Source organism: Convolutriloba macropyga, chromosome 3, assembly GCF_964194025.1.
Source record: "Convolutriloba macropyga chromosome 3, txConMacr16.3, whole genome shotgun sequence".
Lineage (NCBI taxonomy): Eukaryota > Metazoa > Xenacoelomorpha > Acoela > Convolutidae > Convolutriloba > Convolutriloba macropyga.
In genome coordinates, this window is record NC_134470.1 from 60,483,025 (window position 1) to 60,538,072 (window position 55,048).

Genomic DNA, 55,048 nt, shown 5'->3' on the forward strand with positions numbered 1-55,048 from the left:
AGGTGTTAGGATTACAAAAGGAACCCAAAATACAAAAAAGTATATCCAAAAATAAAAAAAAATTGATAACTCGTGCATCGAAGTTGTAACAATAATAGTTAGAAGATAAAACCTCTAAATATATTATTTTAGTTTGAAGTAGAAAACAAGAGGCTCCAGTCTTAACTGAAACTGACGTACAATTCAGGAAAAACGAAAATAAGATCAAGATCGGTTAGTTTTTAAAAATATCTCGAAAAATTATATTTAAACTTTTAGCATCCAATAATTTCAGTAGCTTTCAACGGAAGTCAATAAATACGCTCAAAAGGAGTGTATGCCTCGATTCGGGGAAATGAATATTTGTCATGCAGACGTAATCAATAAGACATTACAATAGGACTTCTGACTATGGAAACAACAACAAATACAGGCAAAAACCAAAAATTCAGTGCGAGAAGAATGTGCCGAATTCATTTAATCCATGAGTTTTTCTCTGAGAATTTTATCCAAGATCCACTGAATGGGTTTTCTAAGGAAATGGGAGTTATCAATCTCGGGATAATGTGATAAGAGGAAACAAGAGGATTTCAAGAGGAAACAAAAGTAAAAAAAAATACCCCAAAATTTTTTTGAAAAATTTTGGAAGTCATGTGGCATTCAAGTCATTTAACAAATAGTTAGAAGATAAAACCGCTAATCAGAATAATTTTGGTTGCACTAGAAAAAAAGAGTCCCTACATTACTTAGACTAACTTACAATTCAAGAAAATAAGTTTATGAATTGTTGATATTAAAAAAATTTCTTGAAAAAGTCTTAACAGCCATTAGCTGTCCACGGAAAGCTTTACATAGGTTCACCTATTGCTCTTTAAGAAACCTATTCCACTTGAAGTCAACGAGATTTTGCCTTAGAGCTTCAAAAATTTAGTAAAACTTCAAAAAGGAAAATAAACTTTCATTTAAAATTACGAAAACTCAGAGTCGAAGCAAAAAAACGCGAGCGATTCCTTGAAGACAAATTTTTTGTTCATTGCGCTGCATTTCACTATTGGACTGTAAATCAGGTTTGTGACTAATGAAATCTAGATATGAAAAGCGACTAGTCTCTAGGTGACCCGAGAAAACAATAAAATATGAAAGTTTTATTAAAAAAGAGCTCTCAAATCAAATACAAATTTTGATAGTAAGCTTGAGCCCAGAACTAGTCTTTTTTATTGCTTTTCGTCTATTAGGGTCTCAAACTGACGCATTTTGTGTTGTGAAATGTAGATTTGATTTAAAATTTTCATAAAAAATATCTTTCTTAATTTGTTGAAAAATTCCACTAAAAGTGAACAAAATCATGCCAAATAACCCGTGTTCACACAAAGCTTCAATCCGCAAAATTTCTTCAAAAAATGAAATTAAAAAAAATCTTTTTAGTTTCGAATTCTACGCTGGACGAGCGTTATAATGATAACACTCACTTTTCTCTACAATGAATATATCGATCGGCCAAAATTGTTTGAACAAAAAAACCAATTTGAGTATATAGCTCCTACCCCCCAGAAGTGGGGTCGGAACAATTTTCCTCGAAACAGTTTTCTTCGAAAAAAACGAAATTCAAAAAAAAACTTAGTTTCGAGTTCTACGCTGGACGAGCATTTTGATGATACCACTCATATTTCTCTACAATGAATATATCGATCGGCCAAAATTGTCTGACCAAAAAAAACATTTTGAGTATATAGTTCCCACCCCCACAACTGAGGTCGGAACAATTATTTTAGTTTCACTATTTGACCGCTGGAAATACACAGATTCAGAAGAAAAACTTTTAGGTTCATTTTTTTCTTACAATATAATCTCTCTACAAGTGCTTCCCTTTTTAAGCAAATGGCGATATGGCAACCTTTCTTTTTAAGTAGCCACTCTAGAATTGTTTTTGAAGTTATATACATTTGAAAGTCTGCGCGAATTTTTTTGGTGAACTCTGAATGATAACAAGGAGGCTCGGTAAGATAGAAAACTTTTAAAAACATACATGTCGTCCAATTAACAACTAATGGAATACAAAAACGCCACGCTAGAGGGCCGGTGATGCTTGGACCACTAGAAAAGACAATAATAGAAGTCATATAGCAAACATCAATTAAGACCACAATTTGATGTCTATAGTAAAAAAAATTATAACAAAATCAAAATGGCATCAAACCAAATCTAAACAAAAAGAATTAACCTATACTTCATTAGAAACGATATAGGACTTATCAATGAGACTTTGCAACAAGTCAAAAAAGATGCAAAATTAAAAAAAACGTTTCTATTTTCAGAAGCAATTAATTTCAATGTGATTATTTTCATTAGCAGTAACTGCAATCACTAAATGTTCATTTATTTCCATAGGAAGCAATTGAGTTCTGTCATTATCGAGTTTACTTCATATGACTACAAAACGGAAGACAAATACCGGCAAAATAATCAGCGCAAATTTGCTAGTGTATTCGTTAAGACCACAAACTTGCCACAAAGGGGCGATAAAATTGTTCAATTGTTCAATATATCAAAGCTTATGAGACCTACCATTATAGTAATAATTGAAAAAGGAAACAAAGTCCTCTAAAAAGTAAAAAATAAAAAAAAACATTTTATGAAATCTTGTAGTAACAATAAAAACAAAGCCTAGAAACAAATGGTTAAAAAAAACTCTTAAATAAATTAAATTATAGCTCACTGGAAACGGGTTATGAGCTTTTTTTACAGAGACTAATCTACAAACCTACAAACGTTTTTATAAAAAGGGCTCAGCTCAAAAATCCAAACATGTTTTTGAAAACAAATATTTTCAAAAATCTTAACAAACAAAAGTATTGAATTTGAGTAGGCCTGTTATTTATGAGACTGAGTAACGAAAACACAAACTGACACAAGTACAGACAAAAGCCAAAGCTTTACGACAACACAGTTTTCAGGGCACTGTAATTATCAGATGTTATTTAAAGGAACCGGAATTCATCACTTGCTTCGTAAAAACGACAACGAAAAGAACCTCAAAAATTGAGTTGTATACAAATCTTGAAAGTCTTTTTATGAAGCTAAATAGTCCAGATCGTCAGTCAAAACATATGAAAAACCGCAAAATTATGTTTGAATCAACAAAATAGTTGAGACTTCTTTTTTGTTAGATTGAGTTACATGATGAAGAAAAATAAAGCAAAAAGGAGACAGTTGAAAAAGTTATTTTTGAAGTTAATTTGAGAGTCTTTGAAACAAACAGCTAAAACTGAATTCTTTAAATAAATTCTTATACGTACGTTCTGTAGAAGCAATTGATGTCTGGCATTATCAGGTATATGTCGTACAACAACAAAAAGAAAGAAAAAGATTGGCAACAATATAAAGTATCGGTTAAATTTTGAGAGAACTGCGCGTCAGCCTAAAAGCACATAAAGTTCATTAAAAACAGTTAACAAAATCAGATTCGCCTTCTTCACTGCTGTACATTTTCCTGAGCACGCTTTACTTCAATTGTGATTCTTTCAATAATGTGATAATTCGAGAAGGAAACAGATTGAGCATATGAAAGGTGCAAATACGCTCAAAAACTAAATAAAAATTTAAAAATGTAATATTGGAACCATGAAATCATTAGTTAACTATAGAACCATTACAGAGGATGATTTATAACTCACAGGAAAAAGTTTTCTGCCTGTTTTTACTAAGACTAGGTCAAAAGCTGAAAGAATTAAGATAAAATAGTGGCAATGTTCAAAAACTCACCGAATTTATCTAAAACAAATTAATTCAAAGTCATAAAAGATCAGATAACAACTGAAAGCATTTTCAAGCCTCACCTAAACCACTCATAGAGCCTATTGGATATTTGGTTATTGTGACTAAGTCATTGGAAAGAAAAAAAAATGAAAGCAAAACATAAGAAAATCTTGAAACTTTACGAAAACAATTGGTCAGGGCCATGAAGACGATGCCTAACTTCACAGCCATAATATATGGTAGTTTGGTCTCTAGTTGAGTATTAAAAAATATTATCTCTGAATAATTGAACCTTGTTCGAAATTCTTGAGTAATTAGGATAAATTTCTATAAATAATTTTTAAAAAAGACATTGAAATCTATTTTTTTTGCCGTAAGGTTCCTTGGTGAGATCGAGAACTGCGCAAATGTTGCTGCACATCTAAGAAAACAATCATATCTTCAATCACTTGCGAAATGGAACAGTTTTTCTTAAAAAACCTTTTCAGTATATCAAAATAAATTAGTGCATTTTTTGAAATTATTGGGTTTAATTTGCGAAAAATTAAAAACTGGCAAACTTGAAGTTTCAGAAGCCAGCAAAAGTGCAATTAGCTCTCTTTCTGAGCTTACGAAAAGGATAACTGCAACTTTGTGGTGCTACTTCCAGCAAATTTAAGGAAAATGGGCTATAAAGCATATTCGGGCCCATTTTTGACCAAAAGTTTTTGAATTTAGAAGCATTTAGCAGAAATTTAAGCCAAAAACTCAGATCGAACAATTCAGCAACCCTCCGGTAACTTCAAAGTGAAATCAAAAACCCTACCGTTAACAATTTAAAAATACTTTTGCAAAATTGACAAAAATTTGGTAAAAAATACGGAAATTGTGAATAGAAACAACGGAGTATCGTCTACTATTCACAAAACTGTTAACCTCGACAACTCCCTGTGAAAAACGTAAATAACGACAATCAATTAGTTTTTATTCTACGCTGGGAGGGCTTTCTAATGATACCACACACAACTCTCTACAATGATTATATCAATCGGCCAAAATTGACTGAACAAAAATAATTCATGTGAGTATTGAGTTCCACTCTCAAATTCAATTGAGTATACGGTTCCACCCCTCACAAAAGTGGATCAGAACAATTATTTTGAATCATTTTCACTAAAGCTAAATTGCGTAAAAATACAACTTGAATTTTACAACTTGACTCAAACATTTTGACAATAATTAAAAAGCTTTAATAGAAAAAAGTTTTGTGTGATCAAAATCAATTACAAAATTACAAACAGAGAAATTTGACAATAATTAAAAACGCTTCAATAGAAAAAAAGTGTTGCGTGATCAAAATCAATTACAAAATTACAAACAAAGAAATTTGAAAGTAGGATACTTTGAACTTTGGCATTTTTTAGATTTCTCGGCTGGCATCAAACATTGTAATTACAAAATTACCAAACAGAGAAATTTGAAAGTAGGATACATTAAACTTTGGCTTTTTTTAGCTTTCTCGACTGGCATCAAAGATCTCTAACTTAGTTTTTCAGGGAACTTTTCAGGGAACAAATTCATGATATAAACTAGTGAACAACATTTTAAGCCTACAAGGCTTACATTTTCGAACTGCCTTCCAAACGCATCGCCAGACGGTCCGAAATAAGAAGATCTTTCAAAAATTAGTGCCTCGACTCAATATTTCCTCGGGCAATGTAGTATTTGAAATTGGGTTTTCAATTATCAATTCAGCTTTTCGACAGCATTTTAAAATGGTCGTTTTTGTGTTCCCGCAAAATATATTGTTTGAACAAAATTGGTCGTTGAGAAAATTGGGCTGCCGCAAATTGCCCAAAATTCAAACAAATTTGTATTTCTTGAAGAATTTTGTTCATGAACGCTCTTTGCCAGTTGTCAACGTCAACTATTGAATGCTAGTACTTTATACGTTTTTGCATAGTTCTGATGCGAAAACATGTAAATATCATTTTACCAAAACCTTTACCTTGCTCATATCTTTAGTACATTCCAAGGTTGTGAAAAAAGAAAAAAAATAGTTTCTACACTGCGGACCAAACTGGATGGGAGGAGAAAATAATTGTATATTAGTGTGAAATTTTCGAGGCTGAATTTAGAAGTCGAAGAAGATTGAAATTTGGTTCACAAAGTTATACTTCCAATTTTCAACATCGTTAACCTAACGAAGGTACTGTACTGTTGTTGAATAAAACAACGCATGCCTTTTGAGCTTTTTCAGTATATCAAAATTAATTAGTGCTTTTTTTGTAATTATTGGGTTTAATTTTACGAAAAATTAAAAACTGGCAATTCGCTCTCTTTCTGAGCTCACGGAGAGTATAGCCGCAATTTTGTGGTGCTACTTTCAGCAAATTTAAAGAAAGTGGTCTATAAAGCATATTCGGGTCCATTTTTGACGAAAAAATTCTGAATTTAGAAGCATTTAGCAGAAATATAAGCCAAAAACTCAGATCGAACAATTCAGCAACCCTCCGGTAACTTCAAAGTGAAATCAAAAACCCTACCGTTAACAGTTTAAAAATAATTTTGCAAAATTGAAAAAAATTTGGTAAAAAATACGGAAATTGTGAATAGAAACAACGGAGTATCGTCTACTATTCACAAAACTGTTGACCTCGATAACTCCCTGTGAAAAACGTAAATAACGACAATCATTTAGTTTTTATTCTACGCTGGGCGGGCTTTCTAATGATACCACACACAACTCTCTACGATGATTATATCAATCGGCCAAAATTGACTGAACAAAAATAATTCATGTGAGTATAGAGTTCCACTCTCAAATTCAATTGAGTATACAGTTCCACACCTCACAAAAGTGGATCGGAACAATTTTTTTGAATTATTTTCACTAAAGCTAAATTGCGTAAAAATACAACTTGTTTTTTACAACTTGACTCAAACATTTTGACAATAATTAAAAAGCTTTAATAGAAAAAAGTTTTGTGTGATCAAAATCAATTACAAAATTACAAACAGAGAAATTTGACAATAATTAAAAACGCTTCAATAGAAAAAATTTTTGCGTGATCAAAATCAATTACAAAATTACAAACAAAGAAATTTGAAAGTAGGATACTTTGACCTTTGGCATTTTTTAGGTTTCTCAGCTGGCATCAAAGATTGTAATTACAAAATACAAAACAGAGAAATTTGAAAGTATGATACTTTAACCTTTGGCTTTTTTTAGGTTTCTCGACTGGCATCAAAGATCTCTTAACTTAGTTTCTCAGGGAACTTTTCAGGGAACAATTTCATGATATAAACTAGTGAACAACATTTTAAGCCTGCAAGGCTTACATTTTCGAACTGCCTTCCAAACGCATCGCCAGACGGTCAGAAATAAGAAACACTTTCAAAAGTTAGTGCCTCACCTCAATGTTTCCTCGGGCAATGTAGTATTTGAAATTGGGTTTTCAATTATCAATTCAGCTTTTCGACAGCATTTTAATATGGTCACTTTTGTGTTCCCGCAAAATATATTGTTTGAATAAAATTGGTCGTTGAGAAAATTGGGCTGCCGCAAATTGCCCAAACTTCAAACAAATTTGTATTTCTTGACGAATTTTTTTCGCGAACGCTCTTTGCCCAGTTGTCAAAGTCAACTATTGAATGCTTGTACTTTATACGTTTTTGCATAGTTCTTATGCAAAAACATGTAAATATCATTTTACCACAAAAACCTTTACCTTGCTCATACCTGTGGTACATTCCAAGTTTGTGAAAAAAGAAAAAAATAGTTTCTACACTGCGGACCGAACTGGATGGGAGGAGAAAAGAATTGTATATTAGTGTGAACTTTTCGAGGCTGAATTTAGAAGTCGAAGAAGATTGAAATTTGGTTTACAAAGCTATACTTTCAATTTTCATCATCGTTAACCTAACGAAGGTACTGTACTGTTGTTGAATAAAACAGTGCATGCCTTTTGAACCATTTCAGTATATCAAAATTAATTAGTGCTTTTTTTGTAATTAATGGGTTTAATTTTGCAAAAAATTAAAAACTGGCAATTAGCTCTCTTTCTGAGCTTACGAAGAGTATAGCCGCAATTTTGTGGTGCTACTTCCAACAAATTTAAAGAAAGTGGTCTGTAAAGCATATTCGGGTCCATTTTTGACGAAAAAATTCTGAATTTAGAAGCATTTAGCAGAAATTTAAGCCAAAAACTCAGATCGAACAATTCAGCAACCCTCCGGTAACTTCAAAGTGAAATCAAAAACCCTACCGTTAACAATTTAAAAATACTTTTGCAAAATTGACAAAAATTTGGTAAAAAATACGGAAATTGTGAATAGAAACAACGGAGTATCGTCTACTATTCACAAAACTGTTAACCTCGATAACTCCCTGTGAAAAATGTAAATAACGACAATCATTTAGTTTTTATTCTACGCTGGGCGGACTTTCTAATGATACCACTCACAACTCTCTACGATGATTATATCAATCGCCCAAAATTGACTGAACAAAAATAATTCATGTGAGTATACAGTTCCACTCTCAAATTCAATTGAGTATACAGTTCCACCCCCCCACAAAAGTGGATCGGAACAATTATTTTGAATTATTCGCACTAAAGCTAAATTGCGTAAAAATACACATACTTTTACAACTTGACTCAAAAAATTTGACAATAATTAAAAACGCTTCAATAGAAAAAAAGTTTTGCGTGATCAAAATCAATTACAAAATTACAAACAAAGAAATTTGAAAGTAGGATAATTTGACCTTTGACATTTTTTAGGTTTCTCGGCTGGCATCAAAGATCTCTTAAATTAGTTTTTCAGGAAATTTTTCAGGGAACTTTTCAGGGAACTTTTCAGGGAACAAATTCATTATATAAACTAGTGGACAACATTTTAAGCCTACAAGGCTTACATTTTCGAACTGCCTTCCAAACGCATCGCCAGACGGTCCGAAATAAGAAACACTTTCAAAAGTTAGTGCCTCACCTCAATGTTTCTTCGGGCAATGTAGTATTTGAAATTGTCTTTTCAATTATCAATTCAGTTTTCGACAGCATTTTAATATGGTCACTTTTGTGTTCCCGCAAAAGATATTGTTTGGACAAAATTGGTCGTCGAGAAAATTGGGCTGCCGCAAATTGCCCAAATTCCAAACAAATTTGTAGTGTTTGAAGAATTTTGTTCACTAACACTCTTTGCCCAGTTGTCAACTATTGAATGCTTGTACATTATACGTTTTTGCATAGTTCTGATTCGAAAACCTGTAAAAATCATTTTTACCACAAAAATCTTTACCTTGCTCATACCTTTGGTACATTCCGAGGTTGTTAAAAAAGAAAAAAATGCTGAAAAAAAAGAAAAAAAGAAAAAAAGAAAAAGAAAAAAAACACAGCAGACCAAACTGGATGGGAGGAGAAAATTAGTGTATATTAGTGTAAACTTTTCGAGGCTGAATTTAGAAGTCGAAAAGATTGAAATTTGGTTTACTAAGTTATACTTCCAATTTTCATCATCCTTAACCTAACGAAGGTATTGTACTGTTGCATGCCTTTTCATGTACAAAGGTATAAAAATTTACAAAGGTTGATGCATCTGAAAAAGATGAACAATTAAAATAATTTGTTGTTTGGCAATTTGTTTTTCAGTAGTATCTCCGATCATCACCGATTAAATTCTTTCTTGGTCTTGAAAATTTTCATCATTTGTGCATTCTTTCAGCTTATGTTATAATTTATCTGTATGTTTGAATTTGAACATTGAGCAATCACGTTTTGTATAGTAGTTATTATATGCAATTTTTGGTGATAGTTTGTTCGAAAAAGCGGTGGATGGTGATATTCAGGAATTTGATCTGTCCGTTTTAGAAAACCCTATTTATCCCTTTAGCGTTTTCCTGTTTGTATATCTGTACATTGGAGCGGATCAGAAAACCCGTTTTCGAAGTAATTCAATAGCAGCATTTGAGATTAAACAATTGCGTCAGCAGGCTTTTGTTCGCCCGAGAAAGGTGCTCTTTATTTTGAGGGGAAAAGCAATTATTGCTTTGCATAAAATGTTGACGGTTATTAGCTCAGGAAACAGTCGTTTATTTTTCCTGTTCGCCAAAGCCAAGTATGGTCAATTTTTACTACGTATGCGATCTTGGCACCAAAAGAAATACCACAATACAATTGCGCTTTGATGCGATAGAGACTTTTCTAAAGCTTAATTTATATCTTCAATTTTCTCAATATTTTTCATTCATTTTGCTGATTATCAATACATCAAAATATTTCCAATCTCAGCACACCATTCTTTGGGATTTTGAAGTTTATTCGCTTTAGTTTCTATCAAAGCACCATTCAAGGTTTCCACTAATATTTCTCTGACAATAAAAATCGAGAGAGCAATTTTCCTCTCAGCATTTTCAACGCCTAACCATGTAAATGAGTTGAATAAGTTTAAATAGTTAGTGAAAAATGGGTTGAGGTGAAACCACTAGGCTGAATGAGCCAAACTTTCAAATGTTAAGAGCTTTTCAACGCACTTCCAAACGGGTTTCTTGTAATTCATGCCTGTTTAATATTCAAATTATTCAAATCTGCCATTTTGCCAAAAAAAATACCAATGATTTGACAACTCCGTTGAGTTAAATCTGACAAGTCTCATAAAGCAGTCCTTTCTGTCCCTAGATTTTTTTTCTCGTAAGAATGAATAAGTTTTTGAACTCAAAATAAAAGTACTCATATACTGTCGTCTTAGCTCCAAGTAACTGTCTGCGAAACGTAAGCAACTGTCACAGATACACAAATTGCCAAGATGTAACTACTTCTTGAGTTTTTGGGATGAACATCATTTTTGCTGTCGCAAAAAGACATCATCTCAGACATTTCAGCCCAATTGTTTTTACAAAATGTAGTTGTATACGCCAGGGCCACAGCACTGGATCTCATAAGGAAACTTATGGATACATATTTCGGCGAATCAACTGAAAAACTGCTTTCGGCCTTTTCGTGATGCTGTAATGTTAGGTTACCACTTGGATTACTACTTGAAAAAAGATAAACAATTCCATATGCCAAAAAATGTTACATACAAAAAAAAATTATTCTGTAAGACCATAAAGAAGAAATCAAGCACTGTTTAAGACAGTATCTTTTGTATGACATACTGTGTAATGTATGCAAAAACGTTCATATTGTAAGATTTGGTCACGACAAATTTCATTGTGTTGAATCTATTATAAAAAGATTTTCGTGTACGCAGTTTTTCAAGAAAGGTTGGTGTTTCAAAACATACACGATAGAAGCTGCTACAAGCAAGGCTTATGGCACTTTAACTTATTGATTGGAAAGAACGAATCCTCTTTTTTGAAAAGTTTTTATCAACAATGTTTTTGCAATTTAAGTTACATAATCTAAAACAAAAACAAAACAACTACAGGCACAATTTGCTAACGTTTTTTCCGGCCTTTGCCATGCATTAGAAAATTTTAATTTTTAAAGAAGTTCCAATACTTTTGATAAATGTTCCCGCGTCAAAACAGTATTAGTTGTTCAGCAGCATGAAAAGACAGAAAAAACTTGAGCAAGGGTTGCGTTTATCAGCTAGTGCAAAATCTAAGCGAAAATTTCTTTGCAATTCTCATGATTTTTTTTCATTTGTTTGTTTGATCTTGGATGATCCGCTTTTATTTTTCTGCTATACGCGTTTCGTGCCAGAAGTTAATAATTTAACGAAACAATTTTTCCAGAAAATCAATTACTTTATCGTAGGCTTTTTTGTTTGTAAGACAACCAGAGATTTTGAGTTTTCATTTTGAGTTTTCATTTTCATTGTTTCAAAAAAACACCTATCAGCATAATAGTTATTTTTAGCGTTATTTCCTTTTTTGGAATTCGAAAAGAATTAATTCTTTTTGAATAGTTTTTTTTTAGAAAATACTTTATATAAAACACATATGTGCTTTGTTTCATGCCAATTTGTCAGCCAATTTGTTATTCTATTGCTAACTAAAAGGAAAAACTATTAAAAACGTTTGGCACTTTTTGTTATAGTTTTGCCACGCTATTTCATACAGAGAGTTGTTTTCGTTTTTATAATATACCTGCTCAATTAGTCTTCATTTCAATTTTGTGTTTTTTCCTATCAAAATTACTCAAGAAATGATTTGCCGTGATTATCTTTGTTTCAGAACTCTTTACTGGAAAAAACGTATCGTCTGTACAGTAACTATGACAAAAATTGCATTCAAATTTTCGCCAATTACAGCTTCCTTTAACCAACTTTTGTTACCTTTAAGACGACATGATGTGTTACCTTTCAAACTTTTGTTTTTAGATATTCCTTTGTTTTGGAGAAGTTTTGTACGTCTTTTTATTGAAATTTGTATCGCCGAAAAGTGTTTTTAAATAAACTTCAGAGAAGCACTGGAAGAAATATTGGGTTGAAATACTGACCATCAAACTGCTTTAAATCAGAACGACAATCTACGACACTATAGTCTTCCACAAAACATTTAGGCCATATTGGTGATATATTTTTAAGAATTTTTCGGGTCTGCAAAACCGTGAACGAAATTAGCAGATCATGGATATACATCATTCTATCCAACTCAGGAAAGAACCAATTAAACAATAACTTGATTTTGGTGCTCTTGGTTGATTATTTCAAAATCAACGATCCGCGAAAATCGTAACTATCTTAACGCACCGATATTATCGCAACTTGTGGTTTTCAGCTGTTAAAAATAATTTTTTGTCGTGATTTTTTTAAATTGAAAGTTGTGAACATTATTTTTTTCTTCAAGGAAAAATACTTTTCCTCATACAATAGTGATGAATTTTACTTGACCTCCAAATTTTGTATCGCCAAACCAGAGGTTTCTATTGTCCTGCTCGTTTACCACAGACATTCACGAGTAGCTAGCTATCTTGCAGAGTTTGCGCCAACTCATGCAAGTGGTAAAAAATTGAAAGCAAGCAGGCATTTTAAAGTAAGTTTTTTAAAATCGTACAGCATAGTTATCGTTAAGCACCTTCCAAGAACTTGTAGTATTAATCACTTTTGTTACTAATTGTACTTATTCTTGCTTCAGCTCGGTATTTAACGTTCCTTATTTTTATGACTTCCGCAAACTTATCCGTTTGTGCCGTCCCCACGGTAATTGGGTACATATTATCTGCAACCACCCAACGTACGGTTTCGGTTTTCAGTTGCACATGTGCAGTGATTACTATTTAATTATTATGTAATGACTTTTATTCTCCAGCGACGTTGCACTACAAATTGAGACCATATTCAAAAAGATGCTACTTTTGAGTGTAGTCTGACATGTGCTAACTGTTTAAAATCTTTTTCCGGATCATTTAAGTTTGCGCCCTCAGCTTAGTGGTTGCAAATTATTTGCAACCCCCAACAGCACGTCCAAAATATTTTGGATTGACTCTGTTTGCCCCAGCTTAGTGAGCATAAATCTTTTATGACCCCCAGGCGCACGTGCTATTTTCATACATAGTAACGTGCTATATAACAACATATAATTTGTAACTTAGGGTCATAAAAAACACTGGGGGCCAAAACAGAATAGATCCAATATTCTTACATAAATATTTACTATATAATGACACGTGCTCTGTAACTGGGGGTTCATAACTTAACTGGGACGTGGTGGGGAGGCACAAACGAACAAAAATTGTTTTTCCCTTTTTCGGCCAGGCCCATACAATTTTATATTATGTCGGATCTGTTGCCCACAATTGTGTGTGTGTGTATGTGTTTGTGTGTGTGTGTGTGTGTGTGTGTGTATGTGTGAAAGTGTGTGTGTGTGTGTGTATGTGTATGCGTTTGTGTTTGTGTGTGCGAGTGCGTGTGTGGTGTATGCGTGTGGTGTTAGATTGTGTGTGTTTGTGTGTTTATGCCTGCGTGCGAGTGTATGAGTGTGTGTGTTTGTGTGTATGCAAGTGTGCTGTGGGCGTGTTTGTGTGTTTGTGAGTGCATATGTCTGTGTTTGTGTGTGCAGGTGTGTGTGTGTGTGTGTGTTTGTTTGTGTGAGTTTGTGTCAGTTTGCGTTTATGTGTGTGTGTGTTTGTGTGTATGTGAGTGTGTGGTGTGTGTGTGTGTGTGATTGTGTGTATGTGAGTAAGGTGTGTGTGTGTTTGTGTGCATGCAAGTGTGGTGTGTGTGTGATTGTGTGCGTGTTTGCCTATGTGATTGTGGTGTGTGTGTTTGTATGTGTGTGTGTGTGATTGTTTGTATATGAGTAAGGTTTGTGTGTGTGTGTTTGTGTGTGTTTGCGTGTATGCGATGGTGTGGTGTGTGTGTGTGTGTGTTTGCGTATGTTTGCGTGTGTGTGTGTGTAATTGTATGTGTTGTTTGTTGTTTATGTATGGTATGTGTGTTTGTGTGTGTGTGTGATTGTGTGTGTGTTTCTGCGTATGTGAGTGTGTTAGGTATGTGTGTGTGTGTTTATGTGTGCGTGAAGGTGTGGTGCTTGTGTTTGTGTGTGTGTTTTTGTGCATATGAGTGTGGTGGGTGTGTGTTTGCGTGTATGTGAGTGTGTGGTGTGCGTTTATGCGTTTGTGTGTGCGTGTGTCTCTTTGGGTGTGCAGGTGTGAGTTTGTGTGTTTGTGTAAATTTGTGTCAGTTTTTGTTTAAGTGTGTGTGTTTGTGTGTTTGCGAGTGTGGTGTGTGTGTGTTTGCGTGTGCGTGTGTGTATGTGTGTGTGTGTTCTTGTGCGTAAGTGAGTAAGGTGTGTGTGTGTGTATTTGTGTGTACGTGAGTGTGGTGTGTGTGTGTGATTGTGTGTTGTTGCGTATGTGAGTGTGATGTGTGTGTTTGTGTGCGTGTGAGTGGTGTTGTGGTTGTGTTTGTTTGTTTGTGTGTGCGTGTGTCTGTGTTTCTGTGTGCAGGTGTGTGTGCGTTTGTGTGAGATTTTGTCAGCTTATGTTTTTGTGTGCGCGTGTTGTGTGTTTGTGAGTGTGTGGTGTGTGTTTGCATGTGAGTGTGTGTATGTGATTGTGTTTATGTGAGTAAGGTGCGTGTGTGTGTGTGTAGTCGTGTGTATGTGATTGTGGTGTGTATAATTGTGAGTGTTGTTGCGTATGTGAGTGTGGTGTGTATGTGTGTGTGTTTATGTGTGCGTGTACGTGTGGTGCGTGTGTTTTTATGTGAGTGCGTGTATGTAGGTGTCCGGTGTGTGTGTCTGAGTGTGTGTGTGCGTGTTTTTGCGTATGTGAATATGGTATATATGTGTGTGTATGTGTTTATGTGTGCGTTTACGTGTGTTGCGTGTGTTTGTATGTGGGTGCTTGCTTGTGAGTGTTCGGTGTGTGTGTGTATGTGTGTGTTTGTGTGCGTGTGTATGTGTGGCTGTGTGTGTTTTTGCGCATGTGAGTGTGGTGGGTGTGTGTTTGTGTGTTTGTGAGTGTGTGGTGTGTGTGTATGTGGTTGTTCGTGCGTGTGTGTTTTTTTGTGTGTTTCTGTATGGCGAGCATTTGTGCGTAGGTGGGGTGTTGAAAGTCCTTATGCTCTAGTTATGATTGAGGATTTGGAAACACTAATAAAAACTACAAACGACGACTAAAACCATACATAATACTCTTTTACACTCTGATTATGGTAAAGAAATTGGTTATGAATACCCTTGCGCCTCCTTTTAAGCTATAAAACATGTTGCCCCCCGTAAATATTATACTTATTTCCCCGTACTTTTTTCAATTAAACCTGAACCAAATAAATTGTTACATTTTCAAGCGTTCTGAAAAAAATCAAAAGCTTTTGTGACTGCTTTGGCGAAAAATTTCGGCTTATGAATAGCTTGATTTACTGTCTTACTCTATTGTCATTTTCTGTAGTAGTGGTTAGATGACTCTGCTTGAAGTCAAGGGAAATTTCTGGCGTTTACGAGAACCGCGAAGCAGTTTGAGATATTAAGTCAGAATTTCGAAGTGACTTCTGCAGTCATGTTACCATGCTTAAAACACAAAACACCCGTGTTTTAAAATGATGAAAGTCAACGGAAGTCAACTTCTGGCTGAGTAGCAACTTCTGACATTTCTATTTCCTGCACTCTCTGCATTTTAGAATGTGCACGTGAGAACTTTAAGATATACTAGGAGTTCCGCATAAACAAACGAGTAAATCATTTACAGCAATAGATGATTGAGAAGAGTTTTAGAATTTTGTTTCGCAAAAACGCGGGCGCAAATCTATGCTCCTCATTTACCAGCCAATGTTCTTGCCACTTACGCTACGGATGCGTTTTGCTTGTGTCTGTTGCCTATTTAGGAGCAATTTTTGTCAACTCTTGCTTTGGCTTTGCTGTGCTGCACGTTTAAGGAGCGCTAAGACTTGTGCAGATAACAAGCTTCTACGTGGTGGCATAGCGCGTCTCAAAACGCATGTACTACGTTATGCTGCATGTTTAAGGGGCGTTAAAACATGGTCCCTGATCATGTCTTACGTTTAATATATAGGATTGCTAAAACGTTTGTTGAAACAAAAGGCTGATATGAATAGAGAAATATGAATGCTTGTGTTTCACCGTTAACAAAATTCTATAAGATTTAAAATGTGTTTCTCGCTGATTTATGAAGCAGAACGTTTTTTGGCACTCAAAGAAAGAAAATGGATGCCAAAAATAGTTCTCCTAAATAACGTAAATAAGCGAAAAATGAAAATTGCTTCCTGATTAAATAATAGCTAGTATTGCGGGCAATGAATCTAATCAAATACTGCGTCGGCCGTAAGAGGAGAAGAAACAGGGAGAAAAAGTGGGTCCGCGAGGGGTGACGGGGGGGGGGTTTGGACTTTGGCACAGTCTGACATTTTTGTTGTGCTTATCTGCTTATCTAGACAGACCTAAGGCGGTTATGGTGAACGGATTGAAACTAATTAGTAATTCATAACTAGGTTTCAATTTCTCGAGAGGCTGAAGTGAAATAATTGGCGCCGGTTGAATAGATTTTTACTTCAACACAATTTTAGTTTTCCTATTCAGAAATTGATTTAGATTAGACCTCTTCGATAAATTACCTCCTGGTTTCCAAATAAAATCATGCACACAGTGTTGTGATTGCCAACTTCAAGCGTAAGGCAACATCAGGCTCCAGTGTTTGCTACAGCTGGACAATTTGTCCCCTCAATGACCAATAGTGAACTTCAGCCAACATCTGTCGACCTAAAATGCTCGATCAAATTGCCGCCATTAAAACTGCAAAATTTTAATGGTAACCCCATGCACTATCACGAGTGGATAAATAATTTTTTCTCAATGATTCACAATAACATTTCAATTACTGACACTCACAGAATAACCTACCTACAGAATTCAGTGTCGGGTAAGGCAAAGGATCTGATACATGCTTACTCTTGTGATCCATCCTATTATAATACAGCCCTCAACGAGATAATGAGACGCTTTGGCGACCCTTCAGTTGTTGTCAACGCTTTTATCAACCAATTAGAGAGCTGGAAATGTAACAGTTCTTACAACAAGCAATCCTTCATAGCATTCTCTTCATTTCTAAAGAGACTTGTCCAGGCTTTTCAGAACCTAGGTTTTCAAGCCGACCTTCAATCGTCTACATTATTGAGGAAAGCGAAGGAAAAAATTCCCCACAACTTGCTTCTTAAATGGACTGAATACACCCTGACAGAGAATGTTACAACAACTACCCTTGTTGAGTTTCAAAAATGGCTTGATGTTCAAGCAAGGGTTTATGACAAAGTAAACCAGGAAAATAGAACCAGTACCTTCACTCACAACAAAAACGGTAATTATCCTGCTGTGACAGCACAACAATCGGTTCAAGAACAGTTTAAGCAAACAACTGCAAAACAGTCTCAAAGGAACGATTTAGATCAAGGAAAGGTTAATCACAACGGCTCGAAAAATGAGCAACAGTTTGCAAACAAGCACACAAATTGTGTTCAATGTCACAAACCGCATTTTGTTGCAACTTGTTCAGACTACCATAAATTGTCCCCTGAAGGTCGATTTCAAACTATCCAGAAAAATAGCTTGTGTACAAACTGTTTAAGTAATCAACATCGCAGAGACACTTGTCCCTCCTCGAAGCGTTGTCAAGTGTGTAATGGTTTTCACCATACAACACTACATAATCCAGCTAAACAATTCAGCAGAACACATGCCGCTTTTACTACCAGCAACGTTCAACAGCAAACTAAAACCTCAGGTCAACAAAATTGGTCATCGAAAGACGACAACAACTCACAAACGCAAAAAAGTATTGAAGCAACTCAGAATAAAATAACACAATTCAAACCCAAAAGCAATCTCAGGTATGGAAAAAATTTTGGAAATAATAATAATCAACAGTCATCGAAACGTGCGAATTTGAATGGACCTTCTACCAGCCAAAATTTCAATGTCAACCAATTATCCAGTACACCGAAATATTGGTTTGAGCAGTTACAGCTGCTGCCAGTATCCTTTATCAAAGAAGATAAAGTATTCGACACGTATGCTCTCATTGACCCCGGGAGTCAGTTTACGTTTTTATTAGATGCTGTCTCTGACTACCTGGAACTCCCACGCGAATATCAATCTTCAACTACTGTTCAATATCTAAGCGTTGATTACGAAATGCCCCTATCAAAAAAAAAGCAACCAATAACAGTTTGCCCTTTCAATCAGTTTGATGAAAAGTTCCAAATATCCAGAGCCTACAGCACCCCTACATTAAACGTTAATGCAGCCAATGTCACTGAGCTAAACTATGTTTGCGATGCATTCAATGAACTTCGACACATATATTTCCCAGACATTGCCGAAGGTAAGATTGGAGCACTCCTTGGTGTCAATGCTTTTGCCTTTACGCATCCTACTGAAGTAATTCAAGGCACCGAAATCCGCCCCTTCGGAGTAAAGACAAAGCTTGGATGGACACTTGCAGGAGAGTACCTGAACACACTAGGAAACCGCTCTTCAAAATCTTCTAATAAATCGAAAGTATTTGTATACCATGTCTGTCGGAAAAGTCCAGAACAACCCTTGGACAATTTGATAGAAGAATTTTGGTCAATAGAGAACGATGGTACCAGAAAACAAGATAATACTATCACTGAAGATGGAAAGTCTGCCATTCGAATACTTGAGAGTACTATCAACCACACAGGGGAAAGGTATGAAATAGGTCTTCCATGGAAAGTACCTGCCAATCTTCAAAATAACTATTTTTCTGCCCTCAATCAGCTAAACAGTTTGAACAAACGACTTAAAAATGATCCAAAACTAAGTGATATGTACCAACAGACTCTTGTCACAGATCTCGAGAAAAGTTACGTCAAGCCAGTGGAAATGACAGACCCACCCCCTGAGAAAATATGGTACTTGCCGCATCACCCTGTTCAAAGCGCAAACAAACCAAACAAAGTGCGTCGTGTCGCCAATGCAGCGTCAAAATTCAAAGGCGAGTCACTAAATTCCAATCTTCTAACAGGACCAGACCTCTTAAACAGTCTAATAGGAATTTTGGTCAGATTTCGTGAAAAACCTATTGCTATTTTGGCAGACATTGAAGGAATGTTCATGCAAATCGGCATCCGAAATGAAGATCAATCTGCGCTACGTTTCCTATGGTCTATTGACAACGATGTGCGACAGTTTCAATTCACCAGATTGATTTTCGGTGCAACTTGCTCACCATCTTGTGCAATTTTTGTCTTAAACAGATGCGCAGAGGACAACGTCGAGACATATCCAAAAGCACAGAGCGCTATAAAGTCTTATTTTTATATGGATGATTACATCCAGTCCTTCGACTCTCCTGAAAATGCCAACGCGACTGCATTTGAAGTAAAGAACTGCCTGCGAGCCGGTGGTTTCCGCCTCACAAAATTCCTGTCAAATCATCAACAGGCTCTTCAGTGTATTACTCCAGAAGACCTCGAGGAGCCCAAGAGTGAAACAAGAGTCCTCGGACAAAAATGGAACCTTGAAAAAGATACATTTTTCATGAAATCCCTAGGAGAATTCCCTAAAGAAGCTGAACAATACACTCAACGGAAACTTTTCAGTCTGGTGTCATCGATTTTTGACCCAATTGGGTTTCTTGGCCCAATGACAATAAAGTTCAAAATTCTTCTTCAGCAGCTTTGGAAGTTAGGTAGAAAATGGGACGAGCCACTCCCAATTGAACTTCTACATCCCATACAAAAGCTCCTTAACAGTTATCACTCTATGCCTCAACTTGAAATTCCACGACAGATGACAACACAGAATCTACTGGAGACAGAGAACCAGTTGCACGTTTTTGTTGATGCATCGATTGTTGCAACGTGTGCTGTTGTCTACCTCAGGAGCTTGAATAAGACCTGCAACGAAGTACAAACTGCATTCGTGATCGGGAAATGCAAAGTAGCGCCCGTAAAACAGTTGAGCGTTCCAAAGTTGGAACTAGAGGCATCTGTCACAGGTGTTCGACTCCTGAATTTTGTTAGACATGAACTCTCTGTTGAAATCAGCAATGTTTTTTATTGGACGGATAGTCAAGTTGTCCTTGACTGGATTGGTTCTTCCAAGAAGCAACCAGTTTTTGTTGCTAATCGCATTGCAGAAATAAAATTAAAAAGCAAACCTGACAATTGGAATCATATTGCGACAAACTTAAACCCAGCTGATCATGGTACTCGTGGATTAGAACCCAAGGAAATTGAAGCAAAATGGTTTAAGCCACCAGATTTTCTCTCCACAAATGATGTCTTTTGTAGATCTACAAAGCAAATGCCAATTTGTGCTGCAACAACACGATCCGCCTTAAGAACCAGGAAACCAGTACTCGACCCTAAACAGTTTTCAACATGGACAAAGATTTTGCTAACGATAGCTACTGTTTTCAATCTGATCTACTGAGCGAAAAAACAGCGTGACAACCACCATCAATATACTGTTGACGACATTGAATTATCAAAATCTTACTTGATACAAATGTCGCAAGTCAATAGCTTCCCAACCGTCATCGAGTTGCTAAAAAGTAGCCGTAAACTGGACCCGAAGTTCAAACACAGGTCGTTAAACCCAATGCTTGATAAGAACGGTATATTACGCGTCTGTGGAAGGTTAATTTTTGCTCCCAGTGAACTCGAGTTGGCCAAGCGGCCAATACTACTTCATGCAAAAGATCACATTTGTCGTTTATACCTCGAACATGCCCATCGCATCTGTGTGCATCAGGGAACAGAAGCCACTAAGGCTTTTGTACAGCAAAGGTACTACGTAATTGGTCTCCGCAGAACACTACAGAGCATTAGATACAAATGCTTCCTTTGTCGACGTTTCGAACCGCAAAGCATTGAGACTTTCATGGCACCGCTACCTGATTGCCGCTTCCCGACTGAAAACAAACAATTTACATTTGCCAACTGCGGATTAGACTTTTTCGGCCCATTTTTCATTGAGGACGAAAAAGATAAGTTTCAGAAACACTACGGCCTCATCTTTACTTGTCTGGTAACGCGAGCTGTTCATTTGGAAACCTGTCCAGATTTGAATACAGACACTTTTCTGAACGCCTACCGCCGCTTCACTTCGCGAAGATGTCAGCCCGCTGATTTGTACAGTGACAACGGTAAGACTTTTGTTGGTGCCAAAGAAGAACTCAAAAGGTGTCTGAATGATCTCGACAAGGACAAAATTCACAAAGCACTCGCAGCACAGAACACCAAGTGGCACTTCAACCCACCTTATGGCCCTCATTTTGGCGGTGCTTGGGAGCGGCTGATCCAGAGTGTCAAGCGGACGCTCCTGATCATTCTAGGGTCAAGAAAGTTTACTTTTGACGTTTTCCACACAATCATGGTTGAAGCAGAAGCTATGATGAACTCCAGACCACTTACAAACGTGTCGGACGCCATGGAAAACGAAGAACCATTGACGCCAAACCATTTTCTACTTCAGCGTCCTTACAACTCTCTTCCCCCTGGTATCTTCCCGTCAACCAAGCCAGCTAACATGAAGTCTTGGAAGAATGTTCAACAATTCCTCAACCACATCTGGAGGAGACTGGTCCGGGAATACCTACCGACCTTGATAAAGCGACCAAAATGGACCAAAAACGCCGGGAATTCACTCAAAGTCAACGATGTGGTGTGGATCCTGAAAGACTTCACCCCACGTGGTATTTGGCCTCTGGGAAGAGTAGAAGAAGTGTTCCCTGGACGAGATGGTAACAACAGAGTAGTTAAAGTGAAAACGGCTTACGGCACCTTCGTCCGCCCCGTGTCCGGTCTCGCCCGTGTTTTCGCTGATTAGCTTTTTTGTTGATATTTTTTTGCGCTCCGGTTTTAGGCAAAGGGGGTTGCGTATAATTTTATTCAATTTAAGTTGGGTTTATGGATTCTAACTGGAATTGGAAACATGTTTATTTGGTGGATTTATTCGTGTTTTACCCTCTTATTCCTGTTGCCCCCGTGGAGCATGTTGCGGATGCAACTTCAAGATGGCTAAATATGGAAGTTAAGATGATTTGCCGCAAAAAACTTGACTTTATGTCCCACATTGCTAACTGTCAGTTACCAAAAAAAACATGGAAACAAAACACCTGAATTTGACTTTTTCAATGCTAGAAATATGTTTTTACTACACACAGACTGATAGTCTAATAGATATACTTTCATCTACTAACTTCTGAATTTTATTACGATTAACTAGTTATTAAATTCTATTTTTAATATTGTTTTCAATATTAAAACTATTGAGCAAACAATTTTGGCTCCGACACATTTTAGTGGGGAAGGAACTATATGCTCAAACGAGTTTTTTGTTTGTCCGGTCAAATTTGGTCTATCGATATATTTATCGTAAGGGGTTGCGAGTGATATCATTAGATAATATAACTAGTTTTTTTAGTCTCGTTTTTATCCTCGGAGTTATCGGGGTTTAAATTTTTGTCAACGTTCGACTGCTTTTCGTTGTAATTATTAACAATTTCCATATTTTAACGCAGTTCTTTTTTTATAATTTTGCTGAAAAAAATGTTGATATTTGAAATATTAGTGCTCTCGGTTTTACCTTTAAAAACAGAAGAGTGTTATTGAACTGTTTGATCAAAATTTCTTCAAAATCTGAGCTAAGTTGACCACAATTCAGCCTTTTTTGTCAAAAACAGCACAAAATAAGCTTCTTTAGTCAACTTTGATTACGTTTGGCCCTCAAAACACATCTAAAAAACTGCTGAAACAATCTTTCTTGACTCCCAAAACTGCTAGCTTTTACTTGTTCATTCTTTGAGAGATTTTTAGCATTAAAGTTGTGCCAGTTTTTTTTGATAATTCAATTCAATAAATATGCAAAACGCATCATTTATTTAGTTCTGATATATTGATTTTTTGTCAAACAAACTATATCCAGAACGCTAGAAACCGTTACGTGTTCCTAATTGATGAACGAGAGAAGTCACGCTAGTTTCGGTCAAATTGTTGTTTATTAAAACTAAAAAAAATCCGGATTGTAATCAGTCGATGTTTTACTTTAAAATTATTTTTTCACTTATTCGCTTTTTTACTTGACTTGCTGAAAAAACATTTCAAATCAAAGTATACTAATGACATACCAAATTGGCCTCTTAAAGTGTCTCAAGGAAAACTATTAAGTTTATAGTCGAAAGCTATTCTCGATTTGAGTTTTAAAAAAACATTTTTTCAAATAAACATTGGATTCTTAAGCTTTGCGATTCCTTCTAATATATTAGAAGTCATTATTTAGTGCGGTTTTACGTACCAAATAAGGTTGTGTCCGCTTTGATACCAGGTATTTTCAACAAATTTGGTAGATTATCCAGCATTTGAGATTCCTTTCTTGTCTGGTCACATTTTTGACAGGCTATATATCAAATTATTGGCGTTGAAAAAGGGGACACAACTGATGGGGCAGGTCTTCAGTGCTTCCTATAGATGAAAAAAAGGAACCTAAAAACAGAATTCAGTTGATAATTGAAGTTTTGAGGTTTTAAATCAATTGTTTAAAAAAATTTAGACCTAAATTTAAAATTTGCACTTTGCTGTTATTTTTGTCCACTTAATAACCATTTTTCATTAATTACAGGTGACATATCAAACTATTGGTGTTGCAAAAATTTGAACCAATCGAATGTTTATAGTGTATTGCTAACTGTTTTAACGGTTTTGATTCCAATTTATCATTGGAAAAAATTATTTTTATTTCGTTTTCTTGTTTTTTTTGTCTTTCTTTTTGTAGTCATATGGTAATTTTTGGGTAATTGCGGTTCTTTTCGATTCCTTTTTATGAGCAACAGTAATTTTTTTAAATGACATCGATTGATTGGCACTGTTTTTCATGACTTTGGAGCCAAATGTTATAGCCGAAGTTTTTTTAAATTTGCATTTTATTGTTCTCTGAGATCTGGTTGTTACCCACTCTTCATATTTACAGATTGCTCATCAAATTAGGTGTTGAACAAAAGCATTTTCGAACAAAATGAGAGTTTTTAGTGCATTGCTTTTCGTTTTAACGGCTTAGAACCCTGTTTTTCGCAAAAAAAATAATTTGATTTTTGATTTTGGTCTACTTATATTTCTTTTTGTTGGCGTTAAACCTTTCTATTATAAGTCTCCTTTTTTTAGACTTAAGGCATATTCAAAAATACAGATGTTTTTTCGACTTTCCCTTTTTATTCTCGTTTTTAAAACCTGTTACTTAGTCGCATTTTCAGAGGCGACATGTCTCCTTATTGGTGTTCAAAGACCGCGTTTTCGACTATATCCTATTTTCACGGATTATAAGACAGTTTTAACGGCTTCGACACCATTTTTTTAACAAAATTTTGTGGTATTTTTCTGTTTTTTGTCAGAATTCATTGGTTGTTTTTGTAGAAATACGACATATTGTTGCTAATGAGAGATCTCAATGTCTTCATGCTAATGTATGAATGAACATAAACCTTTTGAACGATTTGAACTGATATCTCACTGTTTTTTATTAGAGTTCTTTTTTACAAAAAAACAAACATGTTTTCTTTGATTTCGCCGGTTTGTTTGTTTTTTGTTTAATCTTCTTGTTACCGAGTCACATCAAGGCTGGTCCTATGTTTCTTCTAGTGAAGTACAAATGTATTTGTTTAGTTTAGGTTTTATTATCTGACGTTAATTTTTTTGTTAATATGTTATTAAAAAATAGGCACTGAATTTAGAATTTGAATAATTGTTGTTGTCATTTGATTTTTTTCCAATTGCACTGTTTTTTTATTTTTCTTTGATTTGTTTTTGTTTTTTCGATTTGGAGACAATTTTTGTTTGATTCACACTGCAATTATTTTTGATCAATGAATGATTTTTGTGATCAATATGTGAAGTTTTCTATCTCTTCCTCATTTGGCTGAAAATTAAACCAAAATCGTGCATAAACGGGGTCTGAACTTTATGTCTGAACGCACATTACCAAACCTTCTTGTTGAAACATAGATTAGATTTTCTAATAGATCTAATAGCAAATTTTTTATCCGTCTCATCTAAAGGCTTGAATTAAAAAAAAAACTTTCCGATCTGAGTTTTTTATTTTGAGGAGACCTTGTAGGGTGGCCTCAAGAATCTGAACCCGACAGTACGTTTTTTAATTAGTGCTGATCAGAGATTTTTTTCAGAAACTTGCTGGAACTTACTTGATAACAATTTCTCTTATCAAACGAATTCTGTTTATTCAAGTATTTGACTCAAAAATACGTGCGCAAAAATAGTTAATATTTTGAGGGTTGTTAAGATTTTGAAGGTTTTGTTGGCCCAAACATATTTCACCGACAAAAATTGCTCTAGAAGTAGAACACAAGAAGCTAATCGAACAAAAATGTTTCACCAGTCTTTGACTTAGAAACAAGAACAGATTTCGATCAAATGCCTCAAGTGGTTCCAGTTATTTGCAAGAAGCGACTTTTTGACAGACAATGAGGTAAGATACACCAGCAAACTTGGGCGAATGTTACTGCGAGTAGATAAAAGAGCATCGAGAAATGAAATGAACAATCGATTTAAAGCTATCTGTCCAGCGAGAAAGTTTTATTACGTCATTACTTAACCACGTAAGCCTTAGCATTTCAAATGCACATAAAATCTATTCCATTTTACGTAGAATGCTCCAAAAAATTGAGAAAATAAGATAATTTTCGTTGAACCTACTAATATACTAAAACGATTGCGCTTGTTTTAGGCTTAATATATTTCTAGGTTTTAAAATTTTTTCGGTGATTGATCTTAGACTAAGACCTGCCAAAAATGTTGCTAGATTTTGCCGGTTTTGAAACGGTTTAGCTTGATGTTACGTAACTTACAGTTGTCTTGCTTTATCTTAAATAATTTATACAAAAGAGTGTTTGTCACCTTTAGTAAAAAAAACTTTTTGCACACAAATTTCATTCCTTTCTTCCCCGTTTTGAAGTCTTACAAGGTATAGCGTCGACGACTTAAAAAAACGTTACGGAAACTAGACCCAACGGGAAAAACTTTTCTATAATAATTCATGATGTAATTTTTTTGCGGACACAAAACAAACCGAGAAACCATTAGAAAAAAAACAGTTTCTCCTTGCATTTGTACTTGCATCAGCTCGTAATTAAGGTTTTTTTCTGAATAAATATCATGAAATGCACGATTTATCAAGCAACATATAGGCTTTTTTATCTAGAGTCTCTTGAGTCTATTTTTTTTATCTAGAGTCTCTTGACGTAATGTACAGAAATTTATTATAATGTTTGATTCCGTAAACAATTCTTTTCTACACAAACTGAAAAATTTTTTTCAGCCGTTAAGAAACAACTTATGATCCAATTTTCTCATCAAACAATAATAAACTTCTTGCTTAGGCATTAAGTAATTCAACTTTAAAAACAATTGAATATTAAGATTTTGTGATCAATTCCTATTTTACTGCTTGGAGCTTACCCAGAGCACTTAAATATGCCATGTAATGCACATTTTTGAAAAACTCTATGAAGAAAATTTAATAAAGTATCGCTATGTCCGTAATTAGTGGGCTATTAAAAGAATTTGAGCAACAAAACTAAAAATCAGACGGTTATTTATTCGGGGAAAATAATTTGATTAGTTCAATTTTACGTTCATGAATAATATCCAAAACAGATGCCATACTACATTCAAAAGAAGTTATTCGAAGAAAAGTTGATCATAACAATTATGTAACACAGCTGCGCATCGGGATATCTGAAAAGCCATTTGTTCAATTTTTGAAAGAAAATTCTTGTGAAATTTAAGGGATTAAGATTTTTTGCAGAAACCAGTAAAGGCATCCCAGATTAAATTTTATCCGGAATAGCATGCTGTTTTTTTAACGAAAGATGACAAAAGCATGCTGTACCTTTGGACAACATTATATGCGGGTGTTCCACAAAGAACTACCTTATGGCTTCTTTTATGAATGACATGGGAAGAAACATTGAAGATAAGTGTAGAATTGTTTACTACGCAGATGATAATTTTGCAGCTCAACGTCGCCGCCAAATTTGTCTACCAAAATACATAACTGAAATGGGTACATTTATTCAAATTCATAGACGTAATATAAATGCACCTAAAAAGAGTTTTTTTCATCTCATGAAAGTGCTTTGGTTTGAAAAGAAGAAAAAGGGCGATCAAAAAGATATACATGAAACAGATAATGCCCAGCATCCAATGACATATCGTGATAAAAAATTTCCAAATGAGGATTCGATTAAAAACGTTCAAATGAGAATGGAGTAAAATTAAAATCTGTGTTGTGATTTCTTTCTGCCTACGTGAATTCATACTCTATAGAATGAGCGTCTTGTTTAGGAATACGATGTGCGTCTTGTATTGAATTGATAACACAAGTTCTTTATTTTACATTTGTGAATTTTTTGAAAAAGAAAATTAGTTTTTCTCTGCTTGTCGTTCCATGCTTTTGACTCACTTGGTGTGATGTTGTTTTTTCTTTCTTTTTTGAAAAGGTGCAGCAAAATTAGTTGCTAAGCATCTCACATAGATTACGCCACACAGAAAAGAGATTTTTACACTTTTTAGTTGAGAAGACAAAATTGGATCAGTCAAATTGGGAACTCGGGAAAAAATGTCCCTGTAGACTTCGCTTTTTATCGTCCAATTGCCAATATTTTAATTCAGTTGGTGTTTAAGCCGGACCTGGTATACTTCCAATATACAACGAACGATTGAAATTGCTCACAAGTTGTATCGTGAAGATTGTTGTTAGATCTCATCAGATTATTGTACAAGACAACTATCAGAGTTTTTATGATCTCAAAAAAACTGACAAGAAAGCTCATTTTTTGCTTGAAGTTATAAAAAATGTGTAGCATCTTTTCAGACTTTTTGTGAGTAGAAAATGTTAATCTAATTCAAAAGTGAGCTCACAAAGCCACATAAGGTAGCTCTTTTTGGTTTGACTGATATTTATCAACAAATTTTTTCTTTATTTTTTGTACTTAGGTCAGATTTTTTTAAATTAATGTATCAGAAATAGCATGCTGTTTCATTAACAAATGATAACAAAAGCATGCCGTCCACTTAGATACCATTATATGAATTTCTTCCACAAAGAATTACCTTATGCCCTCCTTTTTGAATGATATGGGAGGAAATATTGAAGATAAGTGTAGGATTGTTTATTACGCAGGTGACATTTTGCAGCTCAACCTAGCCGACAAATATGCATAGACGTAATATAAACGCTCCTATATTAGAGTTTTTTTAAATCATTTCATGAAAGTGCTTTGGTCTGGAAATAAGAAAATGGATGATCAAAAAGATATATGTGAAGCAGAAACTGCCAGCATCCAATGACATATCTTGATAAAAAAGTTTCCAAATGGGGATTCGATTAAAAACGTTCAAATGAGAATGGACTAGAAATAAAATAGTTTTTATGTGTTGTGGGTATTGAAATAATTCAATTGTGGGGTTATTGTTTTCTGCTTATGTGAACTCATACTCTATAGAATGTGCGTCTTGTTTAGCAATACTTGAATTGATAACAATATTTCATTGTTTTACATTCGTGAACTTCTTGAAAAAGAAAATTAGTTTTTCTCTGCTTGTCATTCTATGGTTTTGAATCATTGGGTGTGTTGTTGGTCCTTGTTTCTTTTTGGAAAAAGTGTGTCTAAGCATCTCACATAGACTACGCCACACTGAAAAGAGATTTTTACACTTTTGTGTTGAGAAGACAAAATTGGATCAGGCAAATTTGGAATTCGGGAAAAAATGTCCCTGTAGACTATGCGTTGTACTATCCAACTCAGTCAGTGTTTAGGCCAGACCTAGTATACACCATATGTACAACGAACAATTGAAATTGCTCACAAGTTATGTCGTAAAAATTGTTGTCAGATCTTATGAAATAATTGTCCTATTTAATTATCAGAGTCTTTATGATCTCATGAGAACTGATATGAATACTCACTCTTTTAATTGATCTTATAAAAACTTTTTTAGTATTTTCAGGATTTTTTGTGGCTGAAAAATGTTCATTTATTTCAAAAGTTAGCATTTTCCGTTGGACTCCTTTTTATTAACTGTTATTTTCTTTATTTTTTGTAATTAGGTAAGATTTATTAAATTATTGTATCTTTTATTTCAATTTTCCTTGATATATTTTATATGTATATTTTATTTGTCAGAACATTGAGTTAAAATAAAATAAATTGCTCTTTAATTTTTAAAGATGAGATCCGTTTAAGATCCCTTGAACTCAGTCATAGCTTGATGAAATTTCAAACCTGACTATGCAGTTGTCCACAAGTTTTCGATAACCTAACCATTGCGAGAAAAATTTTGTGGTCAAAAATTTCCGCAATATGCTTTTCCCACTAATCACAAGTTTATTATCATCCTTAGGAAAAAATATGAACTTAATATCAAGATTGTTTGGCACCACAACTTGAATCAACTTCTGAGAAGTAAACAACTTCTATTTTTTTTGCAAAAAATTTTTAGAAGTTTCAATTTTATGAAATACATCTATTGCAAATATTATAGCAAATCCAATTGTTCTAGCTAATTCAGAATTTATATGCCAAAAACATTAATTCTGGAAAATTGATCCCCATTATTTATTGATTACCATTTGAAAATTCTACACACGCAAATCTTCCGGATCATTGTACAAAACCTGAACCTGACAAAAGGCTCAATTTTGGTACAATAAAATTGCCAAGGTGATATATTGAAATTGTTTCACGTAATAATTTTTTTTCCAAAAACACATTGCAATTTTTTGAAACTTTCTTGACAGTTTTGCTGCTGGGAGAGTTAGTTAGGTATATAAAATCTAGCGCATATAAAATTGTTAGTTGGAAAATTTTGCGCAACTTAAAGCGTCGAATTTTTTTCTCTAAATTTAACACCTGTTCCGCAAAATTCATGATGTACAGTTTTTGTCTGATTATATTAATTTGACGAAACTCTCAGAGACTACTTTTAGTCAAAACATTGCGGTTTAAAATTTCTAGCGTTTTTTCACGCTTTTGTGCAGTTCCTTTCATGTATATCACGTATATGACTAACAGGAAACCATATATTAAATCAGATTTGGCCTTGTATATTTGCAGGAGAGTTCAGCCCAATTCCCTATTTTTGTTCCCACCTCATTTATTATGTTATTCCTACCTGATGGTGAAATGTACTTTATGGTTTTAAAAGGTGTAACAGTCATAAATTAAATGGTTTGATTCCGGGGGTTTCTTTTCAAAAACTTTCTTCAAATTCAACGAAGCTTACTTATAAATGTAGTCTCGTTTTTTAGCAGTGACGTAATTTTGATTAGTCTCAAGAACTTCTAAACAGGAACACTGCAGGTATTCGAAGGACTAATGTTTGAGATTCACTCAATTTTTGTGATTAGAAGTAACAGTTGCGGCAAACTAAGAACTTTTTCCCTTTGTGACGTCTGTTTTTACAATGCTTCATATTTTGTGGCCATGTTGGATCAGATTTCTTAGTTGAAGACAAAAACGGTTTTTTATTATAATTGTGGAAACCATGGGTTTTTACTATAATTGTCTTCTATACGTAATATTTATAGGCACCTTTTGTGCTCAGTCAGCGTAAAAAATTATTTTTTCAGATTTCAAGATCTTTTTGACCTCACTTAGTTGTGTGTGTGTGTGTGTGTGTGTGTGTGTGTATTGGGGGAGAGAGGGTTAACGGTAGGAACTATACCCTCAACTGTATTTTTTGTCCAGTCAATGTTGGCTTGTCAATATATTTATCACGGAGAGTTGTGAGGGATATCATTATAAATTACGTTGGGCATAGAACATTTTATGTAGAGAGTTTTTAAAACTTTTTTTCCAAGGAACTATTGGTTTTTCAAATATTTGTCGCTGATTTCCGCTCGTCTTTTTTAAACCCAATTTTTTTCAAGTTTTTAAGAAATAAGTGGAATGAGCTCAAAAATAATTCATTGCCATTCTTTGACCATAAATATGTGGTGCAAATTTGTTTGACCATAAATATGTGGTGCCAATTTGCGCAAATGAATAAATTAATCTTGCAACAAAACTCAACACAAGTATTCTTTATTAATCATTGTGATCAAAAATTGCATCAAATTTAATTGCCAGTTTTTGAAAAGTATCTGCAAGATAACTTCAGAGTTCACTACAAAAAACTTAAAAGTGTTTACAGAAAGTTGTTATTAGATTTTACGTTGCGAAAATCCACCCCTGAAGTAATTGAAATTCATGCTTAATGTAATTAAAATTCATGCCCTCGAAATTTAGAGTTTTTACGGGTAAAGTTTGTGAAAATAATCTAGTCAAATTCTAACTTTAGTTCAATATAAGAGATTAAACTTCTTTATTAGATTGAATTCTGACTAATCGAATTGTTTTCTTACAAATTTCCAGCGACGCTTACACTTTGAAATTCAATTTCATAAAATTATTTAAAACGTTTAGAAAGCGACGTCTAGAAAAGTGCTGCTGAAATGGGAAGTTGATTCCACGTGAACGATTCTACTTATCGTGGCGTGACTATTTCGTTGAGAATAATTTGTGGCGTAATTTTTTTTTGAGAATCTTGGCTTTTTTGTTGCGTGACTATTTTTTGGCGTGACTTTTTTTTGGTTAATTTGAGAATCTTTGCTTTTTTCAATATTTCAGCCCCTTTTTATTTAAAAAACTAGCGCCAAAATGAGTTTCTTTTTAGATAAAACTAAATAATGAAATTTTAAATGAACACTTCTGAAGAACAAAATCTGCTTAAAATCTGCTCAGAAAACCTTCATTATTAATATCGAGGGTTACTTGAACATCTTCAAAGCAATTTGGAATTGTTGGATCTCATGATATAACTGTCCAAGACCTCATGATCTCATAACAACTGATAAGAAATGTTATCTTGCTCGAAGTTATAAATTATTTTGTAGTATCTTTTCAGACTTTTTATAAACTATTATTTTTTTATTTTTTGGTACATAGGTCAGATTTTTTAAAAATTTTGGTATCTCTTTCAATTTTCCGTGATATATAATTTGATGTATATTTGGTTTATTTATTTTATATATATATATATATATATATATATATATATATATATATATATATATATATATATATATATAAGTTTTTTTTTCAAAACCACATTTGAATTTTTTGATTTTTCTGACGCTTTTGCTGCTGGGAGAGTGAGTTAGGTATATAAAATCTCGTACAATTTTTCACACTCGGCAAAAATTTTATATAGACATTATGGAAAACTTTTGGAAAAACAATCTAAACTATGTTCAAGTTTCATTTTATAGAACCTCATCAACTGGCTATGGATCACCCATAATTCATTGAAGGCAACCATTAAGTTATGAAGAGTTTTAAGATCAACGCTAAGTTAAACGCTATTTTACGTACGATCAACGCAAAAAATTAAGGGTTGAATTCAAGTAAGATCAAACCTAGATTCAACACTACTTTGTTGAAGATTAAAATAGAAACTTAAAGGTTGAATTCATGTATGATCTACGCTGAGTAACCACAATGTTATGTAAGATCTACGCTTAGCAGCTCCAGATTTATGTGAGATCTGACTTTATAACGACAAAGGTACGTAAAATCAACTCTTAAAAACAAAAAAACTATGGCAGCGGAAAAGTTTGTAAGTAAGCCGGTATCTACCGTTGACAAGTAAAACAATTTACCGCAATTTTGGTTTCTAAATTTAACGCATTCTCTGCAAAATTCAAAATAAAACAGAATTGCCGCGACTTCTAAATTTCCAACGCTAGTTACGGCTTGTCATACAAAGTTTTATTAAAGTTCCTCAACTCGTGGAACCAATAGTTGTGTCTCCTTTCTTACGGAAAACTTCAAATTAAACATGGATACTAGTATTTAGCTCCCTTTGGAAACAATTTTTCTTTCTAACTTTCTTGTTGAAAGTTTTGTACCACTAAAGCGATTTCGTCCGTATATATCTTTCTTTCACCAACCTTCTTCTCACTTGATTATATTTTTCATTTTCTTTGACAAACTAATGCGCGTTTTTGCTCTTATCGTTTGTTTAATTTGACATAATTTGGTAGATTATATCGAAATTTAATTATATAGAGTAATAAATTGATATGAATTTGAATTACAATTAGGTACATTCTACGGAAGTGGTATATCGTGAGCAAGACAGGGGGGTCTAAAAGGATGTACCTATGTATTAAAATTAGGTATAGCCCATTTTTTCTCAAATCCCAAAGATGTACCTCACAGCTTGATACCCACGCTGTTCACACGAGGGGGATTAGCAAGTTAATCCCTTAATATTTAATTAGGTCATTCACTCATTCCCATATTGCACTTTAATAATGTAAATTTCCAAAGACGTACCTCACAGCATGACACCCAAGCTGTTCTCTCAAAGGGAATTAGCTAGGTAATGTTTTAATATTAAATTAGATAGGATGACTCATTTACACTTCCGTACGGTTTAGGTGATTTTCAAAAATGTACCTCACACCATGACACCCAAGGTGTTCAAGCGAGGGGGATTAGCAAGTTAATCCCTTAATATTAAATTAGTAAGGTCGTTTACTCATTCCCATATTGCACTTTAATAATGTAAATTTCCAAAGATGTGCCTCACAGGATGACACCCAAGCTTTTCTCACGAAAAGGATTAGCAAGATAAACCGTCAATAAGAAATCAGTAAGGTCATTTACCTTTTCTTATACTACATTTTACTAATGTCAAATTCCAAAGACGTACCTCACAGCATGATACCCAAGCTGTTCACACGAAGGGGATTAGCAAGATAATCCCTTAATATCAAAATGGGTCATTGAAGCCCTTCCATATTACACTTTAATAATGTAAATTTCCAAAGACGTACCTCACAGCATGACACCCAAGCTGTTCACACGAAGGATATTAGTAAGGCAATGTTTTATTATTAAATTAGACAGGTTGACTCATTCACAGTTACGTACGACTTTTCAAAAATGTACCTCACAGCATGATACCCAAGCTTTTCAAACGAAGGGGATTAAGATGACAGTGACTTAACATCGAATCAGTAAGGTCATTGACCCCTACCATTTTAAACTTCAATAATGTAAATTTTCAAATGTGAAACTAACAGCATGATACCCAAGTTTTTCACACGAAGGGGATTAACATGACAGTGACTTAACATCGAATCAGTAAGGTCATTGACCCCCTACCATATTAAACTTCAATAATGTCAATTTCCAAAGACGTACCTCACAGCTTGATACCCAAGCTATTCACACGAGGGGATTAGCAAGATAATCCCTTAATTTTAAATTGGTAAGGTCATTTACCCTTTCCCATATTGCGTTTTACTAATGTCAATTGGGATTTTTTGAGGAGAGGGTACATAAATTCATCTGGTGTTTGTCTAACGAGTTTGACAATTTGCAGGAGCAGAAACCTGATCAGGATTGTGACGAGTGCGAAAATGGGTCATTGACAGAGAGTATTATCGCAAGTATCGAAGAAGACAATGCTCTTGACCCCAAGTTTAGCAACAAAATATGACGAGACAATCCACTTTTCGTGTTTTTCTACAGAAAATGGCCAAGGTGCAATGACAGAGGTACAGGGATTGTCAATTGTTAAAACTACTTCACTGATTTCAGCCAGAACCAATCTTAGTACAATCTAGCTCGCTGGTATTCCTCGCTATATTCTCCCTCACCTGACTAATGGAAAACTCATCATTACATCAAAAGACTTTACTAAAAAAAAAAAATGACTTAAACATGAAATCATTTTCTATACAACTTTCATTGGTTTAAAAAAAATGTTTTATAAGATCTCTTTGGGGAATTGTACTGGGATACAGTTTCCTCCCACCCAAAGACTACAAACCTACATTTCAAGCAAAGTGGAACACTAAAAATTTACATGGGATTAATTGGAACAACGGATAACTGGAATATACAGAGTTGTCATCAATCATTCACCAACATTGTTCACCTACAACTGAATACTTTGCAAAGGTGTTGGAGAAGTGTAAACTCCTCTTAAAATACTTGTGTAAAGATGTGGAGAATCTAGATGATCTTGGTTGTCCAAAAGTTTCCAAACTTCTCAACAATTTGGATAGTGACTGGGATTGTAGCAACTATCCGTATCGACACCAAAAAAACCTTTCACTGTGCAGAGAAGAAAGCTTATGCGTACGGAATTTGGACTCTTGATTTTTTTGATAATGGAATATATTTGTAATTTCTAATTGTATTTGTGATAGTTTTGTAATTATTTTTTTTAATTTTACTACTTTTTAAATCAGAGAAAATTCGCACTGGAAGATCATTTGCTGAGTGTAAATTACATGATTAGATAAAAATGCCATTGAAAACGTGTTTTACTAAAGTACTTATTTAATCAAAAATGTAGTTTTTTACATAAGGTTTTTAACACAAAATGTAAATTTTAATGTTCTTTCTTTCTTTTTCTAATTTTCCATTTCTCTAGTTTTGAAGTTTTTTTTTCATGTGAAACTTTCATTTTAATTGTTTTTTATTATAAATGTTGTTGTACTACAATAATTTTTTTTCAAAAATGTCGTTTTTTACATAAGGTTTATGACGAAAAATATAAATTTGAATATTTATTATTTTTCTATTTGTACATTTTTCAGTTTTTGCGGTTTTTTTCATGTAAAATTTTCAATTTATTTGTTTTTTTATTAAAAAATGTTGTTTTACTAAAATAGTTTTTTTTTTCAAAAATGTCGTTTTTCACATAAGTTTTTCAACAAAAAATCTAAGTTTTGTTATTTTTTTAATTTTTCTATTTCATGTAGTAGTTTTTTTCATGTAAAATTTTCAATTTTTTTTTCATTTAAAAATGTTTTACTGAAATAATTTTTTTTTTCAAAAAGTCGTTTTTTACATAAGGTTTTTAACCAAAAACGTATATTTTGTTGTTTTTTATTTTTCTATTTTTACATTTCTCAGTTTTTGAAGCTTTCTTATGTAAAATTTTCAATTTAATTGATTGTTTTTAATTAAAAAATGTTGTTTTACTAAAACAATTTCTTTCAAAAATGTCTTTTTTACCTAAGGTTTTTGACGAAAACTGCAAATTTTAATGTTATTTATTTTTCTATTTTTACATTTTTCAGTTTTTGAAGTTTTTATGTAAAGATTTCAATTTAATTGTTTTTTTAATTCAAAAAAGTTGTGTTACTAGAATAATTTTTTTCAAAAAAGTCGTTTTTTTTACATAAGTTTTTTAACAAATGTAAATTTTGTTGTTTTTTGTTTTTCTAACTTTACATTTTTCAGCTTTTGATTTTTTCAAGTAAAATTTTCAATTTATTTTTTCTTCATTTAAAATGTTGTTTTACTGAAATAAATTATTTTCAAAAATGTCGTTTTTTACATAAGGTTTTTAACCAAAAAGGTATATTTTGTTGTTTTTTTCTATTTTTACCATTTTCAGTTTTTGAAGTTTTTTATGTAAAATTTTCAATTTAATTGTTTTTTTTTTATAAAAAAATGTTGGTTTACTACAATAATTTTTTTTCAAAAATGTCGTTTTTTACGTAAGCTTTATGACGAAAAATATAAATTTGAATATTTATTATTTTTCTATTAGTACATTTTTCAGTTTTTGCGGTTTTTTTCATGTAAACTTTTCAATTTAATTGTTTTTTTTTTAAAAAATGTTGTTTTACTAGAATAGTTTTTTTTTCAAAAATGTCGTTTTTCACATAAGTTTTTCAACAAAAAATCTAAGTTTTGTTATTTTTTTAATTTTTCTATTTCATGTAGTAGTTTTTTTCATGTAAAATTTTCAATTTTTTTTTTCATTTAAAAATGTTTTACTGAAATAATTTTTTTTTTCAAAAAGTCGTTTTTTACATAAGGTTTTTAACCAAAAACGTATATTTTGTTGTTTTTTATTTTTCTATTTTTACATTTCTCAGTTTTTGAAGCTTTCTTAGGTAAAATTTTCAAATTAATTGATTTTTTTTATTAAAAAATGTTGTTTTACTAAAACAATTTCTTTCAAAAATGTCTTTTTTACCTAAGGTTTTTGACGAAAAATGTAAATTTTAGCGTTTTTTTCTGTTTCTAATTTCCCATTTTTCAGTTTTTGAAGTTTTTTTCAAATGAAACTTTCAATTTAACTGTTTTTTTTTATTAAAAAATGTTGCACTAAAATAATTTGTTTTTCAAAAATGTCGTTTTTTTACATAAGGTTTTTGACGAAAACTGCAAATTTTAATGTTATTTATTTTTCTATTTTTACATTTTTCAGTTTTTGAAGTTTTTATGTAAAGATTTCAATTTAATTGTTTTTTTAATTCAAAAAAGTTGTGTTACTAGAATAATTTTTTTCAAAAAAGTCGTTTTTTTTACATAAGTTTTTTAACAAATGTAAATTTTGTTGTTTTTTGTTTTTCTAACTTTACATTTTTCAGCTTTTGATTTTTTCAAGTAAAATTTTCAATTTATTTTTTCTTCATTTAAAATGTTGTTTTACTGAAATAAATTATTTTCAAAAATGTCGTTTTTTACATAAGGTTTTTAACCAAAAAGGTATATTTTGTTGTTTTTTTCTATTTTTACCATTTTCAGTTTTTGAAGTTTTTTATGTAAAATTTTCAATTTAATTGTTTTTTTTTTATAAAAAAATGTTGGTTTACTACAATAATTTTTTTTCAAAAATGTCGTTTTTTACGTAAGCTTTATGACGAAAAATATAAATTTGAATATTTATTATTTTTCTATTAGTACATTTTTCAGTTTTTGCGGTTTTTTTCATGTAAACTTTTCAATTTAATTGTTTTTTTTTTAAAAAATGTTGTTTTACTAGAATAGTTTTTTTTTCAAAAATGTCGTTTTTCACATAAGTTTTTCAACAAAAAATCTAAGTTTTGTTATTTTTTTAATTTTTCTATTTCATGTAGTAGTTTTTTTCATGTAAAATTTTCAATTTTTTTTTCATTTAAAAATGTTTTACTGAAATAATTTTTTTTTTCAAAAAGTCGTTTTTTACATAAGGTTTTTAACCAAAAACGTATATTTTGTTGTTTTTTATTTTTCTATTTTTACATTTCTCAGTTTTTGAAGCTTTCTTAGGTAAAATTTTCAAATTAATTGATTTTTTTTATTAAAAAATGTTGTTTTACTAAAACAATTTCTTTCAAAAATGTCTTTTTTACCTAAGGTTTTTGACGAAAAATGTAAATTTTAGCGTTTTTTTCTGTTTCTAATTTCCCATTTTTCAGTTTTTGAAGTTTTTTTCAAATGAAACTTTCAATTTAACTGTTTTTTTTTTATTAAAAAATGTTGCACTAAAATAATTTGTTTTTCAAAAATGTCGTTTTTTTACATAAGGTTTTTGACGAAAACTGCAAATTTTAATGTTATTTATTTTTCTATTTTTACATTTTTCAGTTTTTGAAGTTTTTATGTAAAGATTTCAATTTAATTTTTTTTTAATTCAAAAAAGTTGTGTTACTAGAATAATTTTTTTCAAAAAAGTCGTTTTTTTTACATAAGTTTTTTAACAAATGTAAATTTTGTTGTTTTTTGTTTTTCTAACTTTACATTTTTCAGCTTTTGATTTTTTTCAAGTAAAATTTTCAATTTATTTTTTCTTCATTTAAAATGTTGTTTTACTGAAATAAATTATTTTCAAAAATGTCGTTTTTTACATAAGGTTTTTGACGAGAACTGCAAATTTTAATGTTATTTATTTTTCTATTTTTACATTTTTCAGTTTTTGAAGTTTTTATGTAAAAATTTCAATTCAATTGTTTTTTTAATTCATAAAAGCTGTTTTACTAGAATAATTTTTTCAAAAAAGTAGTTTTTTACATGAGTTTTATAACAAATGTAAATTTTGTTGTTTTTTATTTTTCTATTTTTACATTTTTTCAGTTTTTGATTTTTTTTTTCAAGTAAAATTTTCAATTTATTTTTTCTTCATTTAAAATGTTGCTTTACTGAAATAAATTATTTTCAAAAATGTCGTTTTTTACATAAGGTTTTTAACCAAAAACGTATATTTTGTTGTTTTTTATTTTTCTATTTTTACATTTCTCAGTTTTTGAAGCTTTCTTATGTAAAATTTTCAATTTAATTGATTGTTTTTAATTAAAAAATGTTGTTTTACTAAAACAATTTTTTTTCAAAAGTGTCTTTTTTTCCTAAGGTTTTTTACGAAAAATGTAAATTTTAACGTTTTTTTTCTGTTTCTAGTTTTCCATTTTTCAGTTTTTGAAGTTTTTTTTCATGTGAAACTTTCAATTTAACTGTTTTTTCTTATTAAAAAATGTTGCACTGAAATAATTTTCTTTTTCAAAAATGTCGTTTTTTTACATAAGGTTTTTGACGAGAACTGCAAATTTTAATGTTATTTATTTTTCTATTTTTACATTTTTCAGTTTTTGAAGTTTTTATGTAAAAATTTCAATTCAATTGTTTTTTTAATTCATAAAAGCTGTTTTACTAGAATAATTTTTTTCAAAAAAGTCGTTTTTTACATAAGTTTTTTAACAAATGTAAATTTTGTTGTTTTTTATTTTTCTAACTTTACATTTTTCAGCTTTTGATTTTTTTTCAAGTAAAATTTTCAATTTATTTTTTCTTCATTTAAAATGTTGTTTTACTGAAATAAATTATTTTCAAAAATGTCGTTTTTTACATAAGGTTTTTAACCAAAAAGGTATATTTTGTTGTTTTTTTCTATTTTTACCATTTTCAGTTTTTGAAGTTTTTTATGTAAAATTTTCAATTTAATTGTTTTTTTTTATAAAAAAAATGTTGCTTTACTATAGCAATTTTTTTTTCAGAAATGTCGTTTTTTACATAAGTTTTTTAGCAAAAAAATGTAAGTTTTGTTGTTTTTTTCTATTTTTACATTTTTCAGTTATTGAAGTTTTTTTCATGAAAAAGTTTCAATTTATTTCTTTAAAAATGTTGTTTTACTAAGATGATTTTTATTTTCAAAATGTCGTTTTTTACATAAGGTTTTTAACCAAAAACGTATATTTTGGTTGTTTTTTATTTTTCTATTTTTACATTTCTCAGTTTTTGAAGTTTTCTTATGTAAAGTTTTCAATTTAATTGATTTTTTTTATAAAAAAATGTTGTTTTACTAAAACAATTTTTGTTTCAAAAATGTCTTTTTTACATAAGATTTTTAACCAAAAATGTATATTTTGTTGTTTTTAATTTTTCTATTTTTACCATTTTCAGTTTTTGAAGTTTTTTTTACGTAAAATTTTCAATTTACTTGTTTTTTTATTTAAAAATGTTGTTTTACTAAAATATTTTTTTTCAAAATTGTCTTTTTACTTAAGATTTTTAACGAAAAATGTAAGTTTTAATGCTTTTTTCTTTTTCCAATTTTCCATTTTTCAGTTTTTGAAGTTTTTTTTATGTAAAATTTTCAATTTAATCGTTTTTTATTAAAAATGTTGCTCTACTAAAATAATTTTTAAGGTTTTAACCAAAAATAAAAATTTTGTTGTTTTTTATTTTTCTATTTTTAAAATTTTCTGTTTTGGATTTTTTTTCATGTGAAATTTTCAATTATTTTTTTTTCATTTAAAAATGTTGTTTTACTGAAATAATTTTTTTTCAAAAAATGTCGTTTTTTACATAAGTTCTTTAACAAAAACGTAAATTTTGTTGTTTTTTTTCTATTTTTACGTTTTTCAGTTTTTGATTTTGTTTTTCATGTAAAATTTTCAATTTATTTTTTTTCATTTAAAAAGTTGTTTTATTGAAATAAATATTTTTTCAAAAATGTCTTTTTACATCAGGTTTTTGACGAAAAATGTAAGTTTTGTTGTTTTATATTTTTCTATTTTTACATTTTTCAATTTTTGAAGTTTTTTTATGTAAAATTTTCAATTTGAATGTTTTTTTTTAATTAAAAAAAGTTGTTTTATCAAAATATTTTTTTTAAAATGTGGTTTTTTTTACATAATCTTTTAACAAAAAATGTAAGTTTTGTTGTTTTTTTCTATTTTTACATTTTTGAGTTATTGAAGTTTTTTTCAAGTAAAATTTTCAATTTATTTCTTTAAAAATGTTGTTTTACTAAGATAATTTTTTTTCCCAAAATGTCGTTTTTTACTTAGGGTTTTTAACCAAAAATGTATATTTTGTTGTTTTTTATTTTTCTATTTTTACCATTTTCAGTTTTTGAAGTTTTTTATGTAAATTTTTAATTTAATTGTTTTTTTATTAAAAAATGTTGTTTTACTAAAATATATTTTTTTCAAAAATATCTTTTTATTTAAGATTTTTAACGAAAAATGTAAATTTTAATGTTTTTTCTTTTTCTAATTTTCCATTTTTCAGTTTTTGAAGTTTTTTTCTTGTAAAATTTTCAATTTAATCGTTTTTTATTAAAAAATGTTGTTCTACTAAAATAATTTTTTTTTCAAAAATGTCGTTTTTTACAGAAGGTTTTTAACCAAAAATGTATATTTTGTTGTTTTCTTTTCTATTTTTACATTTCTCAGGTTTTGAAGTTTTCTTATGTAAAGTTTTCAATTTAATTGATTTTTTTTATTAAAAAATGTTGTTTTACTAAAACAATTTTTGTTTCAAAAATGTCTTTTTTACATAAGATTTTTAACCAAAAATGTATATTTTGTTGTTTTTAATTTTTCTATTTTTACCATTTTCAGTTTTTGAAGTTTTTTTATGTAAAATTTTCAATTTACTTGTTTTTTTATTTAAAAATGTTGTTCTACTAAAATAATTTTTTTTTCAAAAATGTCGTTTTTTACATAAGGTTTTTAACCAAAAAGGTATATTTTGTTGTTTTTTTCTATTTTTACCATTTTCAGTTTTTGAAGTTTTTTATGTAATATTTTCAATTTAATTGTTTTTTTTTATAAAAAAATGTTGTTTTACTATAGTAATTTTTTTTTTCAGAAATGTCGTTTTTTACATAAGTTTTTTAGCAAAAAAATGTAAGTTTTGTTGTTTTTTTTCTATTTTTACATTTTTCAGTTATTGAAGTTTTTTTCATGAAAAAGTTTCAATTTATTTCTTTAAAAATGTTGTTTTACTAAGATGATTTTTATTTTCAAAATGTCGTTTTTTACATAAGGTTTTTAACCAAAAACGTATATTTTGGTTGTTTTTTATTTTTCTATTTTTACATTTCTCAGTTTTTGAAGTTTTCTTATGTAAAGTTTTCAATTTAATTGATTTTTTTTATAAAAAAATGTTGTTTTACTAAAACAATTTTTGTTTCAAAAATGTCTTTTTCACATAAGATTTTTGACCAAAAATGTATATTTTGTTGTTTTTAATTTTTCTATTTTTACCATTTTCAGTTTTTGAAGTTTTTTTTACGTAAAATTTTCAATTTACTTGTTTTTTTATTTAAAAATGTTGTTTTACTAAAATATTTTTTTTCAAAAATGTCTTTTTACTTAAGATTTTTAACGAAAAATGTAAGTTTTAATGCTTTTTTCTTTTTCCAATTTTCCATTTTTCAGTTTTTGAAGTTTTTTTTATGTAAAATTTTCAATTTAATCGTTTTTTATTAAAAATGTTGCTCTACTAAAATAATTTTTAAGGTTTTTAACCAAAAATAAAAATTTTGTTGTTTTTTATTTTTCTATTTTTAAAATTTTCTGTTTTTGATTTTTTTTCATGTGAAATTTTCAATTATTTTTTTTTCATTTAAAAATGTTGTTTTACTGAAATAATTTTTTTTCAAAAAATGTCGTTTTTTACTTAAGTTCTTTAACAAAAACGTAAATTTTGTTGTTTTTTTTCTATTTTTACGTTTTTCAGTTTTTGATTTTGTTTTTCATGTAAAATTTTCAATTTATTTTTTTTCATTTAAAAAGTTGTTTTATTGAAATAAATATTTTTTCAAAAATGTATTTTTACATCAGGTTTTTGACGAAAAATGTAAGTTTTGTTGTTTTATATTTTTCTATTTTTACATTTTTCAATTTTTGAAGTTTTTTTATGTAAAATTTTCAATTTGAATGTTTTTTTTTAATCAAAAAAAGTTGTTTTATCAAAATATTTTTTTTAAAATGTGGTTTTTTTTTACATAATCTTTTAACAAAAAATGTAAGTTTTGTTGTTTTTTTCTATTTTTACATTTTTGAGTTATTGAAGTTTTTTTCAAGTAAAATTTTCAATTTATTTCTTTAAAAATGTTGTTTTACTAAGATAATTTTTTTTCCCAAAATGTCGTTTTTTACTTAGGGTTTTTAACCAAAAATGTATATTTTGTTGTTTTTTATTTTTCTATTTTCACCATTTTCAGTTTTTGAAGTTTTTTATGTAAATTTTTAATTTAATTGTTTTGTTATTAAAAAATGTTGTTTTACTAAAATATTTTTTTTTCAAAAATATCTTTTTATTTAAGATTTTTAACGAAAAATGTAAATTTTAATGTTTTTTCTTTTTCTAATTTTCCATTTTTCAGTTTTTGAAGTTTTTTTCTTGTAAAATTTTCAATTTAATCGTTTTTTATTAAAAATGTTGCTCTACTAAAATAATTTTTTTAAGGTTTTTAACCAAAAATGTAAATTTTGTTGTTTTTAATTTTTCTATTTTCACATTTTTCAGTTTTTGATTTTTTTTTCATGTAAAATTTTCAATTAATTTTTTTTCATTTAAAAATGTTGTTTTACTGCAATAAATTTTTTTTTTCAAAAATGTTGTTTTTTACATAAGTTTTTTTTAAAAAAGTGTATATTTTGTTGTTTTTTATTTTTCTATATTACATTTTTCAGTTTTGAATCTTTTCATGTAAAATTTTCAATTTGAATGTTTTTTTTGAATTAAAAAAAGAAAAAAAGTTGTTTTACTAAAATAATTTTTTTAAAATGTCGTTTTTTACATAATTTTTTAACAAAAAATGTAAAATTTGTTGTTTTTTCTATTTTTACATTTTTCAGATATTGAAGTCTTTTCTTGTAAAATTTTCAGTTTATTTCTTTGAAAATGCTGTTTTACTAAGATAATTTTTTTTCCAAAATGTCGTTTTTTACGTAGGGTTTTTAACCAAAAATGTATATTTTGTTGTTTTTTACTTTTCTATTTTTCAGTTTTTTAGTTTTGAAGTTTTTTCATTATGAAAAAACTTCAAAAGCTGAGAAATTGAAAAACAGAAAAATAAAAAACAACAACATATACATTTTTGGTTAAAAACCCTACGTAAAAAACGACATTTTGGAAAAAAAATTTATCTTAGTAAAACAGCATTTGTAAAGAAGTAAATTAAAAATTTTACATGAAAAAAACTTCAATATCTGAAAAATGTAAAAATAGAAAAAAACAACAAAACTTACATTTTTTGTTAAAAAATTATGTAAAAAACGACATTTTAAAAAAATTATTTTAGTAAAACAACTTTTTTTTAATTAAAAAAAACATTCAAATTGAAATTTTCACATAAAAAACTTCAAAAACTGAAAAATGTAAAAATAGAAAAGTAAAAAACAACAAAATTTACATTTCTCGTCGAAAACCTTATGTAAAAAATGACATTTATGAAAAAAAATTTATTTCAGTAAAACAACTTTTTAAATGAAAAAAAATAAATTGAAATTTTTACATGAAAAAAAAATCAAAAACTGAAAAAATGTAAAAATAGAAAAATAAAAAACAACAAAATTTACATTTGTTATAAAACTCATGTAAAAAACTACTTTTTTGAAAAAATTATTCTAGTAAAACAGCTTTTATGAATTAAAAAAACAATTGAATTGAAATTTTTACATAAAAACTTCAAAAACTGAAAAATGTAAAAATAGAAAAATAAATAACATTAAAATTTGCAGTTCTCGTCAAAAACCTTATGTAAAAAACGACATTTTTGAAAATAATTTATTTCAGTAAAACAACATTTTAAATGAAGAAAAAATAAATTGAAAATTTTACTTGAAAAAAATCAAAAGCTGAAAAATGTAAAGTTAGAAAAACAAAAAACAACAAAATTTACATTTGTTAAAAAACTTATGTAAAAAAAACGACTTTTTTGAAAAAAATTATTCTAGTAACACAACTTTTTTGAATTAAAAAAAAATTAAATTGAAATCTTTACATAAAAACTTCAAAAACTGAAAAATGTAAAAATAGAAAAATAAATAACATTAAAATTTGCAGTTTTCGTCAAAAACCTTATGTAAAAAAACGACATTTTTGAAAAACAAATTATTTTAGTGCAACATTTTTTAATAAAAAAAAACAGTTAAATTGAAAGTTTCATTTGAAAAAAACTTCAAAAACTGAAAAATGGGAAATTAGAAACAGAAAAAAAAGCTAAAATTTACATTTTTCGTCAAAAACCTTAGGTAAAAAAGACATTTTTGAAAGAAATTGTTTTAGTAAAACAACATTTTTTAATAAAAAAAATCAATTAATTTGAAAATTTTACCTAAGAAAGCTTCAAAAACTGAGAAATGTAAAAAACAACTTTTTAAATGAAAAAAAATAAATTGAAATTTTTACATGAAAAAAAAATCAAAAACTGGAAAGTGTAAAAATAGAAAAAAAAACAACAAAATTTACAATTTTGGTTATAAACCTTCTGTAAAAAACGACATTTTTGAAAAAAAAATTATTTTACTAGAGCAACATTTTTAATAAAAAACGATTAAATTGAAAATTTTACATGAAAAAAAATAAAAAAAATCAAAAACTGAAAAATGGAAAATTAGAAAAAGATAAAAACGTTAAAATTTACATTTTACGTTAAAAATCTTAAGTAAAAAGTCATTTTTGAAAAAAAGAATTTTTTAGTAAAACAACATTTTTTAATAAATAAACAATTAAATTGAAAATTTTACATAAATAAACTTCAAAAACTGAAAAAGGTAAAAACAGAAAAATAAAAAACCACCAAAATATACATTTTTGGTTAAAAACCTTATGTAAAAAAGACATTTTTGAAAAAAAATTGTTTTAGTAAAACAACATTTTTTAATAAAAAAATCAATTAAATTGAAAAATTTACATAAGAAAACTTCAAAAACTGAGAAATGTAAAAATAGAAAAGAAAACAACAAAATATACATTTTTGGTTAAAAACCTTCTGTAAAAAACGACATTTTTGAAAAAAAAATTATTTTAGTAGAACAACATTTTTTAATAAAAAACGATTAAATTGAAAATTTTACTTGAAAAAAACTTCAAAAACTGAAAAATGGAAAATTAGAAAAAGAAAAAAACATTAAAATTTACATTTTACGTTAAAAATCTTAAGTAAAAGGACATTATTAAAAAAAAAATTTAGTAAAACAGCATTTTTTAATAAAAAAACAATTAAAGTGAAAATTTTACATAAAAAAACTTCAAAAACTGAAAATGGTAAAAACAGAAAAATAAAAAACCACAAAATATACATTTTTGGTTAAAAACCTTATACAAAAAAAAATTTTTGAAAAAAATTGTTTTAGTAAAACAACATATTTTAATAAAAAAAATCAATTAAATTGAAAAATATACATAAGAAAACTTCAAAAACTGAGAAATGTAAAAATAGAAAAATAAAAAACAACAAAATATACATTTTTGATTAAAAAACTTATGTAAAAAACGACATTTTGAAAAAAAATTCATCTTAGTTAAACAACATTTTTAAAGAAATAAATTGAAAATTTTACATGAAAAAAACTTCAATAACTGAAAAATGTAAAAATAGAAAAAAACAACAAAACTTACATTTTTGTGCTAAAACACTTATGTAAAAAACGACATTTTTGAAAAAATTATTTTAGTAGAACAACATTTTTTAATAAAAAACGATTAAATTGAAAATTTTACATGAAAAAAACTTCAAAAACTGAAAAATGGAAAATTAGAAAAAGAAAAAAAAACATTAAAATTTACATTTTTCGTTAAAAATCTTAAAAAGACATTTTTGAAAAAAAATTATTGTAGTAAAACAACATTTTTTAATAAAAAAAACATTTAAATTGAAAATTTTACATAAAAAACTTCAAAAACTGAAAATAGTAAAAATAGAAAAAAAACAACAAAACTTACATTTTTTTGCTAAAAAACTTATGTAAAAAACGACATTTTTGAAAAAAAATTATTTTAGTAGAACAACATTTTTTCAATAAAAAACGATTAAATTGAAAATTTTACCTGAAAAAAACATCAAAAACTGAAAAATGGAAAATTAGAAAAAGAAAAAAAAAACATTAAAATTTACATTTTTCGTTAAAAATCTTAAAAAGACATTTTTGAAAAAAAATTATTTTAGTAAAACAACAATTTTTAATAAAAAAACATTTAAATTGAAAATTTTACATAAAAAAGTTCAAAAACTGAAAATGGTAAAAATAGAAAAAAACAACAAAATATACCTTTTTTGGTTAAAAACCTTATGTAAAAAACGACATTTTTGAAAATAATTTATTTCAGTAAAGCAACATTTTAAATGAAGAAAAAATAAATTGAAAATTTTACTTGAAAAAAAAAAATCAAAAACCGAAAAAATGTAAAAATAGAAAAATAAAAAACAACAAAATTTACATTTGTTATAAAACTCATGTAAAAAACTACTTTTTTGAAAAAATTATTCTAGTAAAACAGCTTTTATGAATTAAAAAAACAATTGAATTGAAATTTTTACATAAAAACTTCAAAAACTGAAAAATGTAAAAATAGAAAAATAAATAACATTAAAATTTGCAGTTCTCGTCAAAAACCTTATGTAAAAAAACGACATTTTTGAAAAAGAAAATTATTTCAGTGCAACATTTTTTAATAAGAAAAACAGTTAAATTGAAAGTTTCACATGAAAAAAAAACTTCAAAAACTGAAAAATGGAAAACTAGAAACAGAAAAAAAAAATAAAAAAATCAAAAACTGAAAAATGGAAAATTAGAAAAAGATAAAAACGTTAAAATTTACATTTTACGTTAAAAATCTTAAGTAAAAAGTCATTTTTGAAAAAAAAAATATTTTAGTAAAACAACATTTTTTAATAAAAAAAACATTTAAATTGAAAATTTTACATAAAAAACTTCAAAAACTGAAAATAGTAAAAATAGAAAAAAAACAACAAAACTTACATTTTTTTGCTAAAAAACTTATGTAAAAAACGACATTTTTGAAAAAAAATTATTTTAGTAGAACAACATTTTTTCAATAAAAAACGATTAAATTGAAAATTTTACCTGAAAAAAACATCAAAAACTGAAAAATGGAAAATTAGAAAAAGAAAAAAGAAACATTAAAATTTACATTTTTCGTTAAAAATCTTAAAAAGACATTTTTGAAAAAAAACTATTTTAGTAAAACAACAATTTTTAATAGAAAAACATTTAAATTGAAAATTTTACATAAAAAAGTTCAAAAACTGAAAATGGTAAAAATAGAAAAAAACAACAAAATATACCTTTTTTGGTTAAAAACCTTATGTAAAAAACGACATTTTTGAAAATAATTTATTTCAGTAAAGCAACATTTTAAATGAAGAAAAAATAAATTGAAAATTTTACTTGAAAAAAAAAAATCAAAAACTGAAAAAATGTAAAAATAGAAAAATAAAAAACAACAAAATTTACATTTGTTATAAAACTCATGTAAAAAACTACTTTTTTGAAAAAATTATTCTAGTAAAACAGCTTTTATGAATTAAAAAAACAATTGAATTGAAATTTTTACATAAAAACTTCAAAAACTGAAAAATGTAAAAATAGAAAAATAAATAACATTAAAATTTGCAGTTCTCGTCAAAAACCTTATGTAAAAAAACGACATTTTTGAAAAAGAAAATTATTTCAGTGCAACATTTTTTAATAAGAAAAACAGTTAAATTGAAAGTTTCACATGAAAAAAAAACTTCAAAAACTGAAAAATGGAAAACTAGAAACAGAAAAAAAAAATAAAAAAATCAAAAACTGAAAAATGGAAAATTAGAAAAAGATAAAAACGTTAAAATTTACATTTTACGTTAAAAATCTTAAGTAAAAAGTCATTTTTGAAAAGAAAAATATTTTAGTAAAACAACATTTTTTAATAAATAAACAATTAAATTGAAAATTTTACTTAAATAAACTTCAAAAACTGAAAAAGGTAAAAACAGAAAAATAAAAAACCACCAAAATATACATTTTTGGTTAAAAACCTTATGTAAAAAAGACATTTTTGAAAAAAAATTGTTTCAGTAAAACAACATTTTTTAATAAAAAATTCAATTAAATTGAAAAATTTACATAAGAAAACTTCAAAAACTGAGAAATGTAAAAATAGAAAAGAAAACAACAAAATATACATTTTTGGTTAAAAACCTTCTGTAAAAAAAGACATTTTTGAAAAAAAATTATTTTAGTAGAACAACAATTTTTAATAAAAAAAAATTTAAATTGAAAATTTTACATTAAAAAATTCAAAAACTGAAAATGGTAAAAATAGAAAAAAACAACAAAATATACCTTTTTTGGTTAAAAACCTTATGTAAAAAACGACATTTTTGAAAATAATTTATTTCAGTAAAACGACATTTTAAATGAAGAAAAGATAAATTGAAAATTTTACTTGAAAAAAAAATCAAAAACTGAAAAAATGTAAAAATAGAAAAATAAAAAACAACAAAATTTACATTTGTTAAAAAACTCATGTAAAAAACTACTTTTTTGAAAAAATTATTCTAGTAAAACAGCTTTTATGAATTAAAAAAACAATTGAATTGAAATTTTTACATAAAAACTTCAAAAACTGAAAAATGTAAAAATAGAAAAATAAATAACATTAAAATTTGCAGTTCTCGTCAAAAACCTTATGTAAAAAAACGACATTTTTGAAAAAGAAAATTATTTCAGTGCAACATTTTTTAATAAGAAAAACAGTTAAATTGAAAGTTTCACATGAAAAAAAACTTCAAAAACTGAAAAATGGAAAACTAGAAACAGAAAAAAAAAATAAAAAATCAAAAACTGAAAAAGGGAAAATTAGAAAAAGATAAAAACGTTAAAATTTACATTTTACGTTAAAAATCTTAAGTAAAAAGTCATTTTTGAAAAAAAAAATATTTTAGTAAAACAACATTTTTTAATAAATAAACAATTAAATTGAAAATTTTACATAAATAAACTTCAAAAACTGAAAAAGGTAAAAACAGAAAAATAAAAAACCACCAAAATATACATTTTTGGTTAAAAACCTTATGTAAAAAAGACATTTTTGAAAAAAAATTGTTTTAGTAAAACAACATTTTTTAATAAAAAATTCAATTAAATTGAAAAATTTACATAAGAAAATTTCAAAAACTGAGAAATGTAAAAACAGAAAAATAAAAAACCAACAAAATATACATTTTTGGTTAAAAACCTTCTGTAAAAACGACATTTTTGAAAAAAAAATTATTTTAGTAGAACAACATTTTTTAATAAAAAACGATTAAATTGAAAATTTTACTTGAAAAAAACTTCAAAAACTGAAAAATGGAAAATTAGAAAAAGAAAAAAACATTAAAATTTACATTTTACGTTAAAAATCTTAAGTAAAAAGACATTATTAAAAAAAAAAAATTTAGTAAAACAACATTTTTTAATAAAAAAACAATTAAAGTGAAAATTTTACATAAAAAAACTTCAAAAACTGAAAATGGTAAAAACAGAAAAATAAAAAACCACAAAATATACATTTTTGGTTAAAAACCTTATACAAAAAAAAAATTTTTGAAAAAAATTGTTTTAGTAAAACAACATTTTTTAATAAAAAAAATCAATTAAATTGAAAAATTTACATAAGAAAACTTCAAAAACTGAGAAATGTAAAAATAGAAAAATAAAAAACAACAAAATATACATTTTTGATTAAAAAACTTATGTAAAAAACGACATTTTGAAAAAAAATTCATCTTAGTTAAACAAAATTTTTAAAGAAATAAATTGAAAATTTTACATGAAAAAAACTTCAATAACTGAAAAATGTAAAAATAGAAAAAAACAACAAAAGTTACATTTTTTGCTAAAAACCTTATGTAAAAAACGACATTTTTGAAAAAATTATTAAAGTAGAACAACATTTTTTAATAAAAAACGATTAAATTGAAAATTTTACATGAAAAAAACTTCAAAAACTGAAAAATGGAAAATTAGAAACAGAAAAAAAACATTAAAATTTACATTTTTCGTTAAAAATCTTAAAAAGACATTTTTGAAAAAAAATTATTGTAGAAAAACGACATTTTTTAATAAAAAAACATTTAAATTGAAAATTTTACATAAAAAACTTCAAAAACTGAAAATAGTAAAAATAGAAAAAAAACAACAAAACTTACATTTTGTTGCTAAAAAACTTATGTAAAAAACGACATTTTTGAAAAAATTATTTTAGTAGAACAACATTTTTTAATAAAAAACGATTAAATTGAAAATTTTACATGAAAAAAACTTCAAAAACTGAAAAATGGAAAATTAGAAAAAGAAAAAAAAACATTAAAATTTACATTTTTCGTTAAAAATCTTAAAAAGACATTTTTGAAAAAAAATTATTTTAGTAGAACAACATTTTTTCAATAAAAAACGATTAAATTGAAAATTTTACCTGAAAAAAACTTCAAAAACTGAAAAATGGAAAATTAGAAAAAGAAAAAAAAATTTACATTTTTCGTTAAAAATCTTAAAAAGACATTTTTGAAAAAAAATTATTTTAGTAAAGCAACATTTTTTAATAAAAAAACATTTAAATTGAAAATTTTACATTAAAAAATTCAAAACCTGAAAATGGTAAAAATAGAAAAAAACAACAAAATATACCTTTTTTGGTTAAAAACCTTATGTAAAAAACAACATTTTTGAAAATAATTTATTTCAAAAAAACAACATTTTAAATGAAGAAAAAATAAATTGAAAGTTTTACTTGAAAAAAAAAATCAAAAACTGAAAAAATGTAAAAATAGAAAAATAAAAAACAACAAAATTTACATTTGTTAAAAAACTCATGTAAAAAACTACTTTTTTGAAAAAATTATTCTAGTAAAACAGCTTTTATGAATTAAAAAAACAATTGAATTGAAATTTTTACATAAAAACTTCAAAAACTGAAAAATGTAAAAATAGAAAAATAAATAACATTAAAATTTGCAGTTCTCGTCAAAAACCTTATGTAAAAAAACGACATTTTTCAAAAAGAAAAATATTTTAGTGCAACCTTTTTTAATAAGAAAAAACAGTTAAATTGAAAGTTTCACATGAAAAAAAACTTCAAAAACTGAAAAATGGAAAACTAGAAACAGAAAAAAAACGTTAAAATTTACATTTTTCGTAAAAAACCTTAGGAAAAAAAGACACTTTTGAAAAAAAAATGTTTTAGTAAAACAACATTTTTTAATAAAAAAATCAATTAAATTGAAAAAAATTACATAAGAAAACTTCAAAAACTGAGAAATGTAAAAATAGAAAAATAAAAAACCAACAAAATATACATTTTTGGTTAAAAACCTTATGTAAAAAACGACATTTTGAGTAAAATATTCATCTTAGTAAAACAACATTTTTAAAGAAATAAATTGAAAATTTTACATGAAAAAAACTTCAATAACTGAAAAATGAAAAATAGAAAAAACAACAAAACTTACATTTTTTTGCTAAAAAACGACATTTTTGAAAAAAAAATTTATTTGAGTAGAACAACATTTTTTAATAAAAAACGATTAAATTGAAATTTTTACACAAGAAAGCTTTAAAAATTGAGAAATGTAAAAATAGAAAAATAAAAAACAACAAAATATACATTTTTGGTTAAAAACCTTATGTAAAAAACGACTCTTTTGAAAAAAAATTTATTTCAGTAAAACAACATTTTTAAATGAAAAAAAATTGAAAATTTTACATGAAAAAAACTTAGAAATAGAAAAATAAAAAACAAAAAAACTTAGATTTTTTTGTTAAAAAACCTATGTGAAAAGCGACATTTTTGAAAAAAAAACTATTTTGGTAATACAACATTTTTTTAATAAAAAAACAATTAAATTGAAAATTTTACATGAAAAAAAAACTGCAAAAACTGAAAAATGTAAATATATAAAAATAATAAACATTAAATAATACATTTTTCGTCAAAAACCTTATGTAAAAAACGACATTTTTGAAAAAGAATTATTTTAGTACAACAACATTTTTAATAAAAAACAATTAAATTGAAAGTTTCACATGAAAAAAAACTTCAAAACTTGAAAAATGGAACATTAGAAAAAGAAAGAACATTAAATTTTACATTTTTTGTTAAAAACTTTATGTCAAAAACTACATTTTTGATTAAATAAGTACTTCAGTAAAACACGTTTTCAAAAAAAAGTTTATTTTACACGTTTTTTTCAAACAAAATAAAAATTTTACATTAAGAAAATTAAAAACTGACAAATGAAAAAAGTGTCATTTTAAACTTAATTTTTTGTTTTCCAATTTAAAAAGAGGTATCTATTATTTTTTTGAAACGTGCATTTCTGGCATTTTTATCTAATCATGTAATTTGCACTCAGCAAATGATCTTCCAGTGCGACTTTTCTCTGCTTTAAAAAGTAGTAAAATTAAAACAAGTATTTACAAAACGATCACAAATACAATTAGAAAATACAAATATATTCCATTATAAAAAAAATCAAGAGTCCAAATTCCGTACGCAAAAGCTTTCTTCTCTGCACAGTGAAAGGTTTTTTGGTGTCGATACGGATAGTTGCTACAATCCCAGTCACTATTCAAGTTGTTTACACTTCTCCAACCCCTTTGCAAAGTATTCAGTTGTAGGTGAACAATGTTGGTGAATGATTGATGACAACTCTGTTTATTCCAGTTTTCCATTGTTCCAATTAATCCCATGTAAATTTTTAGTGTTCCACTTTGCTTGAAATGTAGGTTTGTAGTCTTTGGGTGGGAGGAAACTGTATCCCAGTACAATTCCGTCCTTGAAAACACCCAACTCTTTAAAAATTTGCCCCTCCAAGCACTCAATATCAAAAAACAACGAGAGACCTTCTTTTTTCTATGTTAGATTATTAAAAAATGACTAGCAGTCTAGAAATTTGAATTCGATTTGCCGTAATTAGAATTACTAATTTTGATAGTCAATTTTGGTGAACTGAGCAAAATATGGGATCTGGAACCAACAAATAAGAAAATCTTGATGATTAATTGTAACTGATTAAAGTAAGGGGAAAGAAACAAATGATTGAAATTTCTTTAAAAAAACCTCGAAATATGGAGCCAATGAAAATTAAGTATAAACAAGAAATTTTGGGAACAAAAAACTTCGTAGCCAATGAGATCTTATAAAACATTTTTTTTAAAACAATGAAAGTTGTATAGAAAATGATTTCATGTTTATGTCATTTCTATTTTTTAGTAAAGTCTTTTGATGTAATGATGAGTTTTCCATTAGTCAGGTGAGGGAGAATATAGCGAGGAATACCAGCGAGCTAGATTGTACTAAGATTGGTTCTGGCTGAAATCAGTGAAGTAGTTTTAACAATTGACAATCCCTGTACCTCTGTCATTGCACCTTGGCCATTTTCTGTAGAAAAACACGAAAAGTGGATTGTCTCGTCAAATTTTGTTGCTAAACTTGGGGTCAAGAGCATTGTCTTCTTCGATACTTGCGATAATACTCTCTGTCAATGACCCATTTTCGCACTCGTCACAATCCTGATCAGGTTTCTGCTCCTGCAAATTGTCAAACTCGTTAGACAAACACCAGATGAATTTATGTACCCTCTCCTCAAAAAATCCCAATTGACATTAGTAAAGTGCAATATGGGAAAGGGTAAATGACCTTACCAATTTAAAATCAAGGGATTATCTTGCTAATCCCCTCGTGTGAATAGCTTGGGTATCATGCTGTGAGGTACGTCTTTGGAAATTGAAATTATTGAAGTTTAATATGGTAGGCGGTCAATGACCTTACTG

At 28.8% G+C, this 55,048-nt stretch overlaps 1 protein-coding gene across 1 annotated transcript; it reads left to right on the forward strand.

Moving 5' to 3' along the window:
* Window positions 1–17,113: 17,113 nt before the first annotated feature.
* Window positions 17,114–21,976, forward strand: LOC142336686 (uncharacterized). The gene is made up of 2 exons (XM_075385597.1): window positions 17,114–20,141; window positions 21,210–21,976. The coding sequence occupies exons 1-2, from the start codon at window positions 17,114–17,116 to the stop codon at window positions 21,974–21,976; spliced, it is 3,795 nt and encodes a 1,264-aa protein (XP_075241712.1).
* The last annotated feature ends 33,072 nt before the right edge of the window (window positions 21,977–55,048 follow it).

Coding starts and splice junctions, on each gene's coding strand:
- LOC142336686 (XM_075385597.1), top strand. CDS start 17,114: ATGAGACGCTTTGGCGACCCTTCAGTTGTTGTCAACGCTTTTATCAAC. Junction 20,142..21,209: donor ACTAGAGGCATCTGTCACAG/GTGTTCGACTCC, acceptor AAACCTGTCCAG/ATTTGAATACAGACACTTTT.